Source organism: Babylonia areolata, chromosome 12 (genome assembly GCF_041734735.1).
Source record: "Babylonia areolata isolate BAREFJ2019XMU chromosome 12, ASM4173473v1, whole genome shotgun sequence".
NCBI classification, from domain to species: domain Eukaryota; kingdom Metazoa; phylum Mollusca; class Gastropoda; order Neogastropoda; family Buccinidae; genus Babylonia; species Babylonia areolata.
This window is the reverse complement of record NC_134887.1, coordinates 1848951-1921039: the sequence shown is the minus strand read 5'-3', so window position 1 is coordinate 1921039 and position 72089 is coordinate 1848951. Positions and strand designations below refer to the sequence as shown.

General features: G+C 43.9%; 2 protein-coding genes and 1 long non-coding RNA gene across 3 annotated transcripts; 1 reads left to right on the top strand and 2 right to left on the bottom strand.

The window, feature by feature from the left end:
• Window positions 1-18680: 18680 nt before the first annotated feature.
• On the bottom strand, window positions 18681-26052 carry LOC143288312 (cytochrome c oxidase subunit 6A2, mitochondrial-like). Its single transcript, XM_076596666.1, has 3 exons — window positions 25900-26052; window positions 22504-22649; window positions 18681-18926 (listed from the first exon to the last, which is right to left on the bottom strand). The coding sequence occupies exons 1-3, from the start codon at window positions 25979-25981 to the stop codon at window positions 18840-18842; spliced, it is 315 nt and encodes a 104-aa protein (XP_076452781.1). The 5' UTR covers window positions 25982-26052; the 3' UTR covers window positions 18681-18839.
• A 2219-nt stretch (window positions 26053-28271) lies between these two features.
• Window positions 28272-32053, top strand: LOC143287952 (uncharacterized). The gene is made up of 3 exons (XR_013056023.1): window positions 28272-28390; window positions 30968-31079; window positions 31777-32053. It is a non-coding gene; the product is annotated as an uncharacterized LOC143287952 (long non-coding RNA).
• A 314-nt stretch (window positions 32054-32367) lies between these two features.
• Window positions 32368-67636, bottom strand: LOC143288310 (all-trans-retinol 13,14-reductase-like). The gene is made up of 12 exons (XM_076596665.1): window positions 67276-67636; window positions 63654-63836; window positions 60705-60811; window positions 56414-56545; window positions 50802-51003; window positions 47105-47302; window positions 45151-45270; window positions 44755-44875; window positions 43803-43933; window positions 41561-41727; window positions 39981-40140; window positions 32368-37894 (listed from the first exon to the last, which is right to left on the bottom strand). The coding sequence occupies exons 1-12, from the start codon at window positions 67478-67480 to the stop codon at window positions 37743-37745; spliced, it is 1878 nt and encodes a 625-aa protein (XP_076452780.1). The 5' UTR covers window positions 67481-67636; the 3' UTR covers window positions 32368-37742.
• Between the last annotated feature and the right edge of the window lie 4453 nt (window positions 67637-72089).

Genomic DNA, 72089 nt, shown 5'->3' with positions numbered 1-72089 from the left:
CTCTCCTTCCTCTCCTTATTCTTCTTCCTCTTCTTCATCTTCTTCCTCTTCTTCTTCTTCTTCTTCCTCTTCTTCTTCCTCCTCTTCTTCTTTCTCTTCTTCTTCTTCCTCTTGTTGTTGTTGACCTCATCACGATGTCCATGCACCATGCCTGATGAGTGACGTGCTGTGCTCTCCAGGAGCCAGTTACATTGCTTGGTTCTAACTTTTTGACAGTTACACGTGACTGAATCCCTACGTTGAACGAACTACGCCATTGGTCAGTTCCATACTACCCACAGTTAGTAGCGGGTTACGACCATACTAGGCTCTTACGTCGGAGCAATACAACTGGCTCCAGGTCCTGTCTGGACCCGTGGGGGGTGGTGTGCAGCAGTAGGCCAGGTGTCGGCCACACACCACTGTCTGTGAGTCCCTTCAGCAGTAGGCCAGGTGTCGGCCACACACCACTGTCTCTGAGTCCCTTCAGCAGTAGGCCAGGTGTCGGCCACACACCACTGTCTGTGAGTCCCTTCAGCAGTAGGCCAGGTGTCAGCCACACACCACTGTCTGTGAGTCCCTTCAGCAGTAGGCCAGGTGTCGGCCACACACCACTGTCTGTGAGTCCCTTCAGCAGTAGGCTAGGTGTCGGCCACACACCACTGTCTGTGAGTCCCTTCAGCAGTAGGCCAGGTGTCGGCCACACACCACTGTCTGTGAGTCCCTTCAGCAGTAGGCCAGGTGTCGGCCACACACCACTGTCTGTGAGTCCCTTCAGCAGTAGGCCAGGTGTCGGCCACACACCACTATCTCTAGGCCCTTCAGCAGTTGGCCAGGTGTCGGCCACACACCACTATCTCTAGGCCCTTCAGCAGTTGGCCAGGTGTCGGCCACACACCACTGTCTGTGAGCCCCTTCAGCAGTAGGCCAGGTGTCGGCCACACACCACTGTCTCTGAGTCCCTTCAGCAGTAGGCCAGGTGTCGGCCACACACCACTGTCTGTGAGTCCCTTCAGCAGTAGGCCAGGTGTCGGCCACACACCACTATCTCTAGGCCCTTCAGCAAGGGAGGAAGTCTGAGGAACATGTGTTTGGTCTTCACATATGGCACAGTTTGTTTTTTGTTTTTGTTTTTTTGTTTTTTGTTGTTGTTATTTTTTGGGGGTGGGGTGGGGGTGGGGGGTTGTAAGCCAACAGAAGAAGAAACGTCATTGGATTGGTATCATTGTTGAAAAGCTGTTGGTCAGAAACAGTGCTCCTGTCTCTCACCTCAGAGGTCCATGTTCTGTGGCACAAAGAGATCCTTACATCCAGTGACTTGTTTGACTGCGGTGGACGGCCTTTCCATCTTCTTGTTGTTGTTGATGTGGTGCCTGTCTGTCTTTGGTCACAGACCAAGCTCTGAGTGCTCTACAAACACGAGTCACCTGCCTGGCTGTATAGAGCCCAGTGAAAGCTGTCTTTGGGGCGCTCATCATTTGTTTCCTGTGTCATTCAGTCAGGTTTCAGTCACAAGCTTACACATGTAACTATATTAGAGTGGATTTTTCTTCAGAATTTTGCCAGGGACTACCCTTTTGTCACTGTGGGTTATTTTACGTATACTTAAGTGCATGCTGCACATGGGATTTCAGATTGTTGTCTCATCCAAATAACTAGCATCCAGACCACTACTCAGAGTCTAGCAGAGGGGGGGAAAATTACGGTGATATTGGGGTTTGATCCTACACCCACAGATTGTCCCACTTCCTTGGTGGACAAGTTACCACGAGGCCACGAGGCGTGACAAGCCCTGGGTGTTTCACAGCAGGCTGTTGACAAGCCTCAGGTGTTTCACAGCAGGCTGTTGACAGGCCTTGGGTGTTTCACAGCAGGCTGTTGACAGGCCCTGGGTGTTTCACAGCAGGCTGTTGACAAGCCTTGGGTGTTTCACAGCAGGCTGTTGACAGGCCCTGGGTGTTTCACAGCAGGCTGTTGACAAGCCCTGGGTGTTTCACAGCAGGCTGTTGACAGGCCCTGGGTGTTTCACAGCAGGCTGTTGACAGGCCCTGGGTGTTTCACAACAGGCTGTTGACAAGCCTTGGGTGTTTCAATCACAGCAGGCTGTTGACAAGCCCTGGGTGTTTCACAGCAGGCTGTTGACATGCCCTGGTGTTTCAGTCACAGCAGGCTGTTGACAGGCCCTGGGTGTTTCACAACAGGCTGTTGACAAGCCCTGGGTGTTTCACAGCAGGCTGTTGACAGGCCCTGGGTGTTTCAATCACAGCAGGCTGTTGACAAGCCCTGGGTGTTTCAATCACAGCAGGCTGTTGACAGGCCCTGGGTGTTTCAATCACAGCAGGCTGTTGACAGGCCCTGGGTGTTTCAATCATAGCAGGCTGTTGACAGGCCCTGGGTGTTTCAATCACAGCAGGCTGTTGACAAGCCCTGGGTGTTTCACAGCAGGCTGTTGACAGGCCTTGGGTGTTTCACAGCAGGCTGTTGACAGGCCCTGGGTGTTTCACAGCAGGCTGTTGACAGGCCCTGGGTGTTTCACAACAGGCTGTTGACAAGCCTTGGGTGTTTCAATCACAGCAGGCTGTTGACAAGCCCTGGGTGTTTCACAACAGGCTGTTGACAGGCCCTGGGTGTTTCAATCACAGCAGGCTGTTGACAAGCCCTGGGTGTTTCACAGCAGGCTGTTGACAGGCCCTGGGTGTTTCACAGCAGGCTGTTGACAAGCCCTGGGTGTTTCACAGCAGGCTGTTGACAGGCCCTGGGTGTTTCACAGCAGGCTGTTGACAAGCCCTGGGTGTTTCACAGCAGGCTGTTGACAAGCCCTGGGTGTTTCACAGCAGGCTGTTGACAAGCCCTGGGTGTTTCACAGCAGGCTGTTGACAAGCCCTGGGTGTTTCACAGCAGGCTGTTGACAAGCCCTGGGTGTTTCACAGCAGGCTGTTGACAGGCCCTGGGTGTTTCACAGCAGGCTGTTGACAGGCCCTGGGTGTTTCACAACAGGCTGTTGACAAGCCTTGGGTGTTTCAATCACAGCAGGCTGTTGACAAGCCCTGGGTGTTTCACAACAGGCTGTTGACAGGCCCTGGGTGTTTCAATCACAGCAGGCTGTTGACAGGCCCTGGGTGTTTCACAGCAGGCCGTTGACAGGCCCTGGGTGTTTCACAGCAGGCTGTTGACAGGCCCTGGGTGTTTCACAGCAGGCTGTTGACAAGCCCTGGGTGTTTCACAGCAGGCTGTTGACAAGCCCTGGGTGTTTCACAGCAGGCTGTTGACAGGCCCTGGGTGTTTCACAGCAGGCTGTTGACAGGCCCTGGGTGTTTCACAGCAGGCCGTTTCTTGGCCATCCCAGCCACTGCATTGTGAAGGTCCCCTGCCTGACCAGAGATCTCTCCACGAAAGCAGTCACTACGTGCTGGGTTGAGCAAGTCGGCTGCCACTCCCACATTCACTCCTGTGTGCCAGAGGGCTATGACTGTTTTAACCCCGCCATGTAGGCAGCCATACTCCGTTTTCCGTGGGGTGCATCCCTGATATGTTCTTGTTTCCATAACCCACCAAACTCTGACATGGATTACAGGATCTTTAACATGTTCTTCTGCATGCGTGTACACATGAAGGTGTTGAGGCACTGGCAGTTCAGTCCCACGTGTGTACATAGGAGTGAACATGGGAGCTGCAGCCCATGAATGAAGAAGAACGGTGTGTGTGTGTGTGTGTGGTGTGTGTGTGTGTGTGGTGTGGTGTGTGTGTGTGTGTGGTGTGGTGTGTGTGTGTGCGGTGTGTGTGTGGTGTATGTGGTGTGTGTGTGGTGTGTGTGTGTGTGTGTGGTGTGTGTGTGTGTGTGTGGTGTATGTGGTGTGTGTGTGGTGTGTGTGGGTGTGTGGTGTGTGTGTGTGTGGTGTGTGTGTGTGGTGTGTGTGGTGTGTGTGTGTGTGTGGTGTGTGTGTGGTGTGTGTGGTGTGTGGTGTGTGTGGTGTGGTGTGTGTGTGTGCTGTGTGTGTGTGGTGTATGTGGTGTGTGTGTGGTGTGTGTGTGTGTGTGGTGTGTGTGTGTGTGTGTGTGCTGTTGCTCTCCCGTCTCCTCTTTGCTGTGCACAGTGGAGGTACATCAGCAGAACTGATCAAACTGATCCTGTGTTCACCAGTCACCAGGGTTCGAGGCCATGTTTCGGCAGTGTGTTGTTACGTCCAGGGGGGAGGGGGGGGAAGGGGGGGGGTGGGGGGGGGGAGGCACTTTACTCCGATTTTTTGCCCTCACTCCACCCAGATGTGAATGGGGTACCTGACTTGGTTTTGGGGGGAAGCCCTGAAAGTTCAAAGCGGCGAAGTGAGAGGACTAGGCCCTTCCTTTGCCGAACCCTAGGCAAGGCTAGGCTAGGCTAGGCTATGCAAAGCAAGGCTAGGCAAAGCAAGGCTAGGCAAGGCTAGGCAAAGCAAGGCTAGGCTAGGCAAAGCAAGGCTAGGCAAGGCTAGGCAAAGCAAGGCTAGGATAGGCTAGAAGTTTATTTCATGTGCAGCAGGGGTGGGGGGAAACAGTGAGCCTCATGGACTGTTGAAGACTATGGGAACTTTCACCTTTAGCCTCTAACCGTTGTTTGGCCAGGTGGAAGGGAGGAAGGTGGCAGAATGGTTAAGACGCTTGTCTGCCAATACAGAGAGTCTGTGTCCATGAGGGTGAGGGTTCAAATCCCGCTCTCGCCCTTTCTACCAAGTTTGACTGGAAAATCAGACTGAGCGTCTGGTCATTCGGACGAGACAATAAACCAAGGTCACTGTGTGCAGCACGCACCTGGCGCACTGAAAAAGAACCCATGGCAACGATGGTGTTGTCCTCTGGCAAAACTGTGTCGAGGAAATCCACTCTGGTAGGTACACAAAATATATAAGCATGCAGTCAAGGCCTGACTAAGCATGTTGTTGAGTTACGCTGCTGGTCAGGCATCTGCCTGGTAGACGTGGTGTAGCAGTAGTACGGATTCGTCCGATCATAGTGGCGACGCCTGCTTGAGAAACAATGAACAATGAACGTGAAAACTGTCTGAGCAGGGACGGTGATCCTGGATGAGCTGACAGCAGAGTTCAGGGGGCGGCTCCTGCAGACTGTGACCTTGCGGGAGATCAACCTGTCCAACTATGGCTACAGCCCCGACGTGCCCCTGCCCAGCTACGAGGAGGAGAGTGTGGACCCAGAGGTGCAGGCCCAGTACAGCAGGCTGCTTCACCAGGCTCAGGCTGCAATCCAAGCTTCCAGGGCCGCACGTGCTGAACAGCCCGGTGATGGTGTCCTGTCCCCTGGTGAGTGTTGTCCCGTCCCCCGGTGAGTGTTGTCCTGTCACCCTGTGATGATTTCCTGTCTCACTGTGATGTTATCCTGTCCTGGTGAGGTGTTATCCTGTCCTGGTGAGTGTTATCCTGTCCTGGTGAGGTGTTATCCTGTCCTGGTGAGGTGTTATCCTGTCCTGGTGAGGTGTTATCCTGTCCTGGTGAGGTGTTATCCTGTCCCATGGTGAGTGTTATCCTGTCCTGGTGATGTGTTATCCTGTCCCATGGTGAGGTGTTATCCTGTCCTGGTGATGTGTTATCCTGTCCTGGTGAGTGTTATCCTGTCCTGGTGAGTGTTATCCTGTCCTGGTGATGTGTTATCCTGTCCAATGGTGAGGTGTTATCCTGTCCTGGTGAGTGTTATCCTGTCCTGGTGATGTGTTATCCTGTCCAATGGTGAGGTGTTATCCTGTCCTGGTGAGGTGTTATCCTGTCCTGGTGAGTGTTATCCTGTCCCCTGGTGAGGTGTTATCCTGTCCCCTGGTGAGTGTTATCCTGTCCATGGTGAGGTGTTATCCTGTCCTGGTGAGGTGTCATCCTGTCCCATGGTGAGGTGTTATCCTGTCCCCTGGTGAGGTGTTATCCTGTCCTGGTGAGGGTTATCCTGTCCATGGTGAGTATTATCCGGTCTGGTGAGTGTTATCCTGTCCCTGGTGAGGTGTTATCCTGTCCTGGTGAGGTGTTATCCTGTCCCCTGGTGAGGTGTTATCCTGTCCTGGTGAGGTGTTATCCTGTCCCATGGTGAGTGTTATCCTGTCCCATGGTGAGTGTTATCCTGTCCCATGGTGAGGTGTTGTCCTGTCTCACTGTGATGTTATCCTGTCCTGGTGAGGTGTTATCCTGTCCTGGTGAGGTGTTATCCTGTCCCCTGGTGAGTGTTATCCTGTCCCATGGTGAGGTGTTATCCTGTCCCATGGTGAGGTGTTATCCTGTCTCACTGTGATGTTATCCTGTCCTGGTGAGGTGTTATCCTGTGCTGGTGAGGTGTTATCCTGTCCCATGGTGAGTGTTATCCTGTCCCATGGTGAGGTGTTATCCTGTCCCCTGGTGAGTGTTATCCTGTCCTGGTGAGGTGTTATCCTGTCCTGGTGAGGTGTTATCCTGTCCCATGGTGAGTGTTATCCTGTCCTGGTGAGGTGTTATCCTGTCCTGGTGAGGTGTTATCCTGTCCCCTGGTGAGTGTTATCCTGTCCTGGTGAGGTGTTATCCTGTCCCCTGGTGAGTGTTATCCTGTCATGGTGAGGTGTTATCCTGTCCCATGGTGAGGTGTTATCCTGTCCTGGTGAGGTGTTATCCTGTCCCATGGTGAGGTGTTATCCTGTCCTGGTGAGGTGTTATCCTGTCCCCTGGTGAGGTGTTATCCTGTCCCCTGGTGAGTGTTATCCTGTCCTGGTGAGGTGTTATCCTGTCCCCTGGTGAGGTGTTATCCTGTCCCCTGGTGAGGTGTTATCCTGTCCCCTGGTGAGGTGTTATCCTGTCCTGGTGAGGTGTTATCCTGTCCCCTGGTGAGTGTTATCCTGTCCTGGTGAGTGTTATCCTGTCCTGGTGAGTGTTATCCTGTCCTGGTGAGGTGTTATCCTGTCCTGGTGAGGTGTTATCCTGTCCCCTGGTGAATGTTATCCTGTCCCCTGGTGAGGTGTTATCCTGTCCTGGTGAGGTGTTATCCTGTCCTGGTGAGTGTTATCCTGTCCTGGTGAGGTGTTATCCTGTCCCTGGGGTGAGTGTTATCCTGTCCTGGTGAGGTGTTATCCTGTCCTGGTGAGGTGTTATCCTGTCCCCTGGTGAGTGTTATCCTGTCCCATGGTGAGGTGTTATCCTGTCCTGGTGAGGTGTTATCCTGTCCTGGTGAGTTTTATCCTGTCCCATGGTGAGGTGTTATCCTGTCCTGGTGAGGTGTTATCCTGTCCTGGTGAGTTTTATCCTGTCCCATGGTGAGGTGTTATCCTGTCCCATGGTGAGGTGTTATCCTGTCCTGGTGAGGTGTTATCCTGTCCCATGGTGAAGTGGTGAGGTGTTATCCTGTCCTGGTGAGGTGTTATCCTGACCTGGTGAGGTGTTATCCTGTCCTCTGGTGAGTGTTATCCTGTCCTGGTGAGGTGTTATCCTGTCCCCTGGTGAGGTGTTATCCTGATCTGGTAAGGTGTTATCCTGTCCCCTGGTGAGGTGTTATCCTGTCCTGGTGAGGTGTTAACCAAGTGATAATTCATTAATTTATTTACTTTTAACATGATATCATTGTTTTTATATATATATTAGTTTGTACATTTTGGTTGTAATATACTTTTATATGTAACAACTTGTAGTTACTTGTGATTGTTTTAATTCAACATTTCCCAGGGTTTCTGTTTTTCCTTTTAAGACAAAATACAGTCTGTAACATTTATAGAATCATCATCAAATCTGCATATATGGATTGGAATGTATATTTTACAAATGTAATCTTGCTTGATAAGAGACCATTTGTCTTTCATTGAATATGTGTTTTGTCTTCAGGTGTGAAATGACGTATGATTGATGCTCAAATACATGTAACTTGATTTGAAACTTTCATATTATATTTTGTCAGGCACAGCTCGGTGACATGAAGTATGATATAACTGATTCCTGTTTGAATAGTGCCGCATAACAGCACGTTGTTCCATGTAAAATCTTCTACACTGTTCATGGTGTGCAGCAGCCATGTTGACTCACACGTGTGAGTGGACTTTGACATGAACAACCAGTTCTACTTGGCCGCTAAGAACAGACGTAAACCCGTTTTCTGGGCGTTACCAGACGAGACATGAGGGGTGGATGACGTTTTCAGGGCAGGGGGTGGAGGAGGCAGAGGATGACGAGAGGGATGGTGCAGCAGCTCCAGGACAGCCATCTGCAGCCAACTGGGCCGCGGAGGAAGAGGAGTGGGGGGTGGGGCCGGGGGTGGAGGCAGCCAGATGGCAGGGGCCTTTGGCAGAGGATGGTGAGTGATGTCATTGTGCTGCTTGTCTGGCTGTTGGCTGTCCTGTTGTGTGCTGTCCTGTAGTGTGCTGTCCTGTTGTGTGCTGTCCTGTTGTGTGCTGTCCTGTATGTGCTGTCCTGTTGTGTGCTGTCCTGTTGTGTGCTGTCCTGTAGTGTGCTGTCCTGTAGTGTGCTGTCCTGTAGTGTGCTGTCCTGTTGTGTGCTGTCCTGTAGTGTGCTGTCCTGTAGTGTGCTGTCCTGTGGTGTGCTGTGTGCTGTCCTGTAGTGTAGTGTGCTGTCCTGTAGTGTAATGTGCTGTCCTGTAGTGTGCTGTCCTGTTGTGTGCTGTCCTGTAGTGTGCTGTGTGCTGTCCTGTAGTGTGCTGTCCTGTAGTGTGCTGTGTGCTGTCCTGTAGTGTGCTGTCCTGTAGTGTGCTGTGTGCTGTCCTGTAGTGTGCTGTCCTGTAGTGTGCTGTGTGTTGTCCTGTAGTGTGCTGTGTGCTGTCCTGTAGTGTGCTGTCCTGTAGTGTGCTGTCCTGTAGTGTGCTGTGTGCTGTCCTGTAGTGTGCTGTGTGCTGTCCTGTAGTGTGCTGTGTGCTGTCCTGTAGTGTGCTGTGTGTTGTCCTGTAGTGGGCTGTCCTGTAGTGTGCTGTCCTGTAGTGTGCTGTCCTGTAGTGTGCTGTGTGCTGTCCTGTAGTGTGCTGTCCTGTAGTGTGCTGTGTGCTGTCCTGTAGTGTGCTGTGTGCTGTCCTGTAGTGTGCTGTCCTGTAGTGTGCTGTGTGCTGTCCTGTAGTGTGCTGTGTGCTGTCCTGTAGTGTGCTGTGTGCCGTCCTGTAGTGTGCTGTCCTGTAGTGTGCTGTGTGCTGTCCTGTAGTGTGCTGTGTGCCGTCCTGTAGTGTGCTGTCCTGTAGTGGGCTGTGTGCTGTCCTGTAGTGTGCTGTGTGCCGTCCTGTAGTGTGCTGTCCTGTAGTGTGCTGTGTGCTGTCCTGTAGTGTGCTGTGTGCCGTCCTGTAGTGTGCTGTCCTGTAGTGTGCTGTGTGCTGTCCTGTAGTGTGCTGTGTGCCGTCCTGTAGTGTGCTGTCCTGTAGTGGGCTGTGTGCTGTCCTGTAGTGTGCTGTGTGCTGTCCTGTAGTGGGCTGTCCTGTAGTGTGCTGTCCTGTTGTGTGTTGTCCTGTAGTGTGCTGTGTGCTGTCCTGTAGTGTTCTGTGTGCTGTCCTGTAGTGTGCTGTGTGCTGTCCTGTAGTGTGCTGTCCTGTAGTGTGCTGTGTGCCGTCCTGTTGTGTGTTGTCCTGTAGTGTGCTGTGTGCTGTCCTGTAGTGTTCTGTGTGCTGTCCTGTAGTGTGCTGTGTGCTGTCCTGTAGTGTGCTGTGTGCTGTCCTGTAGTGTGTTGTTCTGTAGTGTGCTGTGTGCCGTCCTGTAGTGTGTTGTCCTGTAGTGTGCTGTGTGCTGTCCTGTAGTGTGTTGTCCTGTAGTGTGCTGTGTGCTGTCCTGTAGTGTGCTGTGTGCTGTCCTGTAGTGTGTTGTCCTGTAGTGTGCTGTCCTGTAGTGTGCTGTGTGCTGTCCTGTAGTGTGTTGTCCTGTAGTGTGCTGTGTGCCGTCCTGTAGTGGGCTGTCCTGTAGTGTGTTGTCCTGTAGTGTGCTGTGTGCTGTCCTGTAGTGTGTTGTCCTGTAGTGTGCTGTCCTGTAGTGTGCTGTGTGCCGTCCTGTAGTGGGCTGTCCTGTAGTGTGTTGTCCTGTAGTGTGCTGTGTGCTGTCCTGTAGTGTGCTGTGTGCTGTCCTGTAGTGTGCTGTGTGCTGTCCTGTAGTGTGCTGTGTGCTGTCCTGTAGTGTGTTGTCCTGTAGTGTGCTGTGTGCTGTCCTGTAGTGTGCTGTCCTGTAGTGTGTTGTCCTGTAGTGTGCTGTGTGCTGTCCTGTAGTGTGTTGTCCTGTAGTGTGCTGTGTGCTGTCCTGTAGTGTGCTGTGTGCTGTCCTGTAGTGTGTTGTCCTGTAGTGTGTTGTCCTGTAGTGTGCTGTGTGCTGTCCTGTAGTGTGCTGTCCTGTAGTGTGCTGTGTGCCGTCCTGTAGTGGGCTGTCCTGTAGTGTGTTGTCCTGTAGTGTGCTGTGTGCTGTCCTGTAGTGTGTTGTCCTGTAGTGTGTTGTCCTGTAGTGTGCTGTGTGCCGTCCTGTAGTGGGCTGTCCTGTAGTGTGTTGTCCTGTAGTGTGCTGTGTGCTGTCCTGTAGTGTGTTGTCCTGTAGTGTGCTGTGTGCTGTCCTGTAGTGTGTTGTCCTGTAGTGTGTTGTCCTGCAGTGTGCTGTCCTGTAGTGTGTTGTCCTGTAGTGTGCTGTGTGCTGTCCTGTAGTGTGTTGTCCTGTAGTGTGCTGTGTGCTGTCCTGTAGTGTGTTGTCCTGTAGTGTGCTGTGTGCTGTCCTGTAGTGTGTTGTCCTGTAGTGTGCTGTGTGCTGTCCTGTAGTGTGCTGTCCTGTGGTGTGCTGTGTGCTGTCCTGTAGTGTGCTGTGTGCTGTCCTGTAGTGTGCTGTCCTGTAGTGTGTTGTCCTGTTGTGTGCTGTGTGCTGTCCTGTAGTGTGTTGTCCTGCAGTGTGCTGTCCTGTAGTGTGTTGTCCTGTAGTGTGCTGTGTGCTGTCCTGTAGTGTGCTGTCCTGTAGTGTGTTGTCCTGTTGTGTGCTGTGTGCTGTCCTGTAGTGTGTTGTCCTGCAGTGTGCTGTCCTGTAGTGTGCTGTGTGCTGTCCTGTAGTGTGCCGTCCTGTAGTGTGCTGTCCTGTAGTGTGTTGTCCTGTAGTGTGCTGTGTGCTGTCCTGTAGTGTGCTGTGTGCTGTCCTGTAGTGTGTTGTCCTGTAGTGTGCTTGTGCTGTCCTGTAGTGTGCTGTCCTATAGTGTGCTGTGTGCTGTCCTGTAGTGTGTTGTCCTGTAGTGTGCTGTCCTATAGTGTGCTGTGTGCTGTCCTGTAGTGTGTTGTCCTGTAGTGTGTTGTCCTGTAGTGTGCTTGTGCTGTGCTGTCCTGTAGTGTGCTGTGATGTCCTGTAGTGTGCTGTGTGCTGTCCTGTAGTGTGCTGTCCTGTAGTGTGCTGTGTGTTGTCCTGTAGTGTGCTGTCCTGTAGTGTGCTGTGTGTTGTCCTGTAGTGTGCTGTCCTGTAGTGTTCTGTGTGCTGTCCTGTAGTGTTCTGTGTGCTGTCCTGTAGTGTGCTGTGTGCTGTCCTGTAGTGTGCTGTGTGCTGTCCTGTAGTGTGCTGTCCTGTAGTGTGCTGTGTGTTGTCCTGTAGTGTGCTGTCCTGTAGTGTGCTGTGTGCTGTCCTGTAGTGTGCTGTGTGCTGTCCTGTAGTGGGCTGTCCTGTAGTGTGCTGTCCTGTTGTGTGTTGTCCTGTAGTGTGCTGTGTGCTGTCCTGTAGTGTTCTGTGTGCTGTCCTGTAGTGTGCTGTGTGCTGTCCTGTAGTGTGCTGTGTGCTGTCCTGTAGTGTGTTGTTCTGTAGTGTGCTGTGTGCCGTCCTGTAGTGTGTTGTCCTGTAGTGTGCTGTGTGCTGTCCTGTAGTGTGTTGTCCTGTAGTGTGTTGTCCTGTAGTGTGCTGTGTGCTGTCCTGTAGTGTGTTGTCCTGTAGTGTGCTGTGTGCTGTCCTGTAGTGTGCTGTCCTATAGTGTGCTGTGTGCTGTCCTGTAGTGTGTTGTCCTGTAGTGTGCTGTCCTATAGTGTGCTGTGTGCTGTCCTGTAGTGTGTTGTCCTGTAGTGTGTTGTCCTGTAGTGTGCTTGTGCTGTGCTGTCCTGTAGTGTGCTGTGTGCTGTCCTGTAGTGTGCTGTGTGCTGTCCTGTAGTGTGTTGTTCTGTAGTGTGCTGTGTGCTGTCCTGTAGTGTGTTGTCCTGTAGTGTGCTGTGTGCTGTCCTGTAGTGTGTTGTCCTGTAGTGTGTTGTCCTGTAGTGTGCTGTGTGCCGTCCTGTAGTGGGCTGTCCTGTAGTGTGTTGTCCTGTAGTGTGCTGTGTGCTGTCCTGTAGTGTGTTGTCCTGTAGTGTGCTGTGTGCTGTCCTGTAGTGTGTTGTCCTGTAGTGTGTTGTCCTGCAGTGTGCTGTCCTGTAGTGTGTTGTCCTGTAGTGTGCTGTGTGCTGTCCTGTAGTGTGCCGTCCTGTAGTGTGCTGTCCTGTAGTGTGTTGTCCTGTAGTGTGCTGTGTGCTGTCCTGTAGTGTGCTGTGTGCTGTCCTGTAGTGTGTTGTCCTGTAGTGTGCTTGTGCTGTCCTGTAGTGTGCTGTGTGCTGTCCTGTAGTGTGTTGTCCTGTAGTGTGCTGTCCTATAGTGTGCTGTGTGCTGTCCTGTAGTGTGTTGTCCTGTAGTGTGCTGTCCTATAGTGTGCTGTGTGCTGTCCTGTAGTGTGTTGTCCTGTAGTGTGTTGTCCTGTAGTGTGCTTGTGCTGTGCTGTCCTGTAGTGTGCTGTGTGCTGTCCTGTAGTGTGCTGTGTGCTGTCCTGTAGTGTGCTGTCCTGTAGTGTGCTGTGTGTTGTCCTGTAGTGTGCTGTCCTGTAGTGTGCTGTGTGTTGTCCTGTAGTGTGCTGTCCTGTAGTGTGCTGTCCTGTAGTGTGCTGTGTGCTGTCCTGTAGTGTGCTGTGTGCTGTCCTGTAGTGTGCTGTCCTGTAGTGTGCTGTGTGTTGTCCTGTAGTGTGCTGTCCTGTAGTGGGCTGTGTGCCGTCCTGTAGTGGGCTGTCCTGTAGTGTGCTGTCCTGTTGTGTGTTGTCCTGTAGTGTGCTGTGTGCTGTCCTGTAGTGTTCTGTGTGCTGTCCTGTAGTGTGCTGTGTGCTGTCCTGTAGTGTGCTGTGTGCTGTCCTGTAGTGTGTTGTTCTGTAGTGTGCTGTGTGCCGTCCTGTAGTGTGTTGTCCTGTAGTGTGCTGTGTGCTGTCCTGTAGTGTGTTGTCCTGTAGTGTGTTGTCCTGTAGTGTGCTGTGTGCTGTCCTGTAGTGTGTTGTCCTGTAGTGTGCTGTGTGCTGTCCTGTAGTGTGCTGTCCTATAGTGTGCTGTGTGCTGTCCTGTAGTGTGTTGTCCTGTAGTGTGCTGTCCTATAGTGTGCTGTGTGCTGTCCTGTAGTGTGTTGTCCTGTAGTGTGTTGTCCTGTAGTGTGCTTGTGCTGTGCTGTCCTGTAGTGTGCTGTGTGCTGTCCTGTAGTGTGCTGTGTGCTGTCCTGTAGTGTGCTGTCCTGTAGTGTGCTGTGTGTTGTCCTGTAGTGGGCTGTCCTGTAGTGTGCTGTGTGCTGTCCTGTAGTGTGCTGTCCTGTAGTGTGCTGTCCTGTAGTGTGCTGTGTGTTGTCCTGTAGTGTGCTGTCCTGTAGTGTGCTGTGTGCTGTCCTGTAGTGTGCTGTGTGCTGTCCTGTAGTGTGCTGTGTGCTGTCCTGTAGTGGGCTGTCCTGTAGTGTGCTGTGTGCTGTCCTGTAGTGTGCTGTGTGCTGTCCTGTAGTGTGCTGTGTGCTGTCCTGTAGTGTGCTGTGTGCTGTCCTGTAGTGGGCTGTCCTGTAGTGTGTTGTCCTGTAGTGTGCTGTGTGCTGTCCTGTAGTGTGTTGTCCTGTAGTGTGTTGTCCTGTAGTGTGCTGTGTGCCGTCCTGTAGTGGGCTGTCCTGTAGTGTGTTGTCCTGTAGTGTGCTGTGTGCTGTCCTGTAGTGTGTTGTCCTGTAGTGTGCTGTGTGCTGTCCTGTAGTGTGTTGTCCTGTAGTGTGTTGTCCTGCAGTGTGCTGTCCTGTAGTGTGTTGTCCTGTAGTGTGCTGTGTGCTGTCCTGTAGTGTGTTGTCCTGTAGTGTGTTGTCCTGTAGTGTGCTGTGTGCTGTCCTGTAGTGTGTTGTCCTGTAGTGTGCTGTCCTGTAGTGTGCTGTGTGCTGTCCTGTAGTGTGCTGTCCTGTAGTGTGCTGTCCTGTAGTGTGTTGTCCTGTAGTGTGCTGTGTGCTGTCCTGTAGTGTGCTGTGTGCTGTCCTGTAGTGTGTTGTCCTGTAGTGTGCTTGTGCTGTCCTGTAGTGTGCTGTCCTATAGTGTGCTGTGTGCTGTCCTGTAGTGTGTTGTCCTGTAGTGTGTTGTCCTGTAGTGTGCTTGTGCTGTGCTGTCCTGTAGTGTGCTGTGATGTCCTGTAGTGTGCTGTCCTGCAGTGTGCTGTCCTGTAGTGTGCTCGTGCTGTGCTGTCCTGTAGTGTGCTGTCCTGCAGTGTGCTGTCCTGTAGTGTGCTGTCCTGTAGTGTGCTGTGTGCTGGTGGGTTGTGGTGTGTAGATTTGGATAGTGTAGTGTTGGGTTGTGTTGTGTAGTGTTGGATTGTCTTGTTTGGTGTTATATTATGCAATGTAGTGTTGTATTTTTAGTGAAGTGTTGTATTATATTGCACTGTAAGTTTTGAATTTAGGTAATGTATAACTAGAATATACTTTGGTGTTCAACCAACTCATTATCTGCACAAGAACAGATTAACTATTTCGTGTACATGACATTTCAGTGTACAGCGGGGTTTTGGGGGTATTTGTCTGGGTGTTTTTGTTTTTGTTTTTGTTTTTTGTTTTCTTTATTTTGAATGTATTGTTGTTTTTTTCCCCACTCCCTCTGCTGTTCTGTATGTGTGTGTGTGTGTGTGTGTGTTTGGTTCTGTTTCCTTATCAGTTAGGTTGTTACCTTTTTTTTTTTCTTTCCTGTAAAGTTCATGAAATAAAGTTGGAAGACTTTTTTTTTTTAAAGACTGTTATTAATCAGCGTGTCGATATAAAAGTGCACAGTTTTGTGAATAAGAATTGAAAATGTAACAGTAAAAAAATATTTTCAAAAGTGGCCTGTAGAGTTTTTGTTTCGTTTAAAACAAATTTTTTTTAGACACTTTATTTGAAAGAAAATTCCCTGGCAGAGGCCTTGCAGCAGGAGTTACATTTCCCTGGCAATGAACTGGTTGATGCAGTAAAAAAAAAAAAAAAATCAACAGAAAAACAAGAAAGGATAAAAACTGAACGCTGATACTGGGATATTTGCTTATCTTTTTCGTCCGCGGTGTAGAAGACCTTTTTATTTATTTCTCTTTTTTTAATCAGTTAGGCTTTGTGTTTGGTGTGGGATACTGTTTCTGAAAAAAGTATGTAACTATGTAATAGTTTGGTGACGTGTGGGTTCTGTGTTTGTTGTGGAATGTCCATTTTCTGAGAATAGTATGTAACTGTAGTTTGGCATGTGTGGGGACCTGTGATTAAGTTGGACTCAAGCTGTGACAGTTAACTCAGTACAGCCAGTCCTCTCTTCTCCTCTACACAGACCCCTTGGATGTCCAGTGGGTGTCTCAATGACCCAACCTTTAGCTTTCGTCGTCAGAATTGTGGTATTCTTTGTCAACATTCACCTCTTCAGTGTAAGAGCCTTCCGCTGGTAATATTTTGATGGTGGTTATTGGGGTGAAACGCTGTTAACGTCGTCTCTTTCGCCGTTCGTATGGAGAGAGTTACTGTCCAGTGAGATGAACAGAACTGTGATCTGTATCTGTTCCAGGTGCTGTGGCCTTTTATGGAGACGACTTAGATGAAGACTACGACGAGTTCTTGGTTAACGACGATCCGCTGGAAATGGAGAGATGGGACAATTCTTAAGAGAGAGAGAGAGAAGCACAATGGTCTCAATGTTGGTGCATAGATTATGCAAATATATGGTTTAATGTAGTTTATGTAGTTGTAAAGTATGCTTTCAAAACTGATTTCAGGTTGAGACGCCGTGGAAGAATCGGCTAAGCATTGACTTGTGATCCACTTTACTCTTTTTCCTCACACCACCCAGATGTGAATGGGTACCTGACTCTGGTTGGGGACGGTTGAAACGTCGGAAGGAGAGGACTGGGCCCCACCTTCTATGCTGTGCCCTGGACACAGACACAGTGGCTATTGTTTCACTGCCCTGATGACCAGAAAAGGTTATGGGATCTTTAACCCAAGCTATTCTTGGGCCCTGCCTTCTGTGCTGAGTCCTTGACACAATGGACTACAGGACTTTTAACCTTTTTTTTTTTTTCAAACCTATTTTAGAGGTACAAGTTACCCTTGAGGACAAAGGATGGTATCAGTTTCCTGCAGGCCGTGAAATGTGATTCTTCATCAGGACAGAGGAGGGGGCAGGTTGGAGAGAGCATTGTGATGATTCACCGTTTCACAGAAACAATACCCCCCCCCCCCTTTTCTGTCCTGGAATTCAGGTTAGTTCCACACCATTTTTTGAAGCTCTGGTCCCCATCATTGGTACACTTTCACTTTTTTTTTTCTCTTCATGTTACCAATACACCATGCAGTGAACTGCAGAAGCTTGTATGTGTGGAGATGCCAACTGTGTGAGCTACACTTCACCTGGCAGCAAAGTTGTATGTTCATGATGATGTACCTGGCCTCTTGATCAGATTACTGTCATGAGTATCCATATCATCGTCACTTCATTTGCCGTGTATCAGTAGTGAACTATTCTCTCCACACACCATTGTCTTTTTTTTTTTTTTTTTTTGGTACTCACAATTGTTTTAATTGAAAAAATATTTTTTACTGCTTTGGTTTGATTATGTAATTTTTTGTTTTGTTTTTGTTTTGTATGGTCTCTAACTTTGCTGAGTATCAGTAGAATATTTTCAAACGGTAGATCAAAGTTTGAGCACACCCACTTGTGTGGGTGTTACAAACTCCCAATATATTACCGATGGACTGCCCATAATGCCATCCTGGCCTGCAAATTCTACATACAAAAATTAGGGTTTAGGTCAGGAAGTAGATAACATCATTCAAATAAAACATGTTAGATTCTGATCAGCAGGAAGAGATACCATCATGTAGTGTGTTATTCTGAAATACATCAAATTGTTTGATTATTGTGAGCCTTGGTATGGAATTTAACACACAGGCTACTGATAGGTTTTTTTGGTGTTTTTTATTTCTTTGTTTAAGAATCGATCTCTCAAATATGCACGGATTAATTGTATTTGTGTAACAAGGCTTTTTCCCCCCAGTTTTTTCTCAATTATTTCTGCAAATGTATCTTTCACATATAAACTGTGTTCATGCAAAAGGGCAATTTTTCTTTTGAAATTTCAAAAAAAGGACTTTTTAAAATGATTTTTTTTTTTTTTTTTTTAACCAATTTACGTTTTACTGTTAAATTTCGTGCCCCAGTGTAGTGATGCTCATAAGTTTCTTTTCTCCCAAGTTTGGAGGTTGTGGGGGTGTGTAGGGGGGTGGGGGGTGATGTAGGTGTGTGTGTGGAGAGGCCTGTAATGTTTCCTTGTGCCCTGTCTCCCACTGATTGTAAGAGCACACACACTGGTGTATATACTGTATGTATCCCTCCCACTCCAAGTTGGATGTCCCTTATTTTCAGTTATGGACTTCCGAGTGAGGAGATAATGCTGAAAGCTTCATTTAACCCCTTTGGGAATGTCAGGGGCGCTTGAATTAACCCCTTTCAGAATGTCAGGGTGCTTGAATTAACCCCTTTCAGAATGTCAGGGCACTTGCATGGTGCTTGAATTATCCCCTTTCAAAATGCCAGGGTGCTTTTCTTATCCCCTTTGAGAATGTCAAGGCACTTGAATTAACCCCTTTGAGAATATCAGGTGCTTGAATTAACCCCTTTGAGAATGTCATGGCACTTGGAATTTGAATTAACCCTTTTGAAAATGTCAGGGCTCTTGAATTAACCCCTTTGAGAATGGCAGGGGTGTTTTAATTATTCTTTTATTTTCAGTATGACTGTTTATTATGCGTGAACACATGGGCCTGAATAAGGGTGTAATTTCTTCTTTATGATTTACTTTCTTCAGTCGTTCCAAACGGTGCTGGTAACAGGTGGGGCTGGTCCTGCTCAAACATTACACTTTCTGAGTAATGTCAGAATTATGTGTGAAATGTTAAAAACTTAAAATTAAAAAAATTGTCTGATTTGGTTTGGGGGGGTTTTGTGTGTTGTTGTTTTTCAGTGCTTGTGTGAACAGCATTGCATATTCCTCTGTCTGGCAGCTGTGAAAACTTCAGTTTCAGTTTCTCAAGGGAGGTATTTGGAATAATCCATATACTCTACACCAAATCTGCTTGGCAGATGCCTGACCAGCAGTATAACCCAAAGTGCTTAGGCCTGGAGTGCATGCAAATTTAGTTGTGTACCAACCACAGCAGACTTTTTCTACAGAATTTTGTAAGGGGACAATACTTATGTTAACCACTGGTACTTTTTCAGTGTGCCAAGTGTGTGCTGCACACAGGCCGTCACTTTACAGTCTCATCCAAATGACTGCACGCTCAGTTTAATTTTCCAGTCAAAACTTGGGGAGAAAAGGCAAGACTAGGATTCAAACAGACCCTCACAGGCACTGTATTAGCAGGTGTCTTAACCATTCTGCCAACTTCATCTCTAATGGTTACTACATGCTTCCAAGGGGTTACCAGTCTCCCGAAGTTCCAGCACACCCACACACATCCCAATGAAACAAGTACTGCACACATGAAGGAAAAGTCCTGGACACAATTTATTCTTACAGCTAAGCGTTGATCCTCTGATTGGCTCAGTGTGTCAGAAGCTGAACCAGAAAATGACAGACCATGGCACTGCCACGGACAGCAAAGCCACACACACACTATCCGCAGGGGGAGTTGTCAGGGCGACCAGCTAGTGGCTGTCTTCATAGCCCTCGGGCAGGGGGTTGAGGTGACTGTTGTGGAACAGAGAGTGGTTGCCATCTCCCCAGGGGAATTTCTGCACACAACAGCAATCACAGAATGCAACACAACTCTTACCGAAGCCGCGCCTCGGTCCTGGTATGCATTCACAGCATTGCTCTGTGTGTTTGTGTGTTCAATTTCATTTCATGTCTATCCACATTAAGTGATATTAGACACGAAAAAAAGAGGAAGGGAAAGGGATGAAAACAATATTCACAGCATTAACTTAACAACTCTAAAACATATAGGTATAAAAAAAACAAAACAACACTACCACCACCAGAAAAAAAACACCACCACCAAAAAAAACAACAACAACAACAATATTCAAAGGTTATAACAACAATCCAAGAGTGTCAGAGTGTGTGCCAAATTTTACTGTCCTGCTTGTAATTTGTATCATTCAGTCTTCACTACAGTTAATTTCTCTTGCTGATTAAATCAATAAATGGAAGATGATTCTGACAGCTGATCAGAGTAAACTGAAAAAACAGTAAAAACCACAATGAACACAAGCAAGTTTCTTCCCCATGTCTTCATCATGACTTTTCAGCTCCAATAAACCATAACAAAATGGCAAAACGCATTTTCGGGCATATTATACATGACAATCACTCTGGACAAATCCCGTTTTTTCACACACTCCAAGTAGTGCAGATTGAAGGTCCACTGTCACCTGTCTGTCTGATCAAGGATGTTTTTTTTGTTTTGTTTTTTTTAAACAACTTCAGAATGTTTCTCACGAAATAACAGAGGAAGTTGATGTCTGTATACTTGAAGAAAAAAAGGTTAATATGCACACTGTGACTTGAGAGTAAATGACAAGCTGTGGACTGAAATTCAGATATATATATGCTGATTTTTGATGGATCATTCAGGGACATTATACAGTTAGTCATGAGACCTATGCACAAATCTTTCTGTGAATAAAATCTAGTGGCTACATTCACCTCCATTCTGTAACATGTTACTGCAAATTGCTGATTAAATGCACATGCTCCCTATGAATTTTAACTTTGGAAATATGTGCAATGCTATTTACAGAAAAATACAGTGAATACAGATTGTATAATAACTTAACACTGAATGCACATTCCCACCCCCACCCCAATATTTTATTTCTTTATCGATCTGCTTATTTATTTTCATCCTAATTTCATTTCTATTTTCTTTCTTTCTTTTTTTTTTAATCCCCTTTGTTTGTTTACTTATTTACATATTCATCAATTTAATGATATGCCCATTTATTTGTTTATCAGGCATGCCTACCCCCAAATTTGCTTTTCAGGAATGACATGCATTACAATCGAGGACAAGGTATTATTTTCAGGAGCATCTCAACAAACATGCAACAGCTGTCTGACAGCCAGAAGCAATGGTTGGTTTTGCCGAAGTTACTTCGCCGGTGACAGAAATCAAGCGGACTTTCACAAAATGGCTTCAGAACTGTTCAAACAGTTCCAGCTTTTCATGAAGTGGCATCGGTAATATTCTGCAGCATTTCCGTAAATCTTAACGAAGTGTCTTCGGCAATGGTCCGAAAGTCATCTGAGGGTACACCTGTACCAACTAGATACTTCTGGAAAAAATTGTTCGTCAAATTTTTTCATTTTCCAGGACATGCAGCAAATATCGGTATTTCTGGGACACCCTGTCCATTTTATCATTTTTCCAGGATACATAGTGACGGTAGGAATGCCTGGTTTATGCACCTTTTTTTTTTTTTTTTTTTTTTTGATCCTCAAGACCTGACAAAACACGTTGGCTTACACTCCTGGTCAGGCAGACACCTGCATGGATTTGACCAAATGCAGTGACGCCTCCTTAAGTAACTGAACTGAATTGAGTCATATCTTCATTAAAACGTAATATTTTAGAAGTGAGGTAAAATGTAATATTTAAAAACAGTGAAGCCAGTATCAATTTTTTTCCCCTCTAATGTCCATAATATATTCAGACAGATGCAACTTCCAAAACTAAGCAGAAGAACTTCCTATTTAAACTAAAAATGATATAATGACACATGAGATATATGTGTTACGTTCTGCAAACAAGAAGTAAAAATATAACAGTGAACTGACTTTGGACAGATTTTAGGCTTCTTTTTGATGTTTTGTGCCCTTCCTGTAAGTGCACTGTCATTTTAAGTAAACTATCAACTAATTAAGTGTGGTAAAAACTGATTTTTTCCTATTTTTAAGCCAAATTTTGTGTTAAAAGTATTCCCAGAGAAAATTAATTTGTTAAAACTTTACAGTGGACTCTTTCCCTCTCACGCAAACACAGCGTTTCATCATTCGGACAAATCCATATACATGAAACCACATCTGCTTGCCAGATGCCTGACCAGCAGCATAACCCAACGCACTTAGTCAGTCATTGAATGCATGCGTTTAAATTTAATATATTTCATTTGTATACCAATCAGAATGGATTTTTTCTGGAGAATTTTGCCAGAGGACAACACTCTCATTGCCATGGGTTCTTTTACCAATGCACCGTGCGTGCTGCACACTGAACCTCAATTTATCGTCTCATAACAAAGACTAGATGTTCAGTTGATTTTCCAAACTTTGGAGAAAGAACAAGAGGATTCGAAGCTACACCTTTACGGACTCTCTACATTGACTGCAGCACGTCTTAACTATTCATAATTCTGCCACCTTCCTCCTACACACACACACACACACAGCCAAAAGAATTATTACATAGTCACATTGTGTGTAAAAACATGCGTCAGCGAAAGACAATATAAAATAATTTAACAAATAAGTAAACATATTTCTAAAATAGATACAACAAAGTGCAGAAAGGTACACAGAAAGCAAACGACAGACAGGACATGTGCTCTACTACTCTGAACAGGTTCTGCTGTGAAAAGGGAATAGTAAAAACGTCAGTCAGACACCTTACTGCAGAGACCAAGGTTGGGCTAAGGTACAAACTGTTACCTCACTACAGAGAGGCAGGGGTAGGACCCAAACTGTTACCTCACTACAGAGAGGCAGGGGTAGGGCCCAAACTGTTACCTCACTACAGAGAAGTAGGGGTAGGGCACAAACTGTTACCTCACTACAGAGAAGTAGGGGTAGGACCCAAACTGTTACCTCACTACAGAGAAGTAGGGGTAGGACCCAAACTGTTACCTCACTACAGAGAAGTAGGGGTAGGGCCCAAACTGTTACCTCACTACAGAGAGGCAGGGGTAGGGCACAAACTGTTACCTCACTACAGAGAAGTAGGGGTAGGGCACAAACTGTTACCTCACTACAGAGAAGTAGGGGTAGGGCACAAACTGTTACCTCACTACAGAGAAGTAGGGGTAGGGCACAAACTGTTACCTCACTACAGAGAAGTAGGGGTAGGGCACAAACTGTTACCTCACTACAGAGAAGTAGGGGTAGGGCACAAACTCCTACTTCGCTACAGAGAGGTATGGGTATGGCACAAACTGTTACCTCACTAAAGAGAGTTAAGGGTAGAGCACAAACTGTTACCTCACTACAGAGAGTTAAGGGTAGAGCACAAACTTACCTCACTACAGAGAGTTAAGGGTAGAGCACAAACTGTTACCTCACTACAGAGAGGTAGGGGTAGGGCACAACTCTTACCTTGCTACGGAGACGGAGGTGGGAGTAGGGCACGAACTCTGGGCGCTCTGGGTGCCCCCCGTTCAGGACAAAAGCATTGATCCAACAGACAGCCACGCCTGGCAACGCCACCAGCAGTGACAGCATCTTCCACCGCTTGGAGCCTCCTGCACAGACATCCATCCCTCTAATCACCACACCAGGACGATCCTAAACTCAGCACACACACACACACACACACACACACATCCATCTGTCTATTCAGCACACCAACAGAACAATCCTTAACTCAGCACACACACACACATACACACACACATACACACACATTCATCCCTATATTCACCACACCAGCAGAACAATCCTTAGCACACACACACGCACACAAACACACACACACACACATCCATCTGTTCATCACACTCGCAGAACAATCCTAAACTCAACACACACACACCCATCCATCCATTCACCACACTAGAAAAACAATCCTAAATTCAGCACACACACACACACACACACACATCCATCTATTCACCACACTAGCAGAACAATCCTAAACTCAGTACACACCCACAGACTTTGGTGAAAAATGTGAAAAATGCTGATGGAACTGTGAATAAGATGTATATCTATAAGAGCTCACAAATAGTAAGACTTTCAAACTACATGCAAGCACACATCACAGAACTAGACAAAGAAGCTGTCAATCATCTCTGATTGAACTACAAAGTTTCTCCATTCTTGTGCAAATACCAAAGACAGGGTTCGTCACTAACGGGAGCGCTGAGCGGAGCGCTCTGAAAAAACAAATTGCGCTCTGGAAAATTCCTTGACTCAGAGCGCTTGCGCTCTTGATTTTGAAAAGACATAAGCATACACTACTGTATCTAAATTGTTATTCCATTGTCCATCACAAACAAGAGTCAAAAGCGCGATCGTTTTGCATTTACCGAAGTTTGAAAGCCGTCTGTTTACGTTTTGTTAGTTCAACCGGAAGTAGGCCTAGTGAATCAGGGGAGGCTATGCAAAAGAGCGCTCTTCAGACTTGAAGAGTAGAAAAGTGGAGCACACGATCGATTTCGCGGCAGTGCAAAATCAAAATACTGAAATATTTGATCCCAAAAAGGAAGGCTGACGGTGAAGGGGATGGCGAAAAGAAGAAGAAGTTTTTAGTGTGCGCCCTTAGTTTTCAGTTTGCGCTCATCAAAATTCTGAAACTAGAGCGCAGGCGCTCATGTGAAAAAATGTTAATGACGAACCCTGAAAGACTTCACCAGACATCTGTATGAAGTCTGTCAGTGGGTTTTTATCAACCTGGCAGCACAATTTCCCAAAATGAAAAATGAATTCAAGAAGGCCAGAATTTACAGACCTAATGTGAATACATGTGTAGGCCAAGTTTGTGTGCATACCAATATTGGTGATAGCCCAATCACTAATGTCACTCAAATCTTTCTTGATCTTGACGCCACAAACAAAGTTTTTATTATTTTCTTAATGTTGACATTTTCTGCTTTGTATCTTTTTTTGGCTTTAGTTTAAAATTTACATACTTTTTATACACCTTATGTGCTGTGATTTATGAGTTAGATTCCAACTCTAAAGTGCGCCTTATATATGATATCAATATTAAGGTGTGTAGGCCTGATAAGGCCTTTTGCCCGCTTGAAGTAGGGAAGAAAAAGAGTCCCCAAACATAAGCATTTTGTCAAACATTGAGTACGCAATGCTTGTCAGTTCATAAGTAAAAAAAATAGCCAGATGTGTTTTGTATTTAAAATTCTGCAAATGATTGTCAAGATAATCTTTAAAGGTATTCACTGTTCCTGCGGAAACAAGATCTTGTGGCAAATTACCCAAACATGTGTTACTCTGTTAGTAAAAAAATGAAATAAAATAAAAACTGAAAGTTTTAAATGAAACTTTCTAAAGTTTGTAGGAATCGCCTCTTGTAACAGTGTTCTCATTCAATAAAAACAAAGAATCAATACTAATAATAGTTATAGTCATATAGTCCATGAGTCATTTTATACATATATCTCTATTGTATGAAATCGCCACACAGTCTTCTGAGTTCTGTACTCTAAACTAGGTAACTAAAGTGCTTGCAATCTATTTTCATAGTCCATATCAGCAAAGCCAATAATTCTTTTGGTATATCTTCACTTAATATTTTCAATACTCTCTATATGTCCATATTCCAAACAACATCGCCATATTCCAAGACCGGTCTGACTAAGGACTTAAATAATGGCACCATAAATAGGGCATACTGTTCTTACTTTTACACGTATATTCCCAAGTAACATTCCAGTCAATCTATCAGCTTTTTTATGGTTTCATTAATATGAACATCTAAACAGAGATCAGAGTCAACAATGACCCCAAAATCTTTCTCCAAAGACACTGTGGGTGTCAGTTCACTGCCCCAGTCACTGTAGAAAGCTAACAAACCATTCAACTTTAAGAGGATGTTTTCGTTGAGTAATTAAATAAAATTCTATGCACAGCTTCTGGGATTGTCTGCTGTACAGCCACAAACATGTTACACACTTTGAACACACAGACACACACACACACACTGGTGAAAAATATGAAAAATTGCAGGTCCATAACCTGCCCTTAATTACTGTACATCAATGGACGTGGTAGTGGAGTGGAACTATCAATAAATATCCAGTTTCTATGATTGTCTGCTGATTTTTTCAACACAAGGGAGTCCTTCTTAAATATATCCAGAGATATGTGGGTTTGTTTTCTTCAATTTACTGTACACAAGCTGAAAGCAGATGGGATGTGCTAAGCTGATTGTGGGTGGGCTTGGCTGCATTCGTCTTCTTGTTTGACACTTTTTTCTTCTTTTTTTTTTGTCCTGTAATACTCATGTTAATCGATTGTATTGCTAATGTTCCAGGCACAGATGGACTTAAACAAATGGAACACACAGTTGTTGTTGTTGTTTTTTAAATTGATGCCAATCTGTAATTTTGGTACTGCAACACTTCACTTAGTTACACTGCACTGGCGGTTCCGTGAATCGTTCATGGTTCAGAGGTGGTATGAGTTTGATGGCACTGCTGACATCTCTTGATCTCACCAAAAAAATTTCTTGACATTACACCACTTACTTTGGGCAACAGATTCGCATATTTACATATATATGTGTGCGTGTGTTTGTTTTTGTGTTGCTGTTTTTTTTTAAATACTGACTCAAGGTCCAGTCAAATACACCTGGAAATCATCGTCCTCAGCGATGTCCAAGTTTGGTGACCTTCAAGTTCAACCAGGGCACGAGCCAATGGCAGTCACGTTCCACGAAAACAAGGTTAAAAAAAACAACTTAAAAACAGAAATCAGTCCTATAATATACTATGCTTTTAATTCAAGTTATAATGTTGACTATTCAATACAAACCATGGTGGTCCCCTCCCACGGCTGAAGGTCCCTGCACGGAAGAAAATCGTCGGGCGAAAGTGCTTGCTAGTCTGGACGCCATCTTGCAGATGTCAATGAGTTGTCTCTCTTGAAGGAAGTGACGCAGGAATCGATCCTCTAAATTTAGAAATTTGGATTTTCTAATGCCTCGAGTTGAGCCTTCCGTCATTTCCATGAACTTTCAAAACAAGGCATGCATAGATACTGATCATACAGTGTCTGTGATTAAGATCTGGTGTGAACAACGCACCATTCTTTCATTTTATTTTTGTTTTATTTTTACTGTCCAATCGTGTTCCACCCCCCCGCCCCCCCAGTGATTATATTATTCATACATGTTGCTTGTGTGGATTCAGACTATTCTCATGATCATAGAATCACAGAAATGTTTGGCTATAGCTATAAAAGCCTTTTGCCCTCATAATCAGTGTCCATTATGTGCTTTTGGATCACTTGTTGTGAACAGACCCTTGTTTAAATCAGGCATAGTGTATACTACATTTATCTACAGCTCAATAAAGATTTAACACTGTGGAAAATACATGGTCCTTAAACTTTTTGTCAATGTGATTTTTGAAGGCGTTTACCGATGGTGTCATTGGAAACGTTATTCCACAGATTTATGATACGGTTAGTAAAAAAAACTTGCGGAACTGGTTAGTTACGAAATTGGGCCTCAAACATCTACAACGTCAACGTCAACGAAATTAGTTTTGTTTATTTTGAAGTTGTGCCCTCGAGTTTTATCGTAGTTAGCCATAATAAACAAGGAAGAGGTGGTGCAAGGATCATAAATATGGACTTCGATGTCGATTTTGAGAGAGACAGCCGGACAGACAGACAGAGAGAGAGAGAGAGTGACTGGACTGGTCTTGGTCGACTTCATTTATTGTCTTGAAACCCTGAAGGATTAATAGACACAATAATACAAATACAAATAAAAGAACAAAAGGACCAATTTGAAGATTGAAGGAACAAAGAAAGAAACAGTCTTCCAAGACGCATGCAATGAAATCCATATTTAGCGAGTGTTTATTGACAACCGAGTCATCGCAACGGCTGAATAAGTCGTTTGGTTTCAGGATATCTTCTTGTATCTTTCTAATGATCACATCAGATAGATGGTTAAACTGCTGAACAAACGTAATTAGATGGTTTCGCAAATTATGAAACAAATATACATGTATCTAAGAAATGGAATTCATCTTCAACAACTTCCCACATATCCTTTCATCTCTTGGAATGTTTGCAAATCTTCCTGGTTCAGTAAGTGTGTGTCACTCTGTGTGTGTGTGTGTGTGTGTGTGTGTGTAAGCCAGAGAGCATCCAAATGAAGGAACAGGTGCTGGAAATCACCCTACTGATCTAAACTGAATAGCATTTTATCACTCATTATTATTATTGTTATTATTATTATTATTATTATCATCATCATCATCATTATCATCATTATTCAGGATCAATGGATTCGTCCACAAGTTGAGGCACTGTAACGTGCTGATGTGAAAACAGTGACCCAAAACAGTTCAATTCGGAAATATAAAAGGTGCCCAGCTTTACTTAAAAAATAAAATGAAATAAAAATTTTAAAAGAAGTTAATTTGGGTTTTCCCCCCCTCTCTCCTGTGTTTGTGGATGAGGATGACAACAACACTGAAAAACAGGTCTGGAAATACGTGACAATTACTAGACTGTATGCTTCCGCAGTCTGACGAGAAATCCCGGTATCTAACAGGCCCAAGACACACAGACACCTGCTTTGACGGACAGGGAACTTAGCACCATTGAGTTCCAAAGACGATCTCTGAAGTCAGTAGGTGACCTACGACTGACGACACGTGATCCCAGTCCTCCCATTAAAAACGAGCCCATGGCACACTTAACTATGGGTAGGTGTCAGTCATAGTGAGCGCGCACGCACACACACGCACACACACACACACACACTGTGACCTGATTAAAAGCACAGGGGTAATTTCCAAATAAAGATGGGGGGGGGGGGGGGGATTAAGGGGGGGGGGGGGATTAAGGGGGGGGGGTCAATGTTGACCAGCCACAACTGACCCGACCCTGGTGGTCATTTGAGACCAGCCCACAATGACCTTGTGGTAAAACCCAGTTTTCTGTTCTATCATTCTTGCCTAGCTTTGGGAGACCTTTTTTGTTCAAAATACATTTTCGTTTTCCAAGTGCTCGTTTATGTTGTGAACTCCTGGGTTGGAATGAAGTAAGAATGTGAACGTTGTGTGAGTCTCCACGCCCTGTGAACTGGAGTGAATGTGGCAGTGTCACACACACACGCACACACACACACACACACACACACTGTGGACACTGTGGATGTTTCAGGCATGTACCCTGTGGTGGGGGAGGTGGGGCCCAGCACCTCCTTCCTGACCACCTTTGTGGGGGTGGACGGCTCACAGGCCGACCTCAAGCTACCCTCGGGGAACACCTGGTACTACTCCAGGTTGGCACCGCTTTGGCTGGGTGGAGGTGTAGGGGGTGGCATCCTGACTCAGGGTGTGTGAGTAAGGGGAGGGTACTGTGAGTAAAGAGAGGGTACTGTAAGTAAGGGGAGGGTACTGTGTAAGGGGAAGGTACTGTGTGAGTTAGGGGAGGGTACTGTGAGTAAAAGGAGGGTACTATGAGTAAAGGGAGGGTAATGTGTAAGGTAAGGGAGGCCTTATTATGTGTGGTCAATGACCTGTTGCTAGCGTCTGATGCAGGCAAGGTATCCATTCTGTCAGTGCTGGACCTTTCTGCAGCATTTGACACAATAACCCATGACATTATGGTCAGAAAGTTGTGTGATGTGTTTGGACTCAATGGTATCGTTCTGAAATGGTTTCATTCTATTTATCAGGTCACACACATTCTGTCCTTATAAATGGAAACCAGTCTGTTTCATCTGAGCTCAGATATGGGGTACCACAAGGTTCTGTCCCGGGACCAGTATTTTTTACAATGTACACACAACGTCTAAGTTTGATCATCCAACAGTCTGTATCTCACTATCATCTGTTTGCTGATGATTCTCAGCTGCATGATTCTATTATTCCCTCTGAAATTCCATATTTGGCTTCTAAATTTAAAAGTGGTTTAGAAAATGTAGCAAAGTGGATGAAACAAAACAAACTAAAAATGAATGGTGACAAAACAGAACTCATGTTGACTGGTAATGAAAATAAGCTCAAGCAGATAAATATGTCTATCGTTTGTTCTGACATAGAAATTTCATTCTCTAGTTCTGTCCGCTATCTTGGTTTTTACCTGGATTAATCCCTCACGATGGAAACTCATGGGAACCACCTGTGTAAAGTTCTTTACCTTCAGCTTCATAAGATAAGTAAAAGTAAGTCTGTTGATGCTGCCAACAAACTTGCTGTTGCCTTCATAGAGGAGTTATGGCCTAGTCTTGCTGCGTCCACCTGGTAAGCGACACAATCTGAGCACACAGGATGAAATCCCCTTTACTGTGTCCACCTGGTAAGCAACACAATCTGAGCACACAGGATCAAATCCCATAATCTTCAGTATTTTCTCCACCTCCACAAGACCTTGAGAGGTGGTCTGGATGCTAGACTCTCAAACAAGGAGGCAAGATTGCACTGGCTCTTAGTGCTGCAGCCTTGGGGGCTAGATGGCTTTTGGGAGCCATCCCAATGCTGACTGTCCTAAAACCCTCTTGGCTGAGAGAGTGAGCAAGAGTGGGCAAGACACTCTCCACTCCAATCAAATTCTAGCCCAGATAGTTGGGACAGCAGTTGCCTCCTCTGCTGTTCTGAGTCGAACAATACTATCATACACACTATCACACAGCATGTAATGGCACAAATAGCAACATGTTTCTGGCAGACCACCAGTTGAGACAGTAGATAGGTCCAGAATCTGGACTATGTTTCTTGGTGGTCAGATGAGGATCCAGGGTTCGAATCCTGGTCATTTTTTTGTTACCCAGGTCAACAGATGTACAGACCTGCTTGTGCCTGAACACCCTTCATGTGTATACGCAGGCAGATCAAATGTGAACAGTAAAGATCCTGTTATCCATGTCAGCGTTTGGTGGTCTATGGAAACAAGAACATTCCCAGCAATTCAGCATTTGTTGGGTAATGGAAACAAGAACATTCCCAGCAATTCAGCATTTGGTGGGTAATGGAAACAAGAACATACCCAGCAATTCAGCATTTGGTGGGTAATGGAAGCAAGAACATACCCAGCATGCACAGCCCTGGAACCCAGCTGTCCACATGGCAGGGATACAATCATGAATGTAAAAGCTCACTCATACGTAAGTGGATGTTACAGCCTACAAATGCAGACAATTTTAATGTGCGAGCTCTGGTATGATGCACAGAGCAGGGACAAAAACTGAATTTAACAAACTATTTCATACCTTATGCTTGCTTGACGGCATAGTGTGAGTGTGTGTGCATGCATGTACATGCATAGTGTACCTGCACTGTGTGTGTGTGTGTGAGTGCGTGCATGTTGGTGTATGTGTGTGTCTGGCTGTCTGTGTGAATCAGTATGTGTGTCTGTGTGTCTCTGAGTGTTTGTGTCTGAGTGTGTGTATGTGTTTGTGTGTGAGTATGCATGCATGCTCGACAGCACTGTGTGAGTGTGTGTGCTTGCGTGCGTGCCTGTGTGTGTCATTTTCTGAGTGTGTCTGTCTGTCTGTGCGAGTCTGTGTGTCTCTCTGTGTATCTGAGTGTGTGTGTGTGCGCATTAGTTAGCAAGTGTGTGTGCATGTGTGCCTGCATGTATGTTTGTGCATGTGTGTGTGTGTGTGTGTGCATATGTGTATGTGTGTATGTGCGTGCGTGTGTGTGTGTGTGTGTGTAAATGTGTACTCGTCTCTCACAAACTCTAATATATCTGGATTAAACTATGTGATTAAAGTCATCACACACACATCGAAGCAGACGTTTTTTCGTGTGGCATTACACTTTGTTTGAAAGAGGCAATTTTGTTATATGCGTGGTTGCACGAGGTGCATGGGGTGCTCGAGTGAAGATTTATTTTTTCATATATGGATGTTCAGGTGACAGCTCAGGTAGATGCATGCTCTCTGTCACAACTTGTTTGTCACCCATCTGTGCGGCCGTTCGGCTTACAGTCACAGGGAACTTTGGCTCTGAGACCCTAGTGCTCAGGTGAGAGTGGAAAAAAACAACTTAGAATATTTCTGGTGTTTATTTTATTTCATTGTTATAGTGTCGATGGATTAATTTGGATAAGTTTATTTGTATGTGCATTTGATGGTCGTTTTGCTTTTGGGTCTTTTAAAAAACGCAATGTTATTATATTATCATACTGTTTCTAAACTTGGCAGCAAGATTCCTTTTTGTCAAAGTGTTCATAATGTCATTGCTCCTGTGACAGGGAGAAAAGAATATTGTTTTGCTTACACTTCATTTTACCTCATCTTTGTATCATTATTAGAATAATTTCCACTGAGACTTCTTAACGCTTAATGTGGCGATAGCCTTGAGATGGCCTTAGTGGTTGGCGAGGCCCTGAGCACCATAATTTGATTTGATTTGATTCTTCGCAACACTGGAATAATGGAATATAAATTAGTGATGTGTAATTACTAGCGCTTGCTTGGAAAACATGTGATTGCATTTGAAAGACAGAAAGAAGCTAAAAGATAACTACTAGTACGAAGATGATAGCCAAGGAATTATGACTTTATAACTGGTAATTTAATGGTGAGGATGATGTGTGACTGAACCTAGGGACGCTAGTGAAATTGTACAGGGCACACACGCCCCCACTCACACACATGTGACTGACGGGACTTGTGGACAAGACAAGATGAACTGAAAGTATTTTTATGTTGGTTTAAAGAGCTTGTGGGTTGGCACTGGGCCAAGACCCAGCCGCAACAGCAGCAGCAGCAGCAGTAACTGCTGATGGCGCTACGGTGAGGAGCAGCCTGTGTCTAAGCTGTGGGGAAGGCGCTGAGGAGCAGCCTGTGTCTAAACTGTGAAGGCGCTGAAGAGCAGCCTGTGTCCGGATCCGAGGACTGGAGTGAAACGGACTTGGATTGAGTATTTTTGTTATGTGTTGTGCAGTGTATTGTGTGTTGTTGCCCTTAAACCATTTTTTAGTATGAGTGTGTGAGTGAACGTGTGAATTTTTAAGTTTTTTTGTTTTGTTTTTTAAATATTTGCAAAGATATCCGTCTCCTGTGATTCTTTTTTATGCACATGAACATGGCTGACTGAGAGGAGTGAGATGTGAAGTTTTCTGTTAAAATCTCAACAGGTATGAATGAATGTCTTTACAATCTATCTTCTCCACATTTATACACACGTTTTTGGTTTGTTTCTCCCTGTCTCCACACTGAATCTCCCTCTCTCTCCCAACAGCAGTTTGGTCATTCAACTATCACAGCAATGCTAGCACTCATATCACAATCAGCCAAAGAGAAGTTACTACCTAGCACACCAACACACCTTTAATCAGACTGCATGCAGCAAGGTCAAGGACAAACAGAACCACAAACTTCAAAACAAACACTTTGTTTTTTCCCCAAATGAAAAATTAATGAGCCAACTCCTGGATGACATCAACATTATCACTGAACAAGGTCTCATACATAGCAACAATGACAATCATCTGCAAAAGATTATTCATTTGTTATACTGACATTAACAAAAATTCGTCTCATTATTAAAAAAGTACCATATCATTAAATCAATGGAGATACATACTGATGACCTTGTCAAAATTCTCTTGGATTTGGTGTGATTCAGGATGAAACTCTAATTGCTGTTATCTTAACCAATGTTTCTTTTTTTCTCAAATTTTTATAGCTTTGGTTTAAAAACAAAAATATTCATTCAAGCAGTGGCATACACTAAGTTTAACACATAAATGAAAAGCAAAAAGAAGAGTACAAGGAAAAGAATACCTGAATGGAAAGTATTCTTAAAAAACTGTTTTGCAGAACACAAATACAAAGATGGGGATACCCAGTTCACATATCTGGACCAAGACCAACAACGGAGTACATATAAATACACAGTGGTGAACAAAGAAATGGATTAAAATAAAATTTAGTATGCGCACATATTCAAAATATATGAAGGCATCCAACATAAATAAAACAGCAGCAGTAGGTAGACAACAACACTGTTTTAACACTATCCACATGCGGGCAGTGCATGCCGCTTGATTCCTGAGTCACCCAATAACCTAAACTTTGCTAATTCAATGACACAATTATTTAGTAACACTGTATAAGCATCTTGGTCAAACTTTGGTAATTAATATACATAGTATCTTTATCTGCATGTCTATACCAGTCTTGCTAAAAGTGATCTTTAAAACAATGTTTAACTTTCTCTTCAAACCATGTGGGATGTACATCAAAACTTTGTTGAACAACCAGTAACTACTTAATCTAATTTTATTCAAAAGGGTTTGAAAACTTTTCAGGTATTGGTTCTGATGCATGTTGGTGGTGTATTAATTGAAAAGACGTTTGTGAACAACTGAAAATTTCTTTGATGTACTCTGGTTTGTAACAAGTTTAAACCAAACTGCTAGCATTCTGCTTTTTACAAAGACAGACACAGGAAAGTGACCAGTTTCATCAAATACCGCAAAAGATGGGGTGGAATGTCTCAGTTTCACAACTAGTTTGTAAAAGTTCAAGTGCATTTTTACCACAATTTCAGGCCTATCTTCTTCTTCTTCTGCGTTCGTGGGCTGCAACTCCCACGTTCACTCGCATGTACACGAGTGGGCTTTTACGTGCATGACCCTTTTTACCCCGCCATGTAGGAAGCCATACTCCGCTTTCGGGGGTGTGCATGCTGGGTATGTTCTTGTTTCCATAACCCACCGAACGCTGACATGGATTACATGATCTTTAATGTGCATATTTGATCTTCTGCATGCATTTACACACGAAGGGGGTTCAGGCACTAGCAGGTCTGCACATATGTTGACCTGGGAGATCGTAAAAATCTCCACCCTTTACCCACCAGGCGCCGTCACCGTGATTCGAACCCGGGACCCTAAGATTGAAAGTCCAATGCTTTAACCACTCGGCTGTTGCGCCCGTCTTCAGACCTATCAAAACCCCAAATTGCACAACTAACGTAAGAACTGGGAGAACTGTTTTGTCCTCACTGACATCAAAATTAAACAATACTATAACTTTGCCCCTGGATAAATTTACCGGTTTCCACTTTTGGGCATTCAGAATTAACCTTCATTTTTTACAGTGCACCTCCACTGCTGTCAGACCATTCTGCAAACCTGCATGTGGCTGTCTCTGAGAAAATCACCGTGGTGTCTGCATAAAACAGAACAAATGGTGGTGGGTTTGGGGTTGTTGTTTTTTCTTCAAATAACAGTCCTGTTCACTCATATTCATTCTCTCTATCTCAGTTGTCAGTCCATCTGGATCATCTTCAAAGTGAAACTCCATGTCGTTTAAAAACAATGTGAATATTATTGGGGAAAGACTTTCTCCTTGTTTCACCCCAACACCTGAACTAAAAAATCTCAGAAATTTTATCATTGGCCATATCACATGATTTAGCATCACCATACATGTTTATAATCACTTGCAATATCTAGCCAGACAGTACACTGAAAATTGTAGAAACTGTTTGTTTCAGTGCCTGCATGTCAGGCAGCTAAAGGTCACAAAGTTCACTGCCAGGGAAACATAACTCCTGCTGCAGGGCCTCTGCCTAGGAATCTTCAGTAAAAATGGAATTTTCAGTGAAAGTGGAATCTTCAGTGAAAATGGGTATAAATTAACAAAACATTCTGCATTCTTTGTCAAAATATGCAAACCTTTTCTTCTGAAACAACATTTACTGAGCTTTCCATTGAAAGCACTTTTGAAATGATGGGATGTGCAGATTTCAATTTTAAGCTGGTAGAACAAAGCAGATTCTCGCTACATAATCTTATGTTTCTGGATGACCAATACAAAGCTATGTCATTGTGAATGGTTCAAAAGAAAAGAAAACAGCAACAAAAACAAGCATGCAAAAAAAAAAAAAAAGGAAAAAAAAAAGGAAAATGCACCAAATGGAGCCGTGGAATCCAAGGTGTTTGTAACTGGACCAACATTCCATTCAGGACCGCACACCTTTTGGAACAACATTTGTGCAATCATCAAAACCCCCAGCCACCCTTCTTCCCCCTCCTCCCTTCTCTGCCATGTCTTTGTTGTGCTCATCGTCAGGCCTTTTCCCTCTGCCACACCCACTCCCTAACCCCCCCCCCCCGACCCCCCCCCCACACACACACACTCCCCAAACAACCCCCCATGCCAACAATGTGCTTCAGCAATTAATTTGCCCCATCTGTGCTACGAGGCTTTGTCCAACTCACGACAATCAGTGTCTGCGGTGTAATCTGGGTCATAAGAACCACCTTTGTTTGCCTGAGCTTGACTGGTGTCGTCTGCAATGTTTGTGAATGTTCCCTTCACTAGGTGATTGGGCTGGAGGCTGGTTAACACTTTCTGCCACAGATCATGCCACACACCATACAAGGACTGCGCTCATGTTTATTCATGATTGAATTATAACCTTCTTCTGGGATGGACAGTTATGATGCTATTTCTATTTCTGGTTGAACTAAAATTCAGGAAAGCCCAAAGGCAAGTTAACCCGTAAAGAAGGCAATCTGGCCATCAAAAGCGGAAGGACAGGTTGACCTGTCATGTATGCAGTGAACAGGTTAATCTGTTATATGTCTAATGCAGTGAACAGGTTAATCTGTTATATGTCTAATGCAGTGAACAGGTTAATCTGTTATATGTCTAATGCAGTGAACAGGTTAATCTGTTATATGTCTAATGCAGTGAACAGGTTAATATGTTATATGTCTAATGCAGTGAACAGGTTAATATGTTATATGTCTAATGCAGTGAACAGGTTAATATGTTGTATGTCTAATGCAGTGAACAGGTTAATATGTTGTATGTCTAATACAGTGAACAGGTTAATATGTTGTATGTCTAATGCAGTGAACAGGTTAATATGTTATATGTCTAATGCAGTGAACAGGCTAATATGTTATATGTCTAATGCAGTGAACAGGTTAATATGTTGTATGTCTAATACAGTGAACAGGTTAATATGTTGTATGTCTAATGCAGTGAACAGGTTAATATGTTATATGTCTAATGCAGTGAACAGGTTAATATGTTATATGTCTAATGCAGTGAACAGGCTAATATGTTATATGTCTAATGCAGTGAACAGGTTAATATGTTACACATTTCCTTGGTATCTTTCTGCTGAGCTGTCCTGATACGGAAAGTTCAATGATGTATGCCCGTGCAAATGTTCTGATAAACAAGTTGTCCTGATAAGGAAAGTTCAATGATGTATGCCTGTGCAAGTGTTCTGATAAACAAATTGTCCTGATGAGGAAAGTTCAATGATGTATGCCCGTGCAAATGTTCTGATAAACAAATTGTCCTGATAAGGAAAGTTCAATGATGTATGCCTGTGCAAGTGTTCTGATAAACAAATTGTCCTGATGAGGAAAGTTCAATGATGTATGCCCGTGCAAATGTTCTGATAAACAAATTGTCCTGATAAGGAAAGTTCAATGATGTATGCCTGTGCAAGTGTTCTGATAAACAAATTGTCCTGATAAGGAAAGTTCAATGATGTATGCCTGTGCAAGTGTTCTGATAAACAAATTGTCCTGATAAGGAAAGTTCAATGATGTATGCCTGTGCAAGTGTTCTGATAAACAAATTGTCCTGATAAGGAAAGTTCAATGATGTATGCCCGTGCAAATGTTCTGATAAACAAATTGTCCTGATAAGGAAAGTTCAATGATGTATGCCCGTGCAAATGTTCTGATAAACAAATTGTCCTGATAAGGAAAATTCAATGATGTATAACCGTGCAAATGTTCTGATAAACAAACTGTCCTGATAAGGAAAGTTCAATGATGTATGCCTGTGCAAGTGTTCTGATAAACAAACTGTCCTGATAAGGAAAGTTCAATGATGTATGCCCGTGCAAGTGTTCTGATAAACAAATTGTCATGATGTAAACTGCCAGTGCCATATCCAACAATTAAAGCCAAGAAAATCCTTGATCAATGTCTTTGTATCTATAAACACACACACACACACACACACACACACACACACACACACACACACACATGCGCTCATACACTAAAATGCACAGGGTAATATCTCATCTAAATTGTAAAGCAAACAATACCAAAAAAATATATCAGTATGCATGAAAACAACAATCAATACTCAAAAAAATTCATAAAGCTTTCCAATAAGAAAGAAAAAAAACAAAAACTGTCTCTCTCTCTCTCTTAAAACTCAAACAGTATCTCAAAAGTACAAACCTTTTCAATGAAAAAATAAAAACATAAACATATGATGTAATTCAACAAGAATTTATTGTTCATTGTTCTCTCTCTCTCACACGCACACACACAAACACATACACACATATTATATAAGACAAACAAACAGATAAACATAGATATGTGTTATGTGTGTGTGTGTGTGTGTTTGAATGTCTTTAAAATAATGGGCAAGGAGATAGTATCTGAACCACTGGAAATAAAAGACTCATTCAAAATATTAAGAAAATGAGAAACAAACAAACAAACAAAAAAACAACTAAAAAAAAACCCCATCCTAACCTACAGCTAGCCACGTCTCAGTCACCCCCTCCAAACCCCTTACCCCACCCACTCACACTACACCTTTTTCTCAAGGCCAGTCCATCCAGCCTGCAACTCACGACTCTTCCAAACGAATACAGCCACCCTTCTCCCCTCCCTTCCCCTCACTCGGCTTTTCTGGCAGTGCCTTGCTGCTGTTTGAGCTGCTCGCGCAGTTTGTTGAAGTCGGAGAGGACGTTGCGCCGAAGGATCTGGGAGGCACAGATCATGCCCGCATAGAGGACAGAGGTGAAGCCACACAGCAGTACGTCCTGACCTGCACACCACCACCACCACTGTCATCACCACCATCATCATCATCACCACCACCACCACTGTCATCACCACCATCATCATCATCACCACCACCATTACCACCACCACCACCACTGTCATCACCACCATCATCATCATCACCACCACCATTATCACCACCACCACCACTGTCATCACCACCATCATCATCATCACCACCACCATTATCACCACCACCACCACTGTCATCATCACCATCATCATCATCACCACCACCATTACCACCACCACCACCACTGTCATCACCACCATCATCATCATCACCACCACCATTACCACCACCACCACCACTGTCATCACCACCATCATCATCACCACCACCATCATCATCACCACCACCACTGTCATCACCACCACCACTATCATCACCACCATCATCATCATCACCACCACTGTCATCACCACCACAACCACTATCATCACCACCATCATCATCACCACCACCACTGTCATCACCACCACCACTATCATCACCACCACCACCATCATCACCACCACCACTATCATCACCACCACAACCACTGTCATCACCACCATCATCATCACCACCACCACCACCACTGTCATCACCACCACCATCATCATCACCACCACCACTGTCATCACCACCACCACCACTGTCATCACCACCACCACTATCATCACCACCATCATCATCATCACCACCACCATTATCACCACCACCATCATCATCATCACCACCACCACTGTCATCACCACCACCACCACTATCATCACCACCACCATTATCACCACCACCACCACTGTCATCACCACCACCACCATTATCACCACCACCATCATCATCATCACCACCACCACTGTCATCACCACCACCACCACTATCATCACCACCACCATTATCACCACCACCACCACCAGGTTGTGATTGTCATTCCACAATGCGTTAGTAACCTTCAATCCATCACGGACAGAACATGACACAGACATACAGGGCAGAATGAAGGCAGAGACTGGGAGAGACAGAGACAACTGGAGAAACAGAGACAGACTGGTAGTAACAGAGACAACTGGAGAGACAGAGATAGACTGGTAGTGATGGAGACAACTGGAGAGACACAGACAGACTGGTAGTGACACAACTGGAAAGACAGAATTAGACTGGTAGTAACAGAGACAACTGGAGAGAGAGAGACAGACTGGTAGTGATGGAGACAACTGGAGAGAGAGACAGACTGGTAGTGATGGAGACAACTGGAGAGACACAGACAGACTGGTAGTGATGGAGACAACTGGAGAGACACAGAGTGGTAGTGACAGAGACAACTGGAGAGAGAGACAGACTGGTAGTGACAGAGACAACTGGAGAGACAGAGACAGACTGGTAGTGACAGAGACAACTGGAGAGACAGAGACAGACTGGTAGTGATGGAGACAACTGGAGAGACACAGACAGACTGGTAGTGATGGAGACAACTGGAGAGACACAGACAGACTGGTAGTGACACTACTGGAAAGACAGAATTAGACTGGTAGTAACAGAGACAACTGGAGAGACAGAGACAGACTGGTAGTAACAGAGACAACTGGAGAGACAGAGACAGACTGGTAGTGACAGAGACAACTGGAGAGAGAGAGACAGACTGGTAGTGACAGAGACAACTGGAGAGACAGAGACAGACTGGTAGTGACAGAGACAACTGGAGAGACAGAGACAGACTGGTAGTGACAGAGACAACTGGAGAGACAGAGACAGACTGGTAGTGACAGAGACAACTGGAGAGACACAGACAGACTGGTAGTGATGGAGACAACTGGAGAGACAGAGACAGACTGGTAGTGACAGAGACAACTGGAGAGACAGAGACAGACTGGTAGTGACAGAGACAACTGGAGAGAGAGACAGACTGGAAAAAACAGACAGACTAGAGAGACAGACAAATGGCAAATGTTTTATTGACGGTAAAATAGGTAAGCTTCAGCTTCTTTACACCATGCCCTCACAAGCACACACACACAGACAGGCACACACACACACACACACACACACACACAGATGATAATAAAATGATACTGGGGACACAGACCCGTCAGGTAGAGCCCGGGGATGTCGGTGTCTGCCCGCAGTGTGGCGATGGCCTGAGGCGTGAAGCGCTTGCGGCCCTGGTCCAGGCCGTACATCTCCCCAGACGGCTGGCCCAGGTAGTACTGGTTGGTGACTGGAGTGCCCACCTCCATGTAGTCTCTCTGTGGACACAACGCACTCCACCACTCAGACAGGCTCTTCTAATGCTGTGCTGTGCTGTTACGGTGTGGTGTTCTGTTGTGTTGTGGTGTGATGTTCCGTTGTGTTGTGGTGTGATGTGTTGTGTTGTGGTGTTCTGTTGTGTTGTGGTGTGATGTGTTGTGTTGTGGTGTTCCGTTGTGTTGTGGTGTGATGTGTTGTGTTGTGGTGTTCTGTTGTGTTGTGCTGTGCTGTTACAGTGTGGTGTTCTGTTGTGTTGTGGTGTGATGTGTTGTGTTGTGGTGTTCTGTTGTGTTGTGGTGTTCTGTTGTGTTGTGGTGTGATGTGTTGTGTTGTGGTGTTCTGTTGTGTTGTGGTGTTGTGTTGTGTTGTGGTGTGATGTGTTGTGTTGTGGTGTTCTGTTGTGTTGTGGTGTTCTGTTGTGTTGTGGTGTTCTGTTGTGTTGTGGTGTTCTGTTGTGTTGTGGTGTGATGTGTTGTGTTGTGGTGTTCTGTTGTGTTGTGGTGTTCTGTTGTGTTGTGGTGTTCTGTTGTGTTGTGGTGTGATGTGTTGTGTTGTGGTGTGATGTGTTGTGTTGTGGTGTTCTGTTGTGTTGTGGTGTGATGTGTTGTGTTGTGGTGTGATGTGTTGTGTTGTGGTGTTCTGTTGTGTTGTGGTGTGATGTGTTGTGTTGTGGTGTGATGTGTTGTGTTGTGGTGTTCTGTTGTGTTGTGGTGTGATGTGTTGTGTTGTGGTGTTGTTGTGTTGTGGTGTGATGTGTTGTGTTGTGGTGTTCTGTTGTGTTGTGGTGTGATGTGTTGTGTTGTGGTGTGATGTGTTGTGTTGTGGTGTTCTGTTGTGTTGTGGTGTTGTGTTGTGTTGTGGTGTGATGTGTTGTGTTGTGGTGTTGTTGTGTTGTGGTGTGATGTGTTGTGTTGTGGTGTTGTTGTGTTGTGGTGTGATGTGTTGTGTTGTGTTGTGATGTGTTGTGTTGTGGTGTTCCGTTGTGTTGTGGTGTGATGTGTTGTGTTGTGGTGTTCTGTTGTGTTGTGCTGTGATGTGTTGTGTTGTGGTTTCCACTGGAAGCATTGCTTTAACATCATAATACATATCTGTTCAAGTTCCAGACTTTCCCTGTCTTCATCACGACTTCCAGTTTCTATAAATGGCAACAAGAACTCTGACAAATACTCACGACAATCACTCCAGATCATAACAATACTTTATCATGAACACAGACACAGACCAACACACACACACCATACATACTAACACTAACACAGCACACAGACACAGACCAACACACACACACCATACATACTAACACTAACACAGCACACAGACACAGACAAAAACACACACACCGAAACAAGTACATGCACACCAACACTCATACCAATACACACACACACCACACACACACACACTGATGACCCCTATCACCTTTCCGTCCAGCTGAGGGAAGAGGTGGCAGCACACTCTCCACATCTGTTCACCGATGGTGTTCTTGATGCCCTCGTAGTCCTCGCCACGGTGACCCTTCCGCTCCTTCTCCCACGACTGGAACCACTCCCAGTTGGCCAGCGTGATGATCAGCACTGAACTCTTTCCTGTCCATAGAAAAAGGTTGTGGTCAGACACAGCTAAAAGCTGGTTCTACACTGCTCAAGTAAACCATTGGCCGAACAGCACTGAACTCTTTCCTAATCACAACAAAAGGTTGTGGTCAGACACAGCTAAAAGCTGGTTCTACACTGCTCAAGTAAACCATTGGCCGAACAGCACTGAACTCTTTCCTAATCACAACAAAAGGTTGTGGCCAGACACAGCTAAAAGCTGGTTCTACACTGCTCAAGTAAACCATTGGCTGAACAGCACTGAACTCTTTCCTAATCACAACAAAAGGTTGTGGCCAGACACAGCTAAAAGCTGGTTCTACACTGCTCAAGTAAACCATTGGCTGAACAGCACTGAACTCTTTCCTAATCACAACAAAAGGTTGTGGCCAGACACAGCTAAAAGCTGGTTCTACACTGCTCAAGTAAACCATTGGCCGAACAGCACTGAACTCTTTCCTAATCACAACAAAAGGTTGTGGTCAGACACAGCTAAAAGCTGGTTCTACACTGCTCAAGTAAACCATTGGCTGAACAGCACTGAACTCTTTCCTAATCACAACAAAAGGTTGTGGTCAGACACAGCTAAAAGCTGGTTCTACACTGCTCAAGTAAACCATTGGCTGAACAGCACTGAACTCTTTCCTAATCACAACAAAAGGTTGTGGTCAGACACAGCTAAAAGCTGGTTCTACACTGCTCAAGTAAACCATTGACCGAACAGCACTAAACTCTTTCCTAATCCCAACAAAAGGTTGAGGTCAGACACAGCTAAAAGCTGGTTCTACACTGCTCAAGTAAACCATTGACCGAACAGCACTAAACTCTTTCCTAATCCCAACAAAAGGTTGTAGCCAGACACAGCTAAAAGCCAGTTGTACACTGCTCAAGTCAACCATAAGCCAAACTCTTTCCTGTCCACAGAAAAAGGTAGTGGCTGCAGATGCCTGACCAGATGCAGCAGATGCCTGACCAGATGCAGCAGATGCCTGACCAGATGCAGCAGATCCCTGGCCTTTGCATTAACCCAACACGCTGATCAGTCCTTGAGAGCCTATACTTGGTTAGTGCAAAACATTAATATGGAAATGAAAGAAAATAATAAGACAAAAATATACACATTAGTAAATATATACCGTTTCCTTCCAAGTAATGGCATAAGCTGACCACTGTTTGTACACTTGAAAAATATTAGCATGTGCACGCGTAACAATACAATTTGAAAGCAACTGACAAATTGTGGACGGTAATTAGATAAATTTGGAGATTTGTGATATTACACAGTAAGTGATGAGCCTTATGCACAAATATTTTTTCTGAATGAAATTAAGCTGCTGCTTTCATCACTGTGTTATCATGAATTATAAACTAAACACACATACTCTGTATGAATATCAACTTAAAAACATATCCAACATTATTCACCAACAAAACAACCATCAACTTAAAAACATATCCAACATTATTCACCAACAAAACAACCATCAACTTAAAAACATATCCAACATTATTCACCAACAAAACAACCACTTGGGGGAATGTAGATCATGTAAAACACAACAGCATTTCTGTGCTCTGAGTCATCTTTTCAAATGCAATGTTTCAGAAGAGTGAGACCTGTATTAGAAATATCAGACTGATGCACCAATTCTTGGCAGAATATTGCTGCTCCTTGTAGATCTAATAAGAAATAAAAATACATCAAAACCTGATTTTGAAAAACATTTTTGGCTTTTTGTGCCCCTTTTGTACCTTTCCCAGATGTGCATTGTCAATATGATTAGAATGTGTGGGGAAAATGTTTTTTTAAATCCCATTTTCCATCCAAATTTCATGGCTCATGTGTAATCAGGAAAACAACCACAGATCCCAACATGATCCCTTTCCCACTCATCCAGGTGCTTTTGCACTAAATCAGATGCCTTTGCACAAAACCTGGTGGCTTTGCACCTACTTTGCATTCACCCAGGTGCCTTTGCACTCACCTGAGTACTTTTGCACCCAAGAGGGTGCATTTGCACTCACCTGTGTGGCTGCCTTTGCACTCATTCGGGTACTTTTGCACTTACCTGGGTGCCTTTGCTCCCAGCTGGGATCTTTGGCGGAGGGAAAGGAGATGTAGCAGAGGGGGATGGGAGCTGACGCCACATCCTCCAGCGACAGTGCCAGGTAGTCTGACATGGCTTTGTTGATGTCGTTCCTGTCAGTCACAAACACTGCCATCACAGCAACCGTCATCACCACGCCAACCACAATGTGAAGCCACATGGTAGCTGTGGAACCCGACATTTTTTCCCCATACCCAGCTCCGACCAAGTATTCTTCTTCTTCCCCTCATTGCTTCATGGTCTATTCACTACCAGGTCATTTGGACATGTGTGCATTCATTTATTTCAGAACACACACTCATACAATGGGTGTGGAGAATGGGTGAGGGACTGAATGTAGGGGTGGGAGGTATCAAGGAGAAAAAAGACGCACAAAACACCAGATAAAACCCAGCCAACAGTGGAGAGAGGGGTCATCTGTCATACAACCCATGAAAGAAATTACAACATGCTACCTGCCAGAGAGTGGCACATGACCTCAGTGACTGACGTTACAAATGTCTGGGAATCACACAAAACACCTTGAATATCTCCGCATCTTGCATTTAAATGTATCCTCCTTCCCGTTATTTATGTGTGACTAAGGTAAGGGAAGGTACCTCCCTTTACTCACAGTACCCTCCCCTTACTCACACAGTACCCTCCCTTACTCACACAGTACCCCACCCCCCACCCCCCTTACTCACACAGTAACCCCCCCCCTTACTTACACAGTACATTCCCTTACCTTACACAGTACCCTCCCCTAACTCACAGTGCCTTCCCCTTACACAGTTCCCTCCCCTTACTAACAGTACCCTCTCTTCACTCACAATACCCTCCCCTTACTCACAGTACCCTCCCCTTACTCACACACCCTGATTCGGGATGCCACCCCTCCCCCCCACCTCCACCCAGCCAAAGCGGTGCCTACCTGGAGTAGTACCAGGTGTTCCCCGAGGGCAGCTTGAGGTCGGCCTGTGAGCCGTCCACCCCCACAAAGGTGGTCAGGAAGGAGGTGCTGGGCCCCACCTCCCCCACCACAGGGTACATGCCTGAAACATCCACAGTGTCCACAGTGTGTGTGTGTGTGTGTGTGTGTGTGTGTGTGTGAATCGGCATGTGTCTGGCTGTGTGTGTGTGCATGCACATATGTGTGTGTGTGTGTGTGTGTGTGTGTGTGTGTGTGTGTGTGTGTGTGTGTGTGTGTGTGTGTGTGTGTGTGCATGTATGAGTATCTGTATCTGAGTATCTGTGTGTGTGCGTGCGCAGCGTCTGCACAAGTGTGTGTGTGTGTGTGTGTTTTGAGTATAAAAAAATCTTTCCTCACATGATTTCTGAGCCACACTGGCAGGCAGCAGTTTCCTGAAGGTGTTGATGGCGCCGGCATCAGAGATGATGTACTTGGCATGTAAATCCACACTGCCAGAACTCCGAGCAACTCGCACACCTGCAAGTACAGATTGAAGGAAAAAGGTTAAAGATCCCATAGTCTTTTACCGATGTCAGGGCAGTGAACTCCTATCCACTGTGTCTTGGGCTCAGCACAGGAAGACGGGGCCCAATTCTCCCCTTTCACCTTATCCCCATCCAAAGTTAGGTACCCATTCTTACTTGGCCCCATCCAAAGTTAGGTACCCATTCTTACTTGGCCCCATCCAAAGTTTGGTACCCATTCTTACTTGGCCCCATCCAAAGTTTGGTACCCATTCTTACTTGGCCCCATCCAAAGTTAGGTACCCATTCTTACTTGGCCCCATCCAAAGTTAGGTACCCATTCTTACTTGGCCCCATCCAAAGTTAGGTACCCATTCTTACTTGGCCCCATCCAAAGTTAGGTACCCATTCTTACTTGGATGGGGTGAGGACTAGCAGACAATGCTGCCTTTCTCAAGGACACATCACTTTGCTAAAACAGGGCCTCAAACTCTGATCACTGGTCAACTCTGGATCACAAGGACACATCACTCTGCTAAAACAGGGCCTCAAACTCTGATCACTGGTCAACTCTGGATCACAAGGACACATCACTCTGCTAAAACAGGGCCTCAAACTCTTGATCACTGGTCAACTCTGGATCATAAGGACACATCACTCTGCTAAAACAGGGCCTCAAACTCTGATCACTGGTCAACTCTGGATCATAAAGACACATCACTTTGCTAAAACAGGGCCTCAAACTCTGATCACTGGTCAACTCTGGATCACAAGGACACATCACTCTGCTAAAACAGGGCCTCAAACTCTGATCACTGGTCAACTCTGGATCATAAGTACCACGTCTAACCAGTGTGGCTACAGCGTCCCCTGCACCTACAGACAGAGATTCCTTTACCACTTGATTTTTTCTTCTTCTTTTTTTTTAGCATTTGATTTTATTTCTTTATCTATTTGCTTACTTTTTTTTTTTAACTCTATTTTATTTTTCCTACTCAAGGCCTGACTAAGTGCATTGGGTTACACTGCTGGTCAGGCATCTCGTTTGAAGTGGTGTAGTGTATATGGAATTATCTGAACGCTATGACGCCTCCTTGAGGAACTGAACTAGCCACCTGATCCAACTTCTTCCCCACTTTCAGTGGCATCACTCTCAGGTCGATCACTCTCACTCCCCGCCTGCTCCAGTGTGTGTGTGTGTGTGTGTGTGTGTGTGTGTGTGTGCGCGCGCGTGCGTGCGTGTGTATGTATCTGTGTGTGTGCGCGCGTGTGCATGTGTGTTTAAATTGCTTATATGTGTTTACATTTCCAGTTTTTACTGATAAGTGTTATGAGCAAATGTTTCTTTGAAGAATGTTTGTTAAGGACTGTTTATATTGTAATGTTGTAGTCTTTTTTATTGCTTTGTTTGTTAATCTGTGTGTGAGTGTTTAAATTAAAATTAATTATCATTTAATTTTTGCTTTTGTTATTGTCATTATCTTTTAAGTTTTGACTTTTTATGTTTGATACACTGATATATTTTATGGAATGATCTCTTTTAAATGTTCTCTCTTTCTTATTTCTTTAATTGTATGTGTATGTTTGTGTGAAGGTGTTTGAGTGTAGTTCTTTTGGTGCTATTGTAATGTGCATAGATCTTCAATAATAAGTGCTATAGCAAGACATATAATAGTTAAACAAAAAACAAAAAAAATCAATAAAGAGGCCACCTAACAAAGGAGACCCTGCACTGCATCTGAGTCACACATTCAGGAGACAACTTGTGGACTACACTAAGCACTCGGTTGAGGAGCCTATCTCAACACACACACGCACGCACACACTCACTAGGCGCACACACTCACCGATGGCAGCCCCTTTCTCAGAACACAAAATCTCCGACACAGGCGCCTGCATCAGCACACGTCCCCCGTGACGCTCAATGATGTGCGTCATCTGGTACGCGATCTCCGAGGGCCCTCCCACGGGGTAGTAGGCACCGTTGCGGTAATGGTGGATGAGGATGGCATGCAGAATGAAGGGCACGTTTTCAGGGAACACACCTGGTACACACAGAGTTGAGGGATGCAGAGTTAACTCACTGTGGACGACGCACCCCGATCCAGGCCCTACAGCTGAAAACCGTTCAAGATGAAGAAGCCCCAATGGGGCCTTAAAACACTTTAAGTAGTTGGGGTGGCACCTACTTTGCATAATGATGTCTTAAGATAAAGATACCTTCATTTACCTTTTCCACTCTCCACTGCCACCAATCAATGCCGAGTTTGTTGGAAGAGAGTTATTTTCATGGTGACTGCTTCACATTAACAGTGCATGTCAACAATGGTGTCTGACCCAATTTCTTCCCAGTCACGAAGCAGACAACTGTTTCAGATGAAGGGGCCCAATCAAGGCTTTAAAACATTCCGAATTCAAACTGTTGCAAACTTATTGTACTATCCTGGGTTGATTTTTAACTAATCAGTGTGTGGAAATTTTAAACAAAAATTTTGGATACTTTCATCATCCCACTGAAAAACAGCATAAGGGAGGATGTTTTATATACTGTCCCACACTAACTCACTGTGTTACTGATCAGTTTGGAAAACTATAGTTCATAACTTCTCACCTTCGTTTCTTTGGTCATTTTATTTTACTAACCCATACTACTTATTCTTCTGCGTTCATGGGCTGCGACTCCCACGTTCACTGACATGTACATGAGTGGGCTTTTACGTGTATGACCGTTTTTACCCCACCACGTAGGCAGCCGTATTCCGCTTTTGGAGGAGTGCATGCTGGGTATATTCTTGTTTCCATAACCCACCTAACGCTGACATGGATTACAGGATCTTTAATGTGCGTATCTGATTCTTCTGTTTGTGTATACATATGAAGGGGGTTCAGGCACCAGCAGGTCTGCACATATGTTGACCTGGGAGATTGGAAAAATCTCCACCCTTCTCCCATCAGGTGCCGTCACCAAGATTCGAACCTGGGACCCTCAGATTTAAAGTCCAATGCTTTAACCACTCCACTACTGTGCCGGTCTTACTAACCCATACAAATGGGCCATCTGTGAGGGAAATCAGGGGACATACAGGCAGTACTAAGTGAATTAATAATAACAATAATAGGTTTATTTATATAGCGCTTACTCAAATAATTTTTGCTCTTAGCTCTTAACAGTTACAATACTTCCAGTAAAAAAACAAAAAAACAAAAGAAAGTATAAAAAAAAACATATATATAAAGCCAACACAACAAACCACAACAAGACACCACACCAAAGGCAACAACAAACAACACTAATCCAGTCCACACAGTAAACAAATGCTAAACTGCACTGTACAATGTAAAAACCCCACAAGTAAAACATACATTTAAACACAAACTGAAAAACCAATGTCCATAACTAACATAGACATCTAGCCAAACACCAAAACACATTCAAACACACATACACACACGCAAACAGATTGCATACAACACCACTCTCACCACACATATCACACACACCACAATACTCAACCAATGCACCTTCCATTTTCACACTGCCCAGGATATTCTGCTGCTACACAACTGGTGGTTGAAAGGGTTTGAGGATCTTGGCTGGACAGATGAGAGATGCAGTGAGGGGGAGATTAAGTAAGGAGGAGAGAGAGCAGGAGATACATGGTGTGTGTGTGTGTGTGTGTGTGTCTGTGTGTACGCGCGCACACACGTGTATGTGTGGTGCATGCGTGCATGCTTGTGTGTGTGGGATGGAACAAGGAAAAATTTAGGGCTGTGTTTCTGCTTCTTAGAAAAAAACACAAACACATAAACAAACATGCACACACACACACATATACACACACACACACAAATACAAGCAAACAAAAGCAAACGCACAAACACACACACATATTTAGCCCTACAGGCCTAATCATAAAACCTGAGAGGCAAGGCCTTAAAGACTCACTTGTGACACACACTTGATGCAGTAAAGAAACAATAATGATGATAAAAGACATGAAAAAGAAATCATTTAAAGTGTGTTCTGCATCAGAAACGATTAATCTTGAAACAAACAAAAACAGATGTGGAAAGAGGGTCAGGGGGTGCGGGGGGAAACTGGACTGAACCATTACTGTTGAAGCAAGATTTACCACTGGGCTAAAACACAGCTGCAGTACACAGTAGGTATTTTAATTAATGGTTTTTTAGCTCAATAAATTGATTACTGTATTCAGGTGATAAATCATGTTATTTTGATGTATCTCAATCATTTAAAAAATCTGTCATGAACATTTGCGGTAAAGGAAGACATTACCCTTGTCTCAGACAAACTGCAACGTGTTGCCGTTTTCTCCAGATCTGCACAGACTGGTGTATGCTACCGAACTGAGAGGTGCCGTTCATTCACTTCCTTTTATGTTCATTCTAGTTAATTTAGTATCCTCTTCCAAATATTCACACAAAGTGAATACATTGATGGTGCAGTTAGTGTTGCTCTATGTGCTCTGTCCTGAATTTGAATGCCTTTTCTTTTAATTGCCAACAAGAAAAATGATGTCATGCTATCTTCAAACCTAAACAAACATTCAGACAACTATCTGGGAACAGCCCAAAAAATATTCTGGATTTGGAGCCTCAACATGATCCAGAAATACAGCATAATCTGGAAGACTTCTAACCTATCATTGGTGTGACTGTAAAGATTTTTTTTCACTAAGTTTAATCCAAATTTGGTATTGGCAGACAGTTTCCAGAGAAAATAACTGTTTCAGTTCGCCGCAGACACACATACAAGCACACACACACAACTGAACACCAGGTTATTACAGTCACTTTGTCAAAACAGTGCTACTGCAAACCCATCCAACCCCTTCCAGACTACCCACTGTAGTCTGACTTCTCTGGAACAAAAGAACAGGTCTGGATCAATTTAAGATAAAAAATGAAAAATAAAAAAAGAAGAAAAAGGAAAGTGTACTCAGCTCATTACAAAATGCACACCGAAAAGTCATCCTGAGTGAACAACTGAGCAGGTAGTATTCGCTGGTATAGAAAGACACAACAAAGTTCAAAAGCTGAGCAGACTGTATTCGCTGGTATAGAAAGACACAACAAAGTTCAAAAGCTGAGCAGATAGTATTCGCTGGTATAGAAAGACACAACAAAGTTCAAAAGCTGAGCAGATAGTATTCGCTGGTATAGAAAGACACAACAAAGTTCAAAAGCTGAGCAGACTGTATTCGCTGGTATAGAAAGACACAACAAAGTTCAAAGTTGTGATCGTGAGAAAGGAAACTTTCTTCTGACTGACTGATTATACTTGTACGGCAGGTCTGTGATGGTGCCAGCTGTCAGAGCAAGGGCAGTTTTTGACTAACAAGTCTAACAGCAGAAGCTGTCTCACGCACACACGCACTATCTTAAAATTTTCTGATCAGAAATGTGTAAAATAAATACTTACCAAAATAAATAGGACACTTCCCACACCCCTGCATCCCTTCAGAAACATTTTAGATAAAAATCTATTTAAAAAAAAAAGTATATATATTGAAAGGTTCCCACCATAATCTCCGCAGATGTAGGACAAGACGGTCTTGAGGTCCTGGTTGCTGGTCAGCCCATCCAGGGTCTCCTGCAGAGTGAAGGCGGAGTACTTGAAGCAGGAGAACAGCAGGCGGTACAGGCCTGTCTTCAGCAGCACCGTCACCACAAACCTGGGCAACACCTTCAGGATCACGATGCCGTTGAAACTCTTGTTGGCCAGCTGCAAAACATCACAGCCATTGCTCCCTGGTTAAACTCTGTCTGCTTTGACGGCTTTGTGTCTCAGTCATTCTGCTGTTGAAACTCTTGTTGGCCAGCTGCAAACGACACAGCTAAGCACTGTCTGTGGACTGGTGGCCAAGTGGTAATTCATCCATCTAGGAAGCGAGAGAATCTGAGCATACAAGATTGAATCCCACACTTGCCATAATTTACTCCCCCCCTCCACTATTCCACTAGAGCTTGAATGGTGGTCTGGATGCTAGTCATTTGAATGAGATGAAAAACCAAGGTCATCTGCATGGCATGAGCGTACTGACTCAGCGCACGTATAAGAACCCATAGCAACAAGAGTTGTCTCTGGCAAAATTTTATAGCAAAACCCATTCTAATATACAGTGGGTGTGTTTGTATGTATGTGTATGTGTGTATGTGTATGTGTATGTGTGTTGGAGAGAGAGAGACAGAGACAGAGAGAGAGAGAGAGAGAAAGAGAGAGTTTGTGTGTGTGTGTCTGTGTATATGTGTCCACACGTGTGACTGAAGCTTGACTGAATGACACAGGATATGAATAATGAGCTGCCAGTCAGCTTCACCCATGCAGGCAGCTGGTTGTGCAAATGATTTCATGCTTATACAGCGTTTGGAGTTTGGTCTGAGACCAAAGCTAGGTGATATACATACATATATATATATATATATATATATATATATATATATATATATATATATATATATATCCACATCAATCAACCAGTCTGCCTGCTTTGATCCATTTGTGTGAAAGTCATACTGTGTGCATCTAACCCTCATTCTGTCAACATCAACCTGGGACTTTCCTCTGTCACACAAAGAACATAAATCAGAGTTGGAAATAAAAAGTACACAAATGAAAATAGGTGTGTACAGTTCAGTTCTTTTTTTGTTCTTCAAGGAGGTGTCACTGCGTTTGGACAAATCCATATATGCAACGTCACATTTGCAAAGCAGTTGCCTGAACAACAGTGTAACCCAACCCAGGCCTAAAGGGAAAATAAAATATGATTAAATAGGTATGTAATATGTATGCAATATTTTACTTTTGTGTCTTTGTTATATTCTTGTCTGTTGTTTTTTTGGGTTTTTTTTTTACAATTTTTATGTTTCCATGTTGTTCACTTATCTATATTGTGATAATGCACCTGACCAATTTTCTCTAATTAGAGATAATAAAGTTATTCTTATCTAATCTTGAAAAAATAGAAGTAGAAATGTTTTTAAAATAAATAAAAGAAAAGAAGTGAATTATGATAATAATATGAACATGTGAATATACATATAATGATTCACATAGTGCAGTCTTCCAGCTGGATCAAGACACCAGCAATTTACATTGTGTTCTGGTGGATGTCATGCTATTACATCAACACGCCAGCAATGTACACTGTGTTCTGGTGGATGTCATTCTGTTACATCAACACGCCAGCAATGTACATTGTGTTCTGGTGGATGTCATTCTGTTACATCAACACGCCAGCAATGTACACTGTGTTCTGGTGGATGTCATTCTGTTACATCAACACGCCAGCAATGTACATTGTGTTCTGGTGGATGTCATTCTGTTACATCAACACGCCAGCAATGTACATTGTGTTCTGGTGGATGTCATTCTGTTACATCAACACGCCAGCAATGTACATTGTGTTCTGGTGGATGTCATTCTGTTACATCAACACGCCAGCAATGTACACTGTGTTCTGGTGGATGTCATGCTATCACATCAACACGCCAGCAATGTACACTGTGTTCTGGTGGATGTCATTCTGTTACATCAACACGCCAGCAATGTAAATTGTGTTCTGGTGGGTGTCATACTATTACATCAACATGCCAGCAATGTACACTGTGTTCTGGTGGATGTCATGCTATCACATCAACACGCCAGCAATGTACACTGTGTTCTGGTGGATGTCATACTATTACATCAACACGCCAGCAATGTACACTGTGTTCTGGTGGATGTCATGCTATTACATCAACACGCCAGCAATGTACACTGTGTTCTGGTGGATGTCATACTATTACATCAACACGCCAGCAATGTACACTGTGTTCTGGTGGATGTCATGCTATTACATCAACACGCCAGCAATGTACATTGTGTTCTGGTGGATGTCATACTATTACATCAACACGCCAGCAATGTACATTGTGTTCTGGTGGATGTCATGCTATTACATCAACACGCCAGCAATATACATTGTGTTCTGGTGGATGTCATACTATTACATCAACACGCCAGCAATGTACACTGTGTTCTGGTGGATGTCATGCTGTTACATCAACATGCCAGCAATGTACATTGTGTTCTGGTGGATGTCATACACAACACGCCAGCAATGTACATTGTGTTCTGGTGGATGTCATGCTATTACATCAACACGCCAGCAATGTACACTGTGTTCTGGTGGATGTCATGCTATTACATCAACATGCCAGGAATGTACATTGTGTGCTGGTGGATGTCATGCTGTTACATCAACATGCCAGCAATGTACATTGTGTTCTGGTGGATGTCATGCTATTACATCAACACGCCAGCAATGTACATTGTGTTCTGGTGGATGTCATACTGTTAATCAACACACCAGCAATGTACATTGTGTTCTGGTGGATGTCATGCTGTTACATCAACATGCCAGTGGTGTACACTGTGTTCTGGTGGATGTCATTCTGTTACATCAACACGCCAGCAATGTACACTGTGTTCTGGTGGATGTCATGCTGCCAGTGGTGTACACTGTGTTCTGGTGGATGTCATTCTGTTACATCAACACGCCAGCAATGTACACTGTGTTCTGGTGGATGTCATGCTATTACGTCAACACACCAGCAATGTACATTGTGTTCTGGTGGATGTCATACTGTTACATCAACATGCCAGCAATGTACACTGTGTTCTGGTGGATGTCATACACAACACGCCAGCAATGTACATTGTGTTCTGGTGGATGTCATACTGTTACATCAACACGCCAGCAATGTACACTGTGTTCTGGTGGATGTCATACTGTTACATCAACACGCCAGCAATGTACACTGTGTTCTGGTGGATGTCATTCTGTTACATTTACTCACCAGCAATGTACATTGTGTTCTGGTGGATGTCATACTGTTACATCAACACGCCAGCAATGTACACTGTGTTCTGGTGGATGTCATTCTGTTACATTTACTCACCAGCAATGTACACTGTGTTCTGGTGGATGTCATGCTGTTACATCAACACGCCAGCAATGTACAGTGTGTTCTGGTGGATGTCATACACAACACGCCAGCAATGTACATTGTGTTCTGGTGGATGTCATACTGTTACATCAACACTCCAGCAATGTACATTGTGTTCTGGTGGTTGTCATACTGTTACATCAACACACCTGCAATGTACACTGTATTCTCGTGGATGTCATGCTGTTACATCAACATGCCAGTGATGTACACTGTGTTTTGGTGGTTGTCATACTGTTACATCAACACACCTGCAATGTACACTGTATTCTCGTGGATGTCATGCTGTTACATCAACATGCCAGCGATGTACACTGTATTCTGGTGAATTTTGCCAGAGGACAACAGTTTTGTTGCCAATGGATCTTTTTCAGTGCACCAAATGCATGTTGCACATGGGACCTCAGTTTACGGTCTTATCTGAATGACTAGACGCTTAGTTTGATATTCCAGTCAAACGTGGGTGAAAGAGCGAGTGCAGGATTCGAAACCAGACCATCACAGACATTGGATTAGCAGATGAGCCTCTTACCTATTCTGCCATCTTCCTCCAAATGAAGAATGGTGACTGACATCCTGACCTGTGATCTCAATGGTAAGTCACTGAGGGGGCAGCCCTTCTCTGAACAGTACACTGGTCAGCAGCAGTTCAGGGGTTAAAGACTTTGAAGCAATGTGAGTTGAGCACATGGGGGACAGGGTGGGGAGACATGCTGCTTATAGAAATTTCACTTGTGATTATCATTTAACTTCTTTGTGTGTGTGTGTGTGTGTGTGTGTGTGTGTGTGTGTGTGTATCATACTCATGTGATGTGCCTTGAGTATTGTTGTTTTAAAGACATAATAGAAAAACAACAACCAAAACTATCATTATCATATTATCAAATATCAATGGGAAACGGGGACCTCCAAATGGAAAGACTTTCAAGCAGTTTTCACATCTCAAGCAACTAAGACCAGTCTGTTCATGTCTCAGTTTGCATGAAGATCACGGACAGTCTTCTTTCCAGAAGGCTTCAGATCTCCTTGATGAATTCAATGAATTCAAAATATTCTGCTCCCTGACTGTTCTATAAAAACAAACAAACAAGACCAACTGCTTTCAACCTCTGGCTACCTATGAACACAGGCATGCAAGGTTTCAATAATCTGCTGGACATTACGTATTTTATACTCAACGACACCCTACCTAAGTACCTCACCAGCTGCTTCAAACCAAAAGCACCACTGGGGCAGATCCACTCTCAAAACTTTATCATTTGTTTTAACAGGTAAAGTAAGAACGTTTGGCCACAAATCATTAAATTCTGTGGGCACTTATGCTGGAAAAAGCTGCCACACAACCTTTGTCATTTAGGTTTTACTGTGTCCCTTTGTCCGTAACTAAAACACACACCTATTTCAAACTACTAATGAACAACACACCTGTTTCAACCTGAAGAACACACCTGTTTCAACCCTGTGTGTGTGTGTGTGTGTGTGTGTGTGTGTGTGTGTGTGTGTGTGTGAGAGAGAGAGAGAGAGAGATAGAGTGTGTCTCTGTGTGCATGTATGTCTGTGTGTGTGTGTGTGTCTGTGTGTGTGTGTGTGTGTGTGTGTGTGTGTGTGTGTGAGAGTGTGTATGTGTGTCTGTGTGTGTGTGTGTTGTGTGTGTATCTGTGTGTGTGTGTGTGTCTGTCTGTCTGTATCTGTGTATGTCTGTGAGAGTGTGAGAGAAAGAGAGAGAGAGAGACAGAGAGAGAGAGAGAGCATGTGTGTGTGCACGCACGTGCATGTGTGTGTGCGTGCATGTGTGTGTGTGTGTGTGTGTGTGTGTAAGTGTGTGTGTGTGTGTATGTAAGTATGTTTGTGTGTGCCCTTCCCTGTCTCCAAAACACACACAGCCTTCTCTGTTCATTTACAGCTGTAGATTACTTGCTGACTTCTTTCCCGTGACTTCAGTCCCTAAAAGCCAATCACTTGCTGACTGCTATGCATGTCTCAGTGTTTAACACACACACACACACACACACACACACATACTCACTCACTCTCTCTCACACACACTATCTCATGCACACACACACACACACACACACACACACACACACATACACACACACACATTTGATTAAAGCACTTCATACAAAGACTTGCAAACCCACCGAAATGAGTTCTTCATATTTCCGTATGGCTGCCTCTTCCTCTGGGAAAAACTTGATGAGGTTGTCGTAATAGTTGCGCTCACCACTTCTCATGCCAAAGCGCTGGGCTTTCTCTGGGTCTCCGATGGCAACCTGCAGGAGAAAAACACCTGGTCCTTTGTCTGTCTTTCTCCAGCTTCTTTTGCCCCATGTCTGTCTTTGTCACCCCACCTCTCCTATCTGGCTTTGTCCAGCCAGCCAGCCATCCCACCTTGCTTGCAAACCAAACAACTTGCAGTCTCTATTTTCCATACCTTCTTTTTTTTTTGGGGGGGGGGGGGGGGGGGTACGGGGTGTTTATTTCTACATTCATGGGCTGCAACTTCCATATTCAGTCGTATGTAAGAGTTTTTGGGGGTTGTTTTTTTTTTTTTTATGTATGTGACGATTTCTGCCCTGCTATGTAGGCAGCCATACTCTGTTTTGGAGGATTTCAAACATTTTTCATTTCATGTCCACCATGCAAATGTTGATAACAACAAAACAAAAACAAACAAACAACAACAAAAAAGCAAAAAAAGACAAGAAATGCACTGCAAACAATGTGACTCTGCTAACTTTTAAAAAATTTTTTTAACTGGTATGAACAAGAAATCTTCAGAGAATCGTGCTATATAAATGCATCTCACAGTGGAAAAGAACACTGCCATCCACAAACCATTTAAACCTCTTCACTGCCTCTTCCGTTAAACTTATTGAGCTCTCTCAGCCTTCTGTAAGGCCTATCTCTATTTAGTTAAACTTATTGAGCTCTCTCAGCCTTCTGTAAGGCCTATCTCTATTTAGTTAAACTTATGGAGCTCTCTCAGCCTTCTGTAAGGCCTATCTCTATTTAGTTAAACTTATGGAGCTCTCTCAGCCTTCTGTAATGCCTATCTCTATTTAGTTAAACTTATGGAGCTCTCTCAGCCTTCTGTAATGCCTATCTCTATTTAGTTAAACTTATGGAGCTCTCAGAGCCTTCTGTAACGTCTCTCTCTATTTAGTTAAACTTATGGAGCTCTCTCAGCCTTCTGTAAGGCCTATCTCTATGTAGTTAAACTTATGGAGCTCTCAGAGCCTTCTGTAACACCTGTCTCTATGTAGTTAAACTTATGGAGCTCTCAGAGCCTTCTGTAACACCTGTCTCTATGTAGTTATACTTATGGAGCTCTCAGAGCCTTCTGTAACACCTGTCTCTATTTAGTTAAACTTATGGAGCTCTCAGAGCCTTCTGTAACACCTATCTCTATGTAGTTAAACTTATGGAGCTCTCAGAGCCTTCTGTAACACCTGTCTCTATGTAGTTAAACTTATGGAGCTCTCTCAGCCTTCTGTAACGCTAATCTCTATTTGGTTAAACTTATGGAGCTCTCAGAACCTTCTGTAACGCTTATCTCTATTTAGTTAAACTTATGGAGCTCTCTCAGCCTTCTGTAATGCCTGTCTCTATGTAGTTAAATTTATGGAGCTCTCAGAACCTTCTGTAACCCTTATCTCTATTTAGTTAAACTTATGGAGCTCTCAGAACCTTCTGTAACGCCTATCACTATTTAGTTATACTTATGGAGCTCTCTCAGCCTTCTGTAATGCCTATCTCTATTTAGTTAAACTTATGCAGCTCTCTCAGCCTTCTGTAGTGCCTGTCTCTATTTAGTTAAACTTATGGAGCTTTCAGAGCCTTCTGTAACCCTTATCTCTATTTGGTTAAACTTACAGAGCTCTCAGAGCCTTCTGTAACGCCTGTCTCTATTTAGTTAAACTTATGCAGCTCTCTCAGCCTTTTGTAGTGCCTGTCTCTATTTAGTTAAACTTATGCAGCTCTCTCAGCCTTTTGTAGTGCCTGTCTCTATTTAGTTAAACTTATGCAGCTCTCTCAGCCTTTTGTAGTGCCTGTCTCTATTTAGTTAAACTTATGCAGCTCTCTCAGCCTTTTGTAGTGCCTGTCTCTATTTAGTTAAACTTATGCAGCTCTCTCAGCCTTTTGTAGTGCCTGTCTCTATTTAGCTAAACTTATGCAGCTCTCTCAGCCTTTTGTAGTGCCTGTCTCTATTTGGTTAAACTTATGCAGCTCTCTCAGCCTTTTGTAGTGCCTGTCTCTATTTAGTTAAACTTATGCAGCTCTCTCAGCCTTTTGTAGTGCCTGTCTCTATTTAGCTAAACTTATGCAGCTCTCTCAGCCTTTTGTAGTGCCTGTCTCTATTTGGTTAAACTTATGCAGCTCTCTCAGCCTTTTGTAGTGCCTGTCTCTATTTAGCTAAACTTATGCAGCTCTCTCAGCCTTTTGTAGTGCCTGTCTCTATTTGGTTAAACTTATGGAGGTCTGTCAGCCTTCTGTAATGCCTATCTCTATTTGGTTAAACTTATGGAGGTCTGTCAGCCTTCTGTAACACCTATCTCTATTTGGTTAAACTTATGGAGGTCTGTCAGCCTTCTGTAATGCCTATCTCTATTTGGTTAAACTTATGGAGCTCTCTCAGCCTTCTGTAACACCTATCTCTATTAGGTTAAACTTATGGAGCTCTCAGAGCCTTCTGTAACGCCTATCTCTATTAGGTTAAACTTATGGAGCTCTCTTTTTTTCCCCCTTTTTTTTCTCAAGGACTGACTAAGCACGTTGGGTTGTTTGTTTCTATGCCGAGTGCTTGTGAGCTTGTTTGCAGAAATATTCAAAAAATATTTTGAATATGCTATGGTTTCAATCAACACTCAACAAATCACAAAGTGAGTCCTTTTGTTTTATTTCTATATGAGAGTAGAACTTGATAAGCATCAGTATGCATAATTTCATGCACAATTTCCCACAAATAGAGAAACTATGGAAGTTTTAGTGTACACAGTACTGACATTGCTTTCCGCTCTGAATACGGAATACAGCTGACTTAAGTGTGGACAGTTAAGGGGTCAATGCACTTCTTTCAGTGCAAAGAATGCTGTCTGGGCACAGTATCTCTAGAAGGCGTCACTGCATTCAGACAAATCCATATATGCTATAAAACATCTGCTGGGCAGATGCCTGACCAACAGCATAACCAAACATGCTTAGGCTTTTGTGCATGCGTATATAATTAATCATATATATATATCAGAGCGGATTTCTTCTACATAATTTTGTCAAAGGACAACTCTTGTTGCCATGCAGCCTTTCCTTTCAGTGCACCATGTGCATGCTGCCCACAGGACATTGGTTTATTGTCTCATCCCAATCACTAGATACTCTGTTGGATTTTCCAGACACACTTGGGAGAAAGGGTGAATGTGGGTATCGAACCCTGACCCTAATAGACTCTGTACTGGCAGATGAGAGTCTTAACCATTCTGCCACCTTCCTTCTGAGTGCAGGATGTGGGGGACATGAAGGTTGGAGGGTGAGGGGGCCAGGGGGCTGGGTGTTGAGGGGTTGGGGGCAGAGACACAGGCATGCATGCAGGAGGAAGGTGGCAGAATGGTTAAGACACTCGTTGGCCAATGCAGAGTTTGCGAGGGTCTGCGTTTGAATCTTGCTCTCACCCATTCTCCCAAGTTTGACTGAAAAATCGAACCGAGCATCTAGTCATTCAGATGAGACAATAAACCGAGGTCCCATGTGGCAGCATACACTTGACGCACTGAAAAAGAACCCATAACAACAAAAGGGATGTCTACTAGTACTAGCGAAATCGACTCAGATAGGTACACAAATATATATGCATGCACTCAAGGCCTGAGTAATGCGCACTGGGTTATGCTGCTGGTCAGGCATCTGCAGACAGCAGATGTGGTGTAGCCAGATGCCAACCCAGGTCAAGTGTTTGTAGGAACAATCAGGAAATTAGGTAGGAACATTTTGATTTGGTAGGAACACATGGACTCCAAGCCACATCAGCAAATGTACATTTTACCTACACGGCATATAAACACTTGATTCAGCCACGTTCTCTCTTGTTCGGGCAAACGATTAAGCTGACTGGTCCACTCAATGCTGTTTCAATGTAAACACACACGATTAGCTAAGCATCATCACGTGAGACCAAGGTCAGTAGTAACTGCCCTGGCCTCGTGATTGATAGGTCAAGAGTGTCTGCATAATGTTACGACAGGAAAGCATTTGACCACGCTATATAGTTGAAAATGAACTAGTCGAAACAATTTGACATTGGCGTAACGTCAAAACAAACTGCAATCAAGCATAACAAAATACAGCGAAATCGCAACAGTTGGCATCTCTGGTAGCATATATGGATTTGTCTGAATGCAAAAACTGAAAGTGAAACATGCATGCAGGATGACTCACCTCGTCAAACTGGTCATCCATGGGGGCCCAGTCCAACTGACCGCCTGTCAGCTGGTCCAGCAAAACGCGACTGCGAGTGTTGTTCATGTCACCAATGTAATGGATACCTGTGGGACATTGACTTACAGTCAGTGTTGTTGTCTTGTCTTGCTTTTACCTTTTAGTCATTCTAGTTCATTTCATACTGCACATTACCTGGGTATATCAATATGAAAAATGACAGAGAATCACATGAAAAAAACACAACAATTACCAGCCCAATCACCTCAAGACTCAATGGTGAAACAACTCCAGTCTCCTGAACAAAGGAGTGGGCAGTGTATCTACGCACTGTTCTGGCACTGTCACGTGGATGAATTTTTTACACCTCCACCTGAATAACTCTCTGGCATCTAATTAATGATTCTGATATCAAGCTGACTGCAAGGCTTTGGCTTCGTGTCGATCAACGATCACTGACTCATACAAGTTTGAAATGACACATCAGTGACTGAGTGAGGCAGCCAGTCACTGAGTTAGTCACATGACTCATTCAGTTTTCGTAAAATCGGTCATGGTAAAAGGGCTTTGTAAATTCTGTCTGAATGTATATGTGTGTATGCCTGAAATCTGATTGAATGACACAGGAAACTAAAGATGAGTGCCCCATGGCAGCCATCAGTTGGTTCTACCCAGGTAGGCAGCCTGCTGTGCAAATGACCCCATGTTTGTAAAGTGCTTAGAGCTTGGCGCTATATAAGTATCCATATTATTAATCAATCAAAAAAAAAAAAAAAAAAAATCTTTTTTCTCCTGCAAAACAACTGTGATTGCAGTTTCAAACTCAGAAAAATAGAAATATTGTCATTCATGTCGTTGCTCTGCAGTTCAACATCGAGCAGATTAACACTGAAACTTTTACCAAGCTAGGAAACAAAATGAGATTCATTTACACAAAGGCATCATCACTTGCATATTATGGAATGCAGTGGAATACAGGGCCAACTTAGCTTTTTACTTTCCTGCCATTCTCCTGGATTGAGGATGGCTTCAACACATACAGTGCATTTTGCTGTACAAAATCATAATCTGCATCATGCAGCATGCCACCAATGGAGCTGCCTAATGTCAGGAATGACTGAATGAGTGTTCAGAACAGCTTCAATCTCTTCCGTACTACAAGTGTCTGGAGAGTTTGAATCTCAGAGATTTCTTCAATGTTCATGAGCAACTTCTACATTTACTTCACTGATGTAATGCAAGAGCGTAAATTTGAAATCTGATCAATCAAGAAAGAAAAAAAATTCTACCATCAATATCAGCCAACAATACCTTACATTTGGTCAAACTTCCAAGACTCACCCCTTCACAATCCTCACTGAACCCAAGCCCTGAACAACTTGACCTTCAGGGTTTTTGCCAAAATAATGTTCAACTCTACTTCAAGGTTATGTGAAAACTTCTTCCTTAATAATCCGTGAGAGCAGTTACTACTAGAACAGACTACAGCAGATATGGCATACTACTACTATTACTACTTTATTTCTATTACGCCCTTCATTAAAATACAATAACGCTCAAGCAGTCAAGGCACATCACACAAGTAAAACGAGTAAAATATAACAGAAGAGAAACATTTCACACAAAAATTACCGCAACATGCAAAATCTCCAAAACCATCCCATGCGAACAACACAAAGTCATCCGGAAAAAAAAAAGTGAACTTGAACAACCATTATCATCAACACCATGACATGTTGTCCATATTATCCAGCGATCAACATGACCCCAGTCAGTCCCTCGGTCACTTTTCACATGAACACCTGCCAGAAAGCCACAACTGTGACAAAGAGATAGGAAAGAGGAAATGTCTAACAGAGAACTGCCTTGAAGTTGGGCATGCTGTTTATACTGAAAAAGATCCCAACATCACAGTGGGGGAAAAGCAAGAGACATTTCATGTGATGAAACTGCATATTTCTCTCTTAGCAATGCATCAAGTTAGCTTTCTGGCCAAAGATATCAAATCCCAAAATTCAAACCAAACCAAACCAAGAAGAGTTTCATACCCTGATTAGTTCATTTCTCAATCACTATTGTCTCCTTCCTGTTCTGTTGACTGCAGCCAACTTTGTGTCTTATGGGTGTAGAAGTGTTTGTGTGTGTATGTGTGAGAGAAAAGAGAAAAGGGAGTAACTCCAGAAGGCATATGCATACCTACAAATTTCTGCACCAGCTTGCCAGTGCTGTGGTGTGAATGAATGACCGGATGTCTACAAACTTGTATACTATGTGTGAATTGTGCTGTGCTGTTAGTTGAGAGCGTTGTTCATTTTATGTATCACACATCATATATGACATCACATCTGCCTTTTACAAGCTATATAGAAATAATCACAGGGTTTTTTTTGTTTTTTTTATACTGTGGAGAATGGTGATGGGCAAGTCATGGGGAAGGAGGATAGGTATGTGGTTGCTTAGGTTAAGCTATGTTTGCTCCTGATGAAGCACTCAGTAACTCACTATCACACACCATACATTTTGCATGCTACAACTACAAGGGGACATTGTGAAGTCAAGTAAAAATGATCTATATTGAGGGCAAAAGAATAAGCTTATACAGCTTTTCTACATCCTGCCTCTGTGTGTGTGTGTGTGTGTGTGTGTGTGTGTGTATGTGTGCATGTGTGTTTGTGTTTCCTGGTGACACTATATTTTGGGTGGAAAGTCATGGTGCCTACAGCAGCGTACCCACCTGTGTCAAACTCATAACCCTTCTCACAAAGGTGTGGCAGTTCTACAATATACCACCAGTATAAATATAGATATCTATTCATGGTGCCTACAGCAGCGTACCCATCTGTGTCAAACTCATAACCTTTTTCCACAAAGGTGTGGCAGCTTGACAATATACCATCTGTATAAATATAAATCTATATCTATACATGGTGCCTACAGCAGCGTACCCACCTGTGTCAAATTCATAACCCTTCTCCACAAAGGTGTGGCAGCAGCCCCCGGCCTGGTCATGCTGTTCCAGAACCAGCACACGCTTGCCGGCGCGGGCCAGCAACACCGCCGTCACCAGTCCCCCGGCACCACTGCCCACCACAATGGCGTCCAGGTTCTCCGGAACTTTGGTCTGCTTGAACCCTGGCATTGGTGCAAACACAGCTCTGGATGCAATGGATTCATTGGGACAGCAGGCAAAACACATCACAATGTGAGTGTATCTTAAATTAAACAAATATACTGTATTGTATTGTATTGTATTGTATTGTATTTATCTATTACTCTTTTTGAAAGAACAGATTTTCTCTGTGTGAAATTCAGGCTGCTCTCTCAAAGGACAGCCTGTCGCTACAGTGAGAACGCCATCCATTTTTGACTCACTTGTGTAAACAAAGTGAGTCTGTGTTTTAACCCGGTGATCAGTTGTCTGTGTGTGTGTGTTTGTGTGTGTGTGTGTCCGTGGTAAACTTTAACATTGACATTTTCTCTGCAAATACTTTGTCAGTTGACATCAAATTAGGCATAAAAATAGGAAAAATTCAGTTCTTTCCAGTCATCTTGTTTAAAACAATATTGCACCTCTGGGATGGGCACAAAAAATAAATAATGAAGCCTAATTATATGCAAACTGCATTTACTGTTATATTACTATTTTTTGTATTCTCTAAAATTGGCACTTTGATCTGATATTCTGACCCAACAACAAGAGCAGTCATTATTATCATTTTTTGTTCAAACAGGAACTTCTTTTGCTAAGCATGGGAGTTTTATTTATTTTGCAAATGTTTGGTGCAGATAGTAAAAAAGGAAAATTACTCTGTAATTAATGCTAGGGACTTAATTCACTTTAAACTGATCTTTCTCATCTTAAACATTACATTTTAAAATTATACACAATACATAAAAAGCTTGGATTTTTTTTTTCAGTGTATCACAAGTGAGTCTTGGAGGCCTTGCCTCTCTTGTTTGTTTTGTTTTTTCTACTTGCAAGTGTATCAGATTTCCTATCAAAGTGGACTTTTGGACAGATTTCTGCCACAGACAACGCTTTTGATGCTGTGGGTTCTTTCATGTGTATGAAGTGCATACTACACACAGGACCTTGGTTTCACTTTAATGTCTCATCCGAATGACTAGCATACAGATCACCACTCTAGGTTTAGCGGAGGGGGAGAAAATACTGGTGAGTGTAGGATTCAAACCAATGTGCTCAAATTCTCTCCCTTCCTAGGCAGACGTGTTACCACTTGGCCAACATTCCACTATATGTATTTCTCTCTCTCTAGAACACAGAAACATCTCTCAATCATTATATTTACATGAATTATTTATTTGTATGCTTGTCCTCTCCATGCATCAACATGTATTATTAATAATCATGTATAACTAGTGCTCTCTCCCTCTCTATCTCTTGTTCTCAGTGGTTGTTCATGACCCTTTCTTTCATAGAATTCTCTTTTCCTTCTTCTTTATCTCCCTCACCCCTCTTTTTTTTTTCTTTTTTTCTTTCTTTTTTTCTTCTTCTTTTTTTTAATCCATATTCAGATGCGAAACAGCCATTTGCACAGGTTTGTTCCCTCATTGTTAGTAAAGTGTCTGTTTATTACCTCATTCTATTCTCTCTCTCTCTCTCACTTTGATTCCATCTTTCTCATTTGTATTTGTATTGCTTTTTATCACAACCAATTTCTCTGTGTGAAATTTGAGCTGCTCTCCCCAGGGAGAGCGCGTCACTACAATACAGCGCCACCCCTTTTTTTTTGTATTTTTTCCTGTGTGCAGTTTTATTTGTTTTTCCTACAGAAGTGAATTTTCTACAGAATTTTGCCAGGAACAAGCCTTTTGTTGCCATGGGTTCTTTTACATGTGCTAAGTGCATGTTGCACACGGGACCTCAGTTTATCCAAATGACTAGCGTCCAGACCACCACTCAAGGTCTAGTGGAGGGGGAGAAAATATCGGTGCCTGAGCCGTGATTCAAACCAGCGCGCTCAGATTCTCTCACTTTCTTGGTGGACGCGTTAACTCTAGGCCATCACTCCACACTATCGCTTTGCAGTGTGGTAAATACACACAAATTTATCATTCATGGATATCCATGATTTACAGTGTATATGCTGTTCTGATATGTACTTCGGAAATAAACAGATATCATACACAAAATAATGCACAGATTAAAATCCATATTTTGTTATGATCATTATGACATTTAATCTATCTGATCAAATGATGAGGCAGTCACAAATCTTGGAAGTTACAATTATTATTTCTCTGAGACATTCTTCCTCCTACCAAACAAACAAAAACAAGTACCTAGGACACATGAACACAAAACCCAGTCTAAAAGTAAATTGCACAAAAACATATTCTGAATATTACAAAGCAGAATACATAGTATCATGTTTTTGTGAGTTATCATTGACAGTTTCAGTTTCTCAAGGAAGCATCACTGCATTCGGACAAATCCATTTAACTTTATAAGCTACATCACATCTGCTACACAGATCCCCAACAGAAGCACAACCAAATGTGCTAGTCAGGCCCTGAGGGCATGTATGTTGTGTGCCTATCACAGTAGATTCCATCTAAAGAATTTTGCCAGTGGACGAAACATTTGTTACAAGGGGTTCTTTTTCCTTGGTGCAACAAGTGTGTGCTGAACACAGCACCTTAGTTTATTGCCTCATCTGAATGACAAGATGCTCAGTCTGATTTTCCAGTCAGACTTGGGAGAAAGGGCTGGAGCAGGAATTGAACCCACACCCTCTTGGGCACAATATTAATTGACAGATGAGCATCTTATCCATTCTGCAATCTTCCTCCAATCATTCACACAAAAGAAACACAGAGTTCTGTTTCTTTAAGTTATTCTCTAATTTCTGAAGCTGAGATCTGAGCATAAGGGAAGTGTTGCTGGCATGAAGGGGATACCTGATTGCCTCGTGACAGGAAGAAAGTGACTATTAAGCATTTTGTCCTAAGTCAAAGGGTCAGAATGCATCTGGTGCTTTGCCTAGGTTATTAGTTCTAGAACTACATAGGCACACAAAAAGATTACATTTTTATACTAGCATAATAGCTTCATTATTAGTAATATTACCTAGTCATTACACATGATATGTTGTTTTGTTTTTTGTACGTGTGCCTTGAGTTTAATGCATAAATGTGTTTGTGCATTGACGCACACATGCACGTTTGTGAGTGTGTGGCACATCACAAATACATGTATCTACAGAAATGCCCATGCGATACATATGTAACACTAACAGAACCTTGACCTTTGTAGCAATTATGGTCTGGCAAACAACTCATGCTATTATCATGCCAAATTCCATGGCTAGATAAAGAGCAAGATAAAACCATTGCCCATGCAGCACTGTGATTCTATTACCTTTGTACACCAGTAGTACTCTGTGAGCAACTAAGATACTGAGCTCTCTCTCTCTCCTTGAATCTCTCTCCCTCTCTCTAATCTGTGAATAAACAATTAAATTTTAATAAAGGCCTGGAACCAACATGATACCTGTGACGGTCCATTACGAGTACGACGATACTGGACAAAAACCGATCTAGTACTCACTCTGTTTTAAAATGGCATCTCTGGCCTGTGGGTCGGATACAAGCGGTTCTTTGGAACGTCTGTGATCCACGGCGAAAGGATTGCGACCTGGTCTGGGCCCACTGAAGAGCCGAGAGACTAAGTAAATGCAAGTGTAGGTTGCTAATCCCACCAAAATCCATTTCGGATTTTCAATTAAATAGTCAAAAAACTTTTCAACAGCCATTGGCGAATTTGAATGAACAGAACTGGCAAACAGTTGGTCGATCTTCACGTGTAGGGCTGTTGTGCTCTCCAGTCCAACGAGAGAAGATCTCTGTTCAATATACAAGCGACTGTTCGGCTGTCCTTCCCTGTCGTCTGCTGAGCGTTGTCGGCTTGATCTGTGGACGTTGACACCTGAGCCGTTTGAGAATTTTTACCATTTCCATCCAAATGAGAATTTTATCAAACCAAGAACACATGGACACACACATTGCAGAATGTTTCAGGGTCTCTCGATCTAGATACCTTCCCGAATACAGTAGACAACAGACAACATGCTGTCAGTGTCAGTATATCATGGTGTGTGTGTGTGTGTGTGTGTGTGTGTGTGTGTGTGTGTGTCTGTGTGTCTGTGTGTGTGTTTCTTTTGTTTAACGTCTTTTCACAGGTAATTCAGTTTCAGTTTCAGTAGCTCAAGGAGGCGTCACTGCGTTCGGACAAATCCATATACGCTACACCACATCTGCCAAGCAGATGCCTGACCAGCAGCGTAACCCAACGCGCTTAGTCAGGCCTTGAGGGGAAAAAAAAGGTAAGGATGGGGGTAGTACACGATGGGGGTAGTACACGATGGGGGTAGTACATGATGGGGGGTAGTACATGATGGGGGTAGTACATGATGGGGGTAGTACATGATGGGGGTAGTACAGGTGATGGGGGTAGTACATGATGGGGGGTAGTACATGATGGGGGGTAGTACATGATGGGGGGTAGTACATGATGGGGGGTAGTACATGATGGGGGTAGTACATGATGGGGGTAGTACATGATGGGGGTAGTACATGATGGGGGGTAGTACATGATGGGGGTAGTACATGATGGGGGGTAGTACATGATGGGGGGTAGTACATGATGGGGGTAGTACATGATGGGGGTAGTACAGGTAAGGACGGATGGGGGTAGTACATGATGGGGGTAGTACATGATGGGGGTAGTACATGATGGGGGGTAGTACATGATGGGGGTAGTACATGATGGGGGGGGGGGTAGTACATGATTGGGGGGGGGGGGTAGTACATGATGGGGGGGGGGGGGGGGGGGGTAGTACATGATGGGGGTAGTACAGGTAAGGACGGATGGGGGTAGTACATGATGGGGGTAGTACATGATGGGGGTAGTACATGATGGGGGTAGTACATGATGGGGGGGTAGTACATGAGGGGGGGGGGGGGTAGTACATGATGGGGGTAGTACATGATGGGGGTAGTACAGGTAAGGACGGATGGGGGTAGTACATGATGGGGGCAGTACATGATGGGGGCAGTACATGATGGGGGTAGTACATGATGGGGGTAGTACATGATGGGGGTAGTACATGATGGGGGTAGTACATGATGGGGGGTAGTACATGATGGGGGTAGTACATGATGGGGGTAGTACAGGTAAGGACGGATGGGGGTAGTACATGATGGGGGTAGTACAGGTAAGGACGGATGGGGGTAGTACATGATGGGGGTAGTACATGATGGGGGTAGTACATGATGGGGGGTAGTACATGATGGGGGTAGTACAGGTAAGGACGGATGGGGGTAGTACATGATGGGGGTAGTACATGATGGGGGGTAGTACATGATGGGGGGTAGTACATGATGGGGGTAGTACATGATGGGGGTAGTACATGATGGGGGTAGTACAGGTAAGGACGGATGGGGGTAGTACATGTGTGTGCGCGCGTGTGTGTTGGGGCGTGGGAAGATGTGTTTGGGCGACTGATACATTAAAAGATACATAAAAAAAAAAAGTGGCAGAGGTTACAACAGGAAGAACTACGAACGATTTAACTGAGAGTAGTATATAGTATCTATTCCGGCAGTCAAACAACTGAATTATATCCCTGTAAATTGTGACATGATTAAGAGTATTCATTATAACAAAAACATAATCAGAGGTAGATACCAACTGGACTTTGATTCAAATAGTCGGTGATTTGTCGGAGTAGTAAAGAGTGGGGGCTGGTCACTGGCAGTGACTCCGAGCGGCCCGGAACTAAAGACCACTGAGTTGTTTTGTTCTAGGACACTGACTCGACGTGACAAGTATATATGTCAGTGATAGACACTGATTAACTTCCGCGTAAACACTGTATGTTTTTGCAATATTTTGTACGAATTAAGGGCATTAAAATGAAATCGATAAATCAGACTTATGATTGGTCTTCAAGTTGACTGGGAGACAGACTGATAAATCAAGTTATATCGGCATTGCAAAAATCACCTCTAATACTAAAGGTCATGTAGCATCTTGTTGGAAAGCTATACTAACATTCTGCGGCTAATGTTAATGATGCAGTCTCATTAGATGTCAAATTATAAAGAAATGGCACGAAAACATGATGTATTTGGCTTGCTCTGCTGTCGTGTAACGAAAGGGCAGACCAGCTGGCCAAGAACGCTGTAAAGGAAGAATTATCGAGATCCTTCGTACCTGATACACAGACATGAAGCGGAAGGTGAACACTTCCGTTAAGGATCTTTGGCAAGAGGAGTGGAACACCCAGACGGACAACAAGCTCTTCCAGATCCGTCCAGACCTAAAAGAGACCCTCCCATCGGAGGAGGAGTCTGTGCAGTGCAGACTGCGCACGGGGCATACTTTCTTTTTTTCTTTTCTTTTTTTAATACTCATTTTTACTTGTTGCAGGGGGAGGAGGGCCCTCGATGTATTCCCTGTGATGAGCCTCTCAGGACTGTTGGGATCTGCATGACGTTAGACACAGACATTGTACAGCGGTTTCTCTGAAGATTTTGTTTCGTGATGTCCTTCCGTGGATGCTGATGGACTTCTCAGTGAAAGAAGTGAACATTTTTAATCAGATTTGAAGGTTTTAAACTATGGAAGGTTTTCAGGTAAACTTTGAGTGGAAAGCTTAAAGCGGTGACTTGTTTTTCTTGTTTGTTTGTTTTTTTTAGTGTTGTTGTTGGTGGGTTTTTTGTGGTTTTTTTGTTTGTTTTTTTGTTGTTGTTTTTTTGTTTTTGTTTTGTTTTTACACTTTTGACTTGTAGTAGGTATGAACGTGGCGATAGCCTTGAGGTGGCCCTAGTGGTCGGCGAGGCTCTAAGCACCATAATTTTTGTCAGTCATGTAACTCGATCAATCGTCAGTTTCACCCAAATCCGCTTTGTGGTAAGCTGGCAGACTATTTCCATTGCTGTAGACCAGGCAGATAATGCTCTTCACGGTCAGTGCACACTGAGAAAGGTCAACAATCCCCACGGGAAATGAACACACTGTCCAAACTTTCGGAAATTGTGATTTGTCATTTACCTCAAGACCACCGACTCTCAAAGCCCAATTTTAAACGGGGCCAGCTGTGCGTTCCCCGAGGCCTATGTTCCTCCACTGATGTCTGTGTTCCTCCAAATTTTCTTTCAGCCAAATCTAAGTTCCCCCAGGTCTATGTTCCCCTCAGGTCTCGGACCACTGCTGACCACTATATTGACCACGACCCCAGAGTGTTCAGATTGCTATAATTATTTTGACCCATCTGTCCATTATTAAGTCATAGCAAGTGATTGACCGCTGCTTGACCACTACTGGTTACTGCTGTACATTATCAGAGTTCACCCTGTATCATTCTGTGATTGTTAAGCATTATAGAGACGTCATTGCAAGATTTGACCCCAGTACTTTCAACTCGGACAGCAATTTCCTCAGCAGCCGGGTCCGGTAGTGCGCTCTCCCCCGTCAGAAGTCCCACAAAACGACGTCTTTAAATTGTGGTGTTGTCTCGCAAAAGAAGCTGGCGTAAGAAAGGGGCAACATAACCTTTTTTGTATTTGTATTTCTTTTTATCACGACAGATTTCTCTGTGTGAAATTCGGGCTGCTCTCCCCAGGGAGAGCGCGTCGCTACACTACAGCGCCACCCATTTTTGGGGTTTTTTTTGTGTGTGTATTTTTCCTGCATGCAGTTTTATTTGTTTTTTTTGTCGATGTGGATTTTTCTACAGAATTTTGCCAGGAACAACACTTTTGTTGCTGTGGGTTCTTTTTACATGCGCTAAGTGCATGCTGCACACGGGACCTCGGTTTATCGTCTCATCCGAATGACTAGCGTCCAGACCACCACTCAAGATCTAGTGGAGGGGGAGAAAATATTGGCGGCTGAACCGTGATTCGAACCAGCGCGCTCAGATTTTCTCGCTTCCCAGGCGGACGCGTTACCTCTAGGCCATCACTTTCTGAAGTAATTCAAGTTATCACCTTATTGTTCAAGATCATGTGAGGGCATGACATCAGGTCAGAAGACAAACAGACATACAGTGAATTTCTGTAGTCAATGCGACTTGGTATCAAGGAACAGACAAGCTGAGTGGTTGCATCAACAGTCTGATCAGTACGGTCGTTGGAACGGATTTTTCTCAGGCTTCAAAACTAACCTGTGAAACACACTTTTCCCCCTTCACGTTTTTCTTTTTTTTATTCAAATATTACACCGGGAAAAAAATCGACGAACGATTAACGCTAACGATTGAAAAACGTTAACAATAGCAGGGGAAAGTAATATCAAAAGAAAACGACGACGACGACAACAACAACAACAACGACGACAACAACAACAACAACAAAAAA

Bases quoted from the DNA above. Each gene is read 5' to 3' on its own strand.
- LOC143288312 (XM_076596666.1), bottom strand. From the start codon at position 25,981: ATGGCGTCCAGACTAGCAAGCACTTTCGCCCGACGATTTTCTTCCGTG. The intron at 22,650-25,899 runs GTTTGTATTGAA...ATGTCTGTGCAG, and splicing joins CGTGGGAGGGGACCACCATG to GAGGCTCCAAGCGGTGGAAG. The intron at 18,927-22,503 runs GTAAGAGTTGTG...TGTTGTGTGCAG, and splicing joins ACCTCCGTCTCCGTAGCAAG to AAATTCCCCTGGGGAGATGG.
- LOC143288310 (XM_076596665.1), bottom strand. From the start codon at position 67,480: ATGGCTGTTGAAAAGTTTTTTGACTATTTAATTGAAAATCCGAAATGG. The intron at 63,837-67,275 runs GTGAGTACTAGA...CACCAATGCCAG, and splicing joins AGATGCCATTTTAAAACAGA to GGTTCAAGCAGACCAAAGTT. The intron at 41,728-43,802 runs GTAAGTGCAAAA...TTCTATGGACAG, and splicing joins CTGGGAGCAAAGGCACCCAG to GAAAGAGTTCAGTGCTGATC.